Below are 72,089 nucleotides of genomic sequence, written 5' to 3'. Positions count from 1 at the left end.
TCACTCATTTTTTGTTGTCATGTCTGCGGGGTCAATTTACAGGAAATTACGCGTAAGGTCATCTGCAAAAGGGAAGTATGATTTCGGATCAGGCCAAGAAAAAGTGATGTGACACTTTTTTGTGGATGAAAGCTAGATGTAATCTGGATTCCCTAGTTCTATTAATGGTAAGCTGCATTAGACGCGTGTACAGAAAACTTTGATGGAAATGGGAAGTTTCATAAGATCAGACCAACCTCCATTTGGTCCTGCGGTTCTGGAACCAGGTTTTGACCTGTGCGTCTGTCATCTTCAGGCTCTTGGCCAGCGCTGCCCGCTCGGCGCTGGCCAGGTATTTCTGCCGGTGGAAACGCTTCTCCAGCTCGCAGATCTGGACTCTGGAGAAGGACGTGCGGGGCTTTTTCCGTTTGGGAGGCGTCCGGTTCTGGTACGGGTGGCCTATCCGCCGCGTGACGGCGAACGGCACCAGAGCCGCTGCAGGGAAGAGAGAGGGAGAAGCTGGTGAGTGGGGTGATGATGTTCCTACAGCACAAAACAGACTAATTCACTATCCACTCTCTATGGAAATGCAAGGCCATAAATCACTGATATTTGCCCTCTTTGTCAACAATTGCCTATTTAGACTGTGTTGGCCATTTGTGAGCTATACACGAATGGTTGTAAATTATTGTGAGAGAAGAGCAGTAAACCTCAATTATTTGAAACAATAAAATTACAAAAGAATAAATACATATTTTCAGCTCAAAGTTGTTAGGGCCTTAGGATCATTACGATGTTTTCGGTTCTCTGCCCTGCTAATTACAGAGAGGACAGTAGGCCCATTGGCCCATTTATCTTTTCTTTTTTCATATAATGCTTGTTTCAGTCTTCATTAAATTCCGGTAATAAAACTACAGGTCTTACATTATGATAAAATGTTTTACACCAACTTTATTCCGCAGAATTTACGTATAATCTTACCTTATTATCAAATAGGCTAAGGAACACTTTATACCCTACTTTCCTCTAGTCTAGTTTGTGCACTGCATTATTATATATAATTTCTTCAATTCCATTTTGTCATTCATTGATGAAAATGTAATTTAATTTAAATTGCACCAATAAATTATTATCATTATCACCATGCTGTTGTTGTTTTGCCTATTTACAAATACAGATTATTGTGATTAGATGTCTGAATATAATCTTACATTTACTTTGCTTGTCAGCAACATGTAAAAATTTAAATATCCAACTACTAAAGCTGAGTGAAGTCAGTTGGACAGACACGAGGTAGGCTATATGATAATAAGCTGTAAACCTATTATCTAACTTACTGCTAAAACACACTGGACCTTAATTATCAAGTAATAGCCTATAGCCTGCAAATATTTTATTTATAGAAAGCCCTTTTAATAAATGCGGTTAATTTCAGCTGGCAGTATATAACATTTACAAATATATGGCACACATGTTTATTTATTTATTTATTTTTCATTTTTGCTTTTGGTCCAATAGCATTTACTAATGTTTTACACATAAAGAAATATTAATGGGAGAAAAACCCCATTAGATCTAACAGCTGTCCTACCTGATATTCTGTCCTTAGCGAACCTGTTCCCTATCCAGGGGAAGCACAAGCCTCCAAAGCTGGGAACGGCGCTCTGGACCGGGGCTGGGGGCCCCGGGGCGGTCACGGGTCTGTGGGCCGGGACTCGGATCACTCCCCGGCTGCCCAGACTCCTACTCTCTCCGTACGAACCCGAAGCCTCTACCGGAGGCACTATACCGGAGAGGGAGATAGACAGCGCGGTGTAAGAAGGCGCGCTGGCCCCGGTCGGGCTTCCTAAACTGTAGTAACCGTCCCCGTTGCTTAAATCCGATCCACTTTGCCTTCCAGCGGTCCGCCCGTTTTCTGGCTCCGTACCGGCTCCCAGGATCTGGTCGATGCCGAAGCTGATGGGCTCGTGGTGGGCCGGTTTGGGAGGAGGGCTCGGCGCGCTGGGTGCTTGCTCCATCCCCGCCGCTCTGTCGCACAAAAATACCAAGGGACGAAGAAAGAGAGAGAGAGAAAGAGAGAGAGAGAGGGATAGAGGGAGATGTTTTCTGAGGATTCGCGGCAGGGTCAAACTGTTCCAAAAGTCAACGCCACTAGTGTCTCCATCGTTATCCAGTCGTCTGTCCAGAATCCAGCGCGTCCTTTGATGTGTTAGAAAGGCCTCATTCAGAAGATTGGCTCCTCTCTACAGGCTGTGGTGAAAGTTTGATGTGCGTTTGGAGAGATGTGACGCTCTGTCCTCCTCTCAGCGCGTCAAAACGCTCCGTCTGGCAGCTCCGTCCTCCTCTATCTCTCTCCACCTTTCATTGGCTGGCACCGGAATGACTGATTGAATGTTAATGGGGGTAGGCCCACGTTTTGGCACAATGACCAAGATTTCCCATAACCACGGGCGTCAGTTGGGTATGGCACCTTCCATACCTTAGTCTAAGTGAGTCCATATTTGATCTTGTCGTTTTTTTTTCTATCATTATAATGAAGAGCAAGGAGCAAGCGACAACTTGATCGAAATATATGCCATAACCATATCTAAAAAAAAAAAAAAAAATCACATTAGGGCAGAATTCAGGACCAATGTTCCTTCTGAGCTGTGTGCGTTTGGTGACGAACGTCTAATAATTTATCACATTGACCAAATAATATCTTGTCAGTCATCAGTCAGTGTTCCGCTCGTCCCCAGAAATGTGGTCTATATGAGCAGGATTGGAAGTTCAAATATTAGATGCAGGGACTTTGTCATACCTTATGGTTTAGTGAATTGACGCCGCTGCCCATAACCATTTTTCAGGTTATATTGAAATTGCGCATCATTTGTCCTCCTCCTGCTGTCTGTGTCATCTGTTTGGGCAGTTTGTATTCATTTGACACGACTGGAACGTAGGCCTACGGGAGTAATAAGTCTTTACTTAAAATAGTTTGCAGCTATTAGGAAAATGTTTTACCTATTGCCATAAGACTATTTATCATATGTATTTTTAAGAAGTAACCAAAAGGAAGAAATACCTGTCACAATTTCTAATTTAAAGGTATAAAACGCGTCACGCTTTATAACCAAATGCGGAGCAATCACATTCATATTTATTTTACATTCGCCCGCAAAGGGACATTTAATGTTGATCTATCAAATGATGTTGGTTTGATGTTGGTCTATCAAATTGAAAAAAAAAAAAATCAATGAAAGCACATTTTACAGCTACATTTATCAACTAGTCTGACATTTATTTGATGTTTTCGAGGAAGAATAACAATGATAAACCAGGGCAATAATTCTATAGTCTACCTGCTAACTGCTGCGTAATTACGCACATCTAATTCGCGACATTAAACACACCACGTCTCTTTTAAAATAAAAGGAAAGTCTTATTGATCACTGTCAGTGAATCACCAGCACCTATGGAGCTTGGTGAAGCATTACACGCGCTTATTTGTTCCTGGTTGCCAGTGCCACATTAAGTGAGCTGACAAGGGAAGGCCATGGGCTACCTCAGATAAAGTGTCCGGACTCTGGAAGCTGCTAACCGGTCAGATTCAATGTAGCTGGCGCCCAAAGTGACCAGATAATCGCATTTCCACTAACTTGTCTTAGGGCCAGACAAATGCTCAACGGGCCTGGATGCGGCAGGTGGCTTTTTAGGCTATCACATTACTATACTATAACAAACTAATTGCCAGTTTATTCATTTACTGACAAAGGGATTGCTCTTTTTTTTTTTAGCCTGTGCAACATATTCATTTACGCATCGGTTTTCTGTAGGCTATGTTTTACTGTCTAAACTATGTAACTAATTACATTTTAGTATTTGAGTCATGTTATAGTTTTGGCAAAAATTGATGTAGATCATTGCCAACCCTTTAGTAGCCTAAGTCTTTTATGTATAACCACAGTGCATTTACCCAAGAAACTGTGAATTGAATTGATCCAGTGGGCTATGTTAAGCTGCATAAAAAATGTCATAACGGACTAAAATGACACTGGGTGAATTTTAATTCGTGAGGTTAGACGCTACAAAATCGAAACGGAAATGCCAAAATATATATATATTAAAAAAAAAAATCCGCATTTCGCCTCTCACAATATAGTCTTATGAAGCAATATGAGATGGGACAAGGCCTGAGGTGTTTGTTTGGCAATATGGACAGACTCTGACTGTTGGCTGGTTCACCCCGCCATATGTGAGCACACCGGTGGCTTTTGATGGGGGAGAATTGGTCTGTTATAGCTGTCATCTTTGTAGACATTTTTATGTTTCTCTCACTGACAATCGCACTGAAATAATCCACAAACAGCAATTATGATAGAGCTTGTTGAACATAATACACAGTTTTATTTATTCAAGAAACAAATTTAATCAATCTCTACCATTTTGGATAGCATATAGGAGCACGTTTCGCATAGGATGACTCATGACTCGACCACGAATTAATAATTGCTTTATAAGAATTGATAATAATTCCATCTGTCCTGACTCCCCTATGGAGTGAAGGCAGTCCCTCAAGCCTGTAGAGAGCAGACGGGGTCCCACTGGTTGCAGATGTTGGGTGTTAGTAATCCGGTGTAATCCAATGATTATGAGTGATTATGACATATTAACCCTGACCTACCGAGACACTACCGTCACACCGGTTATCCAAAACGCACCAGGAAAAGCCCCAGCCCGCCGCCCCTTATGAATTTATTGATGGTCTAAATGCTGAGGACAGTGTCGGACCTTTTCATTGTTTCATGATTACAGCAGAAAAAAAGATAAAGGAATTACTACCAAGAGTCCACTAAAAAAAAAAAAAAACACAGACAGGCCACTTGAAAATCAGCCTTAAGCTTATTTCGTTTAGGCGTAGGCCAAATTATTTTGATATTGGCACATTATGAGCTGTTCTGCAAAGCCTACAGCCCGTACGAACAATTAAGATGCACATCAATCCTCGTTTTTTTTCCAAAGGCAATATAAAAGCTGACACTCCGATTCCAAAAGTCCAAAAAGAAACGACAACAAAAGAGTGAAAGAGTGCGATTTGTTTGAGAAATTACCACTTGATCTGCATAATCGGGGGTCTGGGCTGCAGCTCGGTACCCGGGGGCTGCGTTTTTATTGCGCGTCTCTCCGCCGTTATCAATTTCAGCAGCGCGCCTGACTTTTTAAAAGGGGGACGAGGCCGCGGCTGCTTCTGAATAATGAATGACACGCTTTTATATTGTCGCTAAAGTGCCCGTGATGTTACAATATGAAAAGGCAGCGGTAAGTAATAGTGCATTTAAAGGGGATGTAGTGTATTATTATGATGTAAAAGAGAGGGAGAGAGGGGGTAGAGAGAGGAAGATGAGTGGAGAGCAGCACCCAGAGAGAGAGGGATTGTTTTATTACAATAAGAGCGACGTGAGAGGAGATGAGTTTGCCTCGCAGCGAAATGGGGACCAGTTAATGAAACTTTACCGCAGCTAACGATTTCCCCACCCTCGCTCTAAAAACCGCCCTTATGAAATATTTAAACTATTTAATATAGGTAGTATTAAGCTGAAAGACATTGGCACCGGCCATCTGACAACATTTACAAGGCTGTAGATTTTTTTAAAAGTTGGATAAATAAAGCTTTATGGGCCGCTTTCCTCAAACTCGCAAGCGACCACAGCCCCGCACTAAATCACACTCACGGTGAGTGGAATACATTGAAAATGTTTTTTTTTTTATTGTTCAGAGACTTGATTTAATTTTCACTTTTCAATCGCGCCATGTGTCTTTCACGCAGACAAAGTGTTTAGCCTCATCCTATCAATATAAGCCTCTCTTGTCTATAATGGGAGGGATAGCCTTGCGTGGCCCCGGTGTGGGAGTATAGTGTTTCATATTGACATGCTCAGTGGGACTGTTGGATGAGAAGAGAGGAATGGGATCTCCCATCAGGGACCCGGTCAGGACCATCATCCCCTGTCTGTGACTGGACCACTGCTCTGTTCACTGCACACTGGATTTATCTGCCAGAGAGTCAAGAAGTCAACCCTGTGAAATGTCACTGTAAATGTCAAATATATAGGCCGAGTGGATACAACAGGTTTCGAATCAGCAAATATGAAGGTGTTCATTACAAAAGGTTTTATAATCTTTTGGGAAAAATCATTCATATTTCCCTAAATTTACCCACTGGACAGAAAACTGTGTATTACATAGCAGCTAATTTTAAAAGTGTTAGTGTTGTGAGTACAAAATTATGATTGTCATAGAAGTAAAGTATAGTGGCTTTACTTCTATCTATCATAATTTCTGTAAGTATTACTTTTTTCTAATGGTGGATTATTGAAATGAAACTCCTCATATGGAAGCAAACAGCAAACAGCAGACTGCCTTCCAGTATGAGCTTCTTATGCAAATCCTGTAGCTTTCCAAAGGGGAAAGGAGGATAGAAGATGTGCACAAGCTTTCTTTTTTTTCAAGTATCAGGATGCACATTTAACCACATAAAGATGCCCTGATATGGTAGATATTTGTTGCAATGAACATGGCATTCTTGTTGCAGTTGAGGAACAATAGGGTTTGACTCTGTTTGTGTGTGTGCGTGTGTGTATGTGTGTGTGTGTGTGTGTATGTGTGTGAGAGAGAGGGTAGACCATGTTAGCCTGTCTGATGGTTGAATGCACGGCTGCCTCTTCACGCTGGTTAAAGTCAGAGGGAGGGAGGGAGGGATGGAGGGAGAGAGAGAGAGAGATGGAGAGGAAGAGAGTGAGAAAGGGAAGTAGCAACCACACAGACATGAATTATAGGGATGGACGGAGAGCGGAGAGCAAAAAAAACGGATGGATGGCTAAGATTGAGATGTGAGAGAAAGAGTTAGAGCATTAATGGGGATCATTTGGGGCTGATGATAATTGAACACATGTCTTGAGTTTGTATAAGGACATTCGCATAGCATTGTCTCGTCTTTGTGTGTGTGTGTGTGTGTGTGTGTGTGTGTTGTACCTGTGGGAGTCTTATCTATTCTGAGTGCTAAGTAAAAGTTTCACTGCTCTTGTTGTGGAGAGATGTTTGAGAGAGATGCTCTTTCTCAGTAGCTTTTAGAGGGATCTGCCACATACAAAATGACTAATGTAATTAATAAGTGAGCGTGTTTGCTATAGCCTTAATGAGTCACAATTGATTTGTGTGTGTGTGTGTGTGTGTGCGTGAGCGTGCGCGTTTGTGTTTAAGAGCAGCTGAGTGCTCCTGAACGCCCCTGGTCGTGGCGCTAATGTGTTAATTCATTACTGCTTGTAGTCAGTAGCATTGTGTCAGAGCTGCGTTTCCCATCTCTCCCTCCGCCTGGTGCTCTCTCTCTCCGCTTCATAAAAGCCGATTATCCTGCATGTCGCCGCCGTTCCACTCATTCTCTCCTGCCTCTTGACCTCCTCACCCCTCCTGTTGCCTGCCCGCGGGGCGCTCAGGCAGGGGAGGAAGGGAGGGAGGGGAGGGGAGGGAAGGGGGGGGGGGACAGAGGACCAGCTGCCACCAGCCATAGTGCTCCGGTGGCTGGCAGAGGGAGCTACTCCAGCCCCCTGCTTCGCTGGGCCTTCTGGCCCCTCAGGGTGGAGGGGGGGCACCAGCACCGTGCCACCAGCCCCACCTGTCCTGCCCCAGGCGCAGGAGTGTGACCGATTAGACACACACACACACACACACACACGCACACACTAACGCTCACCCATACACAGGCAAACATGCATATCGCTACCAGGTGCTGTTGGATGAAAAATCTCTAAAATGACAACTTCTCAAGAACTAAGACAGTCTTGTTTTTAGCTTGATGACAGTTCATTTTTTATTGGTTCCAATATGGTTTTAAAGATAGTTGGAGAATTCTCTCAACCCATAGAGGAGCATGTAATCAATTCACTTCAATTGAAGTGAAAACATGAAAATCACGTAAATTGGAGTTAAAAGGTTTTCCCATGACAACAGTGACATACACTCACATGCACTTGGTAGTACACACACACATATATTCAGATACTGCTACACACACATGTACAGATTTCCTCAACACACACACACACACACACACACACACACACACTGCGCCCCTCCTCCTCGCACACACAAATACACAGAGGCACTTTGCTGCGAGGCGTGAATGAGCGAGAGCTAAGTGAGGCCACTCCAGCGCTCTGTTCGCTGTATTGATTTCCCATTATCAGACCAGAGTCCCTGTGGAGTCATTAGTGCCGGGATCAAACAGACAGACAGAGAAGGAGACTAATACCAGTCACTTACACCAGCACTGGGAGATCACCTTACCTCCCCGAGGGCAGGAAGGCCAGAGAGGAGCAGAGGAGGAGAGGAAACGAGGAGAGAGAGAGGGGGGGGGGTGGTGTGTGTGTGTGTGTGTGTGTGTGTGTGTGTGTGTGTGTGTGGATGGACGAGGGCAACGGGCTAACAGATGGAGATGGCTATGTGGAGAGAGAGAGAGGAAGAGGAAGGAGGTGGGGTTTCAGAGTGGAACGTTCATGGGCAAATGGTAGACACTCTTTGATCACTTTATTTGGCCGTTTTGTTTTGTCTGTCATGGCGGAAATGTCTTGTCTCGCTTTCTCTCTCTCTCTCTCTCTTTCTCCTGTTTTCCTTTCCAGTCGAGCAGCCAATTGCCATCTCAAAAACTTGGTTGGATTTTTATTATTATTGAGTTGAAGTTATAATGTTTTCATTGATGGGTAACTTACTGTTTTTTTTTGTCCAATCTTGTAAAATGTAGAAAACATAATCCTTCACTCCTCCAATAATCCAATGGTAAAGATGCAATGATGAATGGTTTTCATGTAGCTAGAAGTTGTCGCTATACATGAGAGAGAGAGAGAGAGAGAGAGAGAGAGAGAGAGAGATATGAAATGTGAGATATTCATTTTGGCCCTTTGCTTCATAATTTCTCTGGATGTATTTATTCTCTATGGATTCAGGGGGAACAATGAATTCTTAGTATGAATCAACATCATCCATCTTATTCACTTCTGCCTGCCAGCCAGTCCTAGAAGTGGTGGTCAGGCTTTACTCCACACACACACACACACACACACACACACGCACACACACTCACACCCACACACACACACACACACACACACACACACACACGGCTCAGATGGGGGTGACCCTGGCCTGACCCCCCTGCTGACCCCCAATCTGTTCCCCAACCTCACACCACGAGAGACCGGGGCACACCGGGAGAGGGACACACACGCCCGCACACACACACACACACACACACACACACACACACGCACACATGCATACACACATATGCGTGTGCATATTGGCATATTTTGCAATGTGTGTAAAGGGCTGATGGATATCTCCTCAGACAGTACCATGTGTGTGGGCAGTGTGCGTGTGGACAGCATTTGTGTGTATGTGTGTGTGTGTGTGTGTGTGTATGTGTGTGTGAGTGTGTGTGGTGCCGTACCCTCTGCCCCCTCCCACTGGTGTTAATTGATTCTTGGTGCGCTTTGCTGATTGGTGTGAGGACCCCTAGGGGCGGGCCCAGTCTCCACAGATGCCCCCTCCCCTTTCCTGTAGCACCTCCACACATACACACACACACACACGCACACACACACACACACACACGCACGCACACACACACACACACACACACACACAGACACACACACACACACACACATGCAGACACACAATGTATATCTATGTATGTCCATACACTGTTCACTGTTCATAGCACATGTGGTGATTGTGTGTGCATTTGCGAGCAAGCACACGCACAAACACACACACACACGTCTTTCAGGGGGTTTTCACACCCCAGTAAAGAGGAAGCTGGCTAGCTGACATGAGCAGATTGTGCATCATACGAGACGATACACATAGAAAAAAACACTGTCTTTTAGGTAATTCACGAACAATATTAGGTGGGCGTAGGTGTGTGTGTGTGTGTGTGTGTGTGTGTGTGTGTGTGTGAGAGAGAGAGAGAGAGAGAGAGTGAGTGAGAGAGAGATGAATCTCCGGTTATTAATTTCCAGCCGCGGCCCCTGGGTGAGATGTTAATATAGGGCTGATTGTGACTAATTTCTTATTAATTGCCATCAGCGATTACACAGTGGCCAGTAATGTGGCTAATTTGTTGAAATGAATTTGGTTTTCTGAGGCTTTTTAATTGCTGCAGGTGGGCAGCGTCCTCTGCTCATCAGTCAGCACACAGTCGCTTTGGTTTTTCAGCAGGAAACTTTAAAAGTTGTGCTGTGTGTGTGTGTATGTGTGTATAAGTGTGTGTGTGCCAGTGTGTTTGCCTATCTTTCTGCAGACATGCACACAAACAAATCTCTGCAGCTTTATCATAAATGGCTGTGTGTTGGCTGTACGTTGATGTCGGCGGCTCTTATTCATCGTGTGTATGTGTTCCCATCTCCATATATCTCCGCTCATACATGATCATTACAATGGGGACGGAGGGACATTTAAGTTGTTGCCTTTGTTTGCTGAATGTTTATAGCTTCCGTTAGCACAGTCAAAACGACCACTGTGGAACCAGCAGATACAAAATCCAAATCCCCCTATAAAAGAGGAGATGCCCTCTGGGCAGCCATAGCTCATAGTTGGCCTGATTTAGTGGCAGCCAGGAATCTGGGCTTGAATAAAGACAGAGAGAGAGAGGAAGAGTGGGAGAGAGAGAGAGGGAAAGATAGCTCTCTGTGTGATAAATAGCCCCGGCTCTCTCTATTGCATTAGCCGTCCGGGCCGATAGATTGCGGGCCCAATAGACCCAGACGTATGCGATTGGTTTCTCATATAAAAGTTGCATATTAAATTCCTTCACAGGACTGTGCCCCCCAAGCATGAAGGAGGGAAGGAAGAAATGGGAGTTAAAAAGCAGAAAGTGGAGAAAGGAATGGAGAGCAAGAAAAAGGCTTTTTATGAGAGGCTAAACGAAGGCAGAGAGCGAGGGAAGCCCAAGAAGAAAGGGGAAAGATAATGGCAAGAGAAAAGTAGCTTGATGGTAGAAAAGACAAATGGTGATGTCATGTATTTAATAAGCCTGTGGATATTGGGCGATGAGTGCGACTGTACGTCCATTTAATCAGTATTGCTTCCCAATGAAGATTTCTCTCTTCTTTTGTGCTCGCTCCCCCCTTCCTCTGTTCTCAGCCGCTCTCCACATGCTAACGACCTCTCTAATTGTTTCCAAGCTCATTAAGATGCTGATGTTTTAATAGTAATTAATCCGTCATTTGCCTACATGCAAACACGGGCCACTGAGGTTTGTTCATCTCTGTTTCAATACACTGATAATGCAGTAGCCTAGTCAAAGGAGACAATATCCTGCTAATTTAGCTCATCATCGTTAATTGGTTGTTAAGTGCCTTTAATTACCAAGCAGGCTCTGGGATTTGGGTCGGCAGAGAGAGAGGGATCGGCATGATTGTCCCTGCCTGTCTAATGGATATTGTGTGAACTTTGAAAACTGGAATAAATGACCAACGGTGAAAGAGACACAAATTGACCCGGTGCATCGCTCTATTTTCCGTTCACTCTTTTTATCTCTCCTTATTTCCTTTCTTCACTCCTTCCTTTCCTCCATCCTCCTGTCCCTTCCTCCATCTCTGTCTCACTCTCTAGCTCTTTCTCCAGATATTATTAACTCATTAAGTTTTTTTCATTATTTTTAATAAAAGATGAGTTATGGCTTTAGCCTCAGTGTGGCAGCATCCCCCCTCTCTCTCTCCCTCTCTCTCTTCCCCTTCAATCGTTTACTCCCTCCCCCCCTCCCCTCATCCCCCCATTTTATCCTTCCTTCTCGGCCATATTGTGTCTCCTCCTATCCGTTTGACCCTTGAACTGCAGTTTTTGACCTCTGTTGCTGGTTACAACCTTCTGTCCATCTTCTTTTCTTTCGCCACAATCACCCGCATCTATCCATCATCTCTCTTTCTCATAGCGCTGAGCAGTCTTTAGATGGCATTCATAAGATTTATGATTCATGATTCTCTCTTCCTCTGTGTGTGTGTGTGTGTGTGTGTGTGCATGTGTCTGTGCAAGGAGAGAGAGACTTGTCGATGACAGAGTTGAATAATGACAATCTGTATGATTGATAGCTTATACAGTGCCAGTCGAGTGTGTGTGTATGTGTGTGTGTGTGTGTGTGACACATAGAGAGAGTTTATGTGTTCTATTTTTCCCCACATTAATCTGATGTTAAAGAAGCAATGATGAATGGTTTTCATGTAGGTTTAGCTGTCAATGGTCACTCCATGGGAGAGAGAGAGAGAGATAGAGAGAGACAGAGAGAGAGAGAGAGAGAGAGAGAGAGAGAGAGAGAGAAAGAGACAGAGAGAGAGAGAGAGAGAGAGAGAGAGAGAGAGAGAGAAGTGACCAGAATCAGTAGACTACCAAGGGACAAATGATATTTGTGTAGCAATGGATAGACCACGGTGAAAAGAAATGAAACCATAATAACTGTCTTCCAGTTAGACAGGACACAATACAAGTTACACCAAGTCTCTGAGAAGTGTAAGGCTTATTGAGACAGTTCCTGAACACAATAGCCGCCCGAATACTGGGTTGTGAAAAGCCTAGATGGTATATTTACTGCAAATCCATATAATTTTCTTTTAACAATGGAGCTGAATCGAAGCAATGGCTCTGCTAGTTGTGATAAAGACGGAATGAGAGTTTTCATCTGGTTAAATGGATTGAATTCTGTGTACAATGTCCTACATCACTTGAGTCAGCTGCTATCTGACATGCACATGTTATGTACACTTCTATATCATTCTGTGATTGCCACAGCTTGTAGTATGCAGAAGTTTTAAGGCAACAATTTGAGGGAATGTTTGCTAAGAACTATCATGAACAGTGTTTTTTCAGTGTATACTTGTATTCCTTCGAGCCTACTATGTCTTCTGCATTGACATTGTCCCATATGCCAATCCCTATCTTTGCTGAATTACAGTCCATCTTCATTGCCTCCGAAAATTGGTGCGACATCCTTGTATCCTGTAAGATGGAGTGCTCTTTATTTGTGCTGTTGGTTTTTTTTTTCATTGTGGCATTTTTTCATACATGGCATTTGTCAGTCCTCACATAGTTGAGTTTATGATACAATACATACATACGCCACATTTATTCTGTTGCACCACTGCATCAGCAACAGTAAAGGCAAAGTCTGGAGGCTGCTGCATTCTTTGAAGCAGACCCACAACGTTAGTTTGCATGCTGCGCCATCAAATGTCACATCATATCTCAATGTATTCCACATGAAGTCACACGCATAATATTAATCCATTTATTACTTTGTCCCTTTGCAGTTGTCTGTTCCTTTTGATTCAGTGAAACATCAATTTTCAATCTCCATTAAGCATCCATTTAACTTGTCCAGGTCTAAGTTGTGATTCTTTGTGCCTCCACTGGAGTGCACTCTTGAGTCAGGATAAAAAGAATAGTTCATGAGACTGGCTTGGAAGTCTCATTCAGTCCTCTGTTAGTTCGAATTGCGTTGCAAGAGCAGTTCTCTCAGGGCCACAGTCCTCGCCCTGTGTAATGGATAGATGCAATGGAATGATTGTTGGACAACTAAACTTTTAGCTCCGCGTGCCATAGGAGCATCATTTGTTTGCTCCTGGTTGGATAGAGGCCTGCTGTGTCTGTGCAGTTGGTTCTTGTTGATGAGTTGTGGAGTTGCTGAGGTCCTGATCCTCCCATTTTTGCTACGTTAAATTGTGGATGAAGTGAATGCTAAGAGAAAGAGAGATACAGAGAAAGAGGATCAAAACTCTCTCTCTCCATCCATTCATTCAATCACTGTAGATCTGCAATATGCTGGGAGGAAAGAAAGAAAGAAAGAAAGAAAGAAAGAAAGAAAGAAAGAGAACTGAAACGTGTAGATATGATGCATACGACGATATGATGCAGCCCTTTTCGGTTTTGGGTGTTTTACAATTACCCAGCATTTCAATCACCTCACCCATCATGGTGTGGATTAGCTGCTGCTCATGCTACAGAGATGAGTCTGTCAGCTACATCCACAATGAGATACAGTGTTAATCATGAAGAAAACTACTTTCGTTGGAACTAATATCTGGTAACAGGCAAACAAATTTCTTGAGTGTGCAAAGGTGTGTGCAAAGAAATGAGGACAGGGTTGGAAAATGGGTGATGTATCTTCTGTGTTGAAAGCAAATTTCCATATGTTGCCATATGGAAAATTGCCATATGTCCTGATCTCCGATGATGACATACATTGGATCTGTGTGTCACAACTCATTTTTTTTGGGCCAGAGATGGACTGTGGGGGCTATGGGGATGTCTAGTATGCCAGTATTGCCTTCAATATCCATGTTTATCTACTTACATGGTGTACTGCGGAGGCTTGTATTACTGCACCTTGGGAAAACAAAGGGGCTTCCACATAGAGGGGCTGGTGTACGTCTCTGTCCATCTTTTTGTCTGTCTGTCACTCTTATTACTGAGGCGGATGGATTCTGGTTCTGGGTTGCCACAACAGTGTACACAGCATCCACCTCACCAGCACAGGCTCAGCACGACCTGGTCACATAGAATAAGAGGAGAGAGGGGGGAGAGTGTGTGCGTGTGTGTGTATTTTGTGTTTTAGAGTGAGACAGAGAGAGATGGAATGAAAGAGATCTGAGAGAGAATATGTGGTCCAATACGACTACTCAGAAAAGAGTGTGGTAGCACATCCAAGCATCTTAATGCACTGATGAAGGCTTTTCTTGCTGAAACAAGTTTGTGTTTCATGATGTGTGCCCCAGTGTAAGTGTAATATGGGTATTATATCATTTCTTCCCCAATTTTGGATGTGTTACCTCACTGGACCTCATGTTTTTTGGCTCAGCACGCCGCATACAAGAATTCTGCGCACTTCTCTGCCTCACACACAGAATATGTGGTTCCCGAGAATTTACCTTTCATTGCCATTGACATCTGTAGTAGTGGTTCCATTTGCGAGCTGGATAGTGGCCGTGCTGTTCATTTCCTGCAACATGAAGTCTTGCTCTTCCCGGCCTGCCCTGCAGGTGGCAGGGGTGTGGCCACACAGCAACGTCACCTCTGTAAGCTGGTGTCCGGCTGAGATGGAGAGAAGGAAAGGGAGAATAAAAATGGGGGAAATGTGTCATCTTAAAACAAGAACATATTGTGTGTTTATATTGGTTTCTTCTTAGATGAAGGTGATTCTTGGACTAAAGAGCATCAAACTGTGAAGATCCTACACCCTCCTCCAACTTTACCTGCTGTTACTATGGGAGATGGCTGTCGGCTCCTCCAGCCATTGTAACCAGGGCACAGCAGGCGGGCGTAGGCTGACCTGAAGTCCCTGTTGAGGGCTGCATAGAGGACAGGGTTGAGGGCTGAGTTGGCATAACCCAGCCACAACACAACAAAGTACGCTGTTCCAGGGTCTGACTCCAACTTCAGTCCCATCACTGTGAACAGGATGAAATAGGGCAGCCAGCACACCACAAACGCCCCTATCACCGCTGCCAGTGTCACTGTGGCTTTGTGCTCCCTCAGAGCCACCGCTGTGACAGTGGGAACTACAGTGGTGCTGGTGGGAGGGTTGTTTCTGCAGTTGTAGCTGGTGGTGGTGCAGGCGGGCCGGGCAGTGATTATGCGCTTGGCCTGAGCCCGTGCGATGCGGAGGATGTGGAGGTAAGTCCAGCACATGGCCACCAGAGGTAGAAAGAAGGTGAGAAGAGAATCAGTCACTACATAGGACCTGTTAAGCTCGAAACGACATTCCCTGTCTGGATCCCCAGGCCCATGGTTCTGCACTGACCCATCTGCGGTGTTCCATCCCATTTGGATGGGCAAGAAGGACAATGCTAGAGACACCGTCCATACACACACCATCACCACAGCAACTCGCCACGGCAACACCAGAGAGGCGTATCTAAGGGGCATGGTCACAGCCAGGTAGCGGTCCACGCTGATGGCCAGCAGGGTGAGGATGGACGCGGTGCACAGCATGACGTCCATGCAGATGTAGAGGTTGCAGAAGGTCGGGCCGAGTGGCCAATCGTCGGAGAGCAGGTTGAGGGCGGAGAAAGGCAGGACCAAGATGCCGAGCAGCAGGTCTGTGACGGCCAGCGACACGATGAAGCAGTTGGTGAGGCAGCGGAGGCGTCGTGAGGCACAGACAGCCAGGCACACCAACACATTACCGCCAATGGTCAGGAGGATGAGGAGGGACACGGAGATGGCCAGCACCACCTCTGACGACATCATCACTGGAGCGTCACTGGGGGCAACGTTACATTTCACCCTAGCCAAAGCAGTCCCAGCTTTTGCAAAGAGGAAACCCTAAATCTCACAACCCAAAAAGGAAACCCTAAATTTCACAAATCATAATTAATTTATTAAATAAAGTCACTTTGGGAAGTTCTGGTGGCTCATTTGACTAAGGTGCATACCATGTAACCACAGTGTCTTGGTTCAAATCCGACCTGGGACCTTTGTCACGTCACCCCCGTCTCTGTCTCCCACAATCCTTTCTGCCTCTGTCTATTGTTGCAATAAAGGCAGAAATGCCCAAAAAAAAAATATATATATTTTTTTTTAAATAGATAAAAATCCTTGCCTACCAAGTATACTTGACTGCTGTCTTTGCTGTTGCTAACCTGAACCCTGCCTAGCTCTCAGCTATCCTGTGACTTGACCACATGCAGAATTCCCATACACTCATGACCAATTTTGCACAGGGGGTCATGTGAGAGGTTGGTTGAACATTCATGTCTGTTGACAAATGCTGCTACAGAGAATTGTTCATGTCACATATCAGCGCTATGCGTGGCTGCTGAAGTGTCTGTGATGGTTGCTGGACAGCTCTCTCTGTGTGGCTGATTCATAGTGGTCCATTGCATCATTCTGGCTTCAATACCATCTTCTATGGCTGCAGTGACACCTAGTGGACAGAGAGTAGAAACACACCTACAGTTACAGATGCTATATTGCAGTGCTTACACAGGCAACTACAGTTATTTCACCATGATTATACCTGTTTGATTTAATTGATTATTGATTGACTGGTGGATTATAATTGCTTTGCTATAGATTAGGTTAAATCTGGCTGACTTTATTTAAAGCTATTCAACTACAGTTACATTTTCAACACAACTATAGATGCCTTCCCATTACTCTTGTTGGACATAATATAGATTTAAATTTGGCACAGATATTTTTTTTGTTTCCAAGGGCAGCCAAAAAGTCTTTATTGGACCGCAAATGGCCCCTGGGCCTGATTTTTGATCGCTGATATGTGTACCATACTAAAACACTATATACCATGCAATACACTAATACGCTGATCAAGGGCGTCACTTTGTGTTGAAAAGTGGTGGGGACATAAGGGCTCAGATGAAAAAACATGTTTTAAACGGTCTTCAACACACTATTAGGCAATGTAATGGGGTGATCAGTATGAGGTCAGAGTAGGTAATTACGAAAAAAAATAATTGCATAATGGTGCATCAAAAGGGCATAGCCTAGGCTACTACAGAGTCGACAATACGAAAATACTCAGCATAAAATGCACAACAATGTCGACCGCACAAGTACAGTCATCCATATGCATCACGTCCACAGCTGCAACACCATGTCAATCGAACAATGCCAATATCACATCTACTGTAGAAAGCACCAGTGCATGTCAGTCAGCCCAGCGATAACAATATCCAATATCACTGCCCTAAAATATGAGAAAGTAGAAACAACTGAAGGAATAACGTTAACAACGTTAGCTAAAGATAATAAATCAACCTTACCTTTAGATGTTAAGTTAAACTGCCTTGTTTTGATGCTGCATACTTTTTTTTTTTTTTAGAGAAACAGAGAGTTCACAAGAGTTCATGAGTCAAGTTCAACCAATCATGACTCATTCTAAGCATAAGGTTTAAATATCGATATGTGAGAACATGAATTAAACTGGAGCAGGGATTAGATTATTTCTATTTATTTATCCATATTAATTTTAAAACAAACTCAAATCATTGATTTGATTTTTTACTCCTTCCTTCTTTTAAAATTCCACACAATTCATACATTTCACACAGTTAAACTCAAATACCACCCCTGTCAGTCTCCTCCACAAAGCGTTCTCATTTGTTAGTTAACATTTCTTGGTGCAAGCTAAGCTATTTTTCAGAAAATCTTTAACAAATTATGCTTTTAAAAAGTGATGGGGACATGTCCCCAGCATCCCCAGTGTAAATGATATCTATGACGCTGATAGAAAACATTCCTGTATAAATGCGTTAGTTAGAACTAAAGAGGGGTCACAAATTGGAGGAGAAAATTAAATAAAGTAAACCAAAATGAAAATAATCATGACATAAAGGTTGACGTATTAACTTGGCATATAGCTTATAATATATTCAGATTGAGGACAAATAACACAGTGAGACAAAGAGAGGTGCTCTATACTCTAAAAGAGGATGATTCTTCAGAGGGTCTCTGTAGGATAGACGGTGCTTGAACAATCACCATATAAAGAACTTTAACCTCCAAATGTATTTTCACTTGTATTTGAACAACTGTTCAAATACTGTTTAGCACTTACTGGTTTAGTTAGTTTGGTGGTAAAATGAACTAAGAATCTGCCTTTGGAAAAAGGGAGCTATTAAAGACTTATGTTTGATTCTACCAAGAACTTTTTAAAAGCAAATTTGTAGGGTTACAATAAGGGTTCTGCTATTGCACATTCCCAAAGACCCCATTTGGGGTGCTAGGTACATTGCCCTCTCCTTTTTTTTTTTTTTACCCTTTTTGTTTTGCTAAGCAATCTATGCTACACCTTGATCTTTACTCCCTGCTTGATTTGTGATGGCAAAAAAAATTCTATGCAGTCCTTGGTTTTTCTTTTTAAACTAAACTCGTGCCTTGCTTGCATGATTTGTGATGGTAAAGAATTCAGTGCAATCATGGGGCCAACCTTGTTTTAGCTGTCCCACTCATGACATTGGATTTTGTATCAGGATGTGTGAAACTAGCTATGGTTGCTTTTCTAGTGCAGGTGATTTTCAGACGTATATGTAGGTTTGTAACTTGTATACAGCAATTTCAGGACACACATTTTTGATGAAAAGAAAGAGTAAAGCTCTCTTCCACTTTCAGAACGCTGCCATTTTGGACTCTATGAAGATGAGCCATAATAGTCACCTAATGGGAATTCCAATAAAACTATAATAAAACTATAAACCAAGGCAGATGAGCATGCATGCTGTGGGTTCATTATTTGTTCAGCAAAGGACAAGATGTGCAACTGTGGAGAGCCAGCTGCAGCAGTGACCATGTGACCATGTGGCTTGGCAGCAGTCTACTGTAGCTCAGACAATGCTAAGACTTACTGTGGACTTCTTGTTTAATTGGAATATTGTGGAAATGTGGAAAAACTTTATAAGAAATCCTGTTAGATTCTTCTGTGTATCAAATGGAAATCATGAGTCAGGTACCAACGAGGTTGGGTTTAAATTATGAAATCTGCTTTGTCAAATGTGATCGGAGCACAAATGGATGGTGTAAAGAACAGAGGTGTAACAAAAACTCCCAATAGTAGTAGCCAAGTCTTTTTTTTTTTACATGGGTAGACATTTGAATCACATGGCAAGTAAATGTGATTTCTATTACAAAAGTGATCAAGCTGCTAGGTGTCTGCTACATTTGAAATAATATCTCCTTAATTAAACAATGTTGACATAAAATGATTCTCACAAGTGTTTTATTTTAATTTTTTTTTATTGCTTTTATGAATAGACCTTGCACAGAGTGTTATTTGTTCTCTGTGAACTCATTTATTAATGGCATGTGGACATGTGGGTTGTTAATGTGTGCATGGTGGAATGAGGATAACTAGCTGATAAGTGTGAGTGTGTGTGTGTGTGTGTGGTGCGCGTACGCACGTGTGTGTGCACATAAGTGTGCGAGCATGTGCTTGCGTCAATGGGTGGTGGGTATTGTTTGCTCGTCTATTTTCCACCTCTGTAATGGATATCGGGACGTGTGCCAGACTGGTTCAGAGCCACTCACTTATCACCTCCGAGGGAAACACAGAGAGATGGACAGTGCGGCTTCACAGAAAGACACAAAGCGAGAGAATAGGACAAGGAAAGTGAAAAGTGAAAGTGAACAGAATAGAGAAAGAATGGCTTTAATTAAAACCCACGTCTACTGAATACAGAGCCCCATCTCTAATCTTTCAACTCTCCTAATCTTCCAAACTCTTTGTTCCCTGGACACATTTCTGTCGCAGACCTACATCATGGAGTCACTGCTTTGAACTTCATCTAGAGCAAACACTGATATCGCTGCCACTAAACGTACGGAGCCCGGCTCCCACACGCACAGGACAGCTCAGGTTTTATTTTTGACAGAGCCACAGAGCGACTCTCTGAGAAAACGCGTTTCAAATGCTGTTGTGGTCAACCTCTGTCTGACTCACTATCAGTCACTTTCTCTCTTTGTCTCACACACAGTCACTCACACAAACAGTAGGAACGCAGTTTGGCTCACGTCCAACATGAGCTGGTGAGGTCTGTCCACATATGGACATGCAGTATGGGTCAGTAGAAGCTTAGGCACTGAGAGAACCTTGGGAGCTTCAGCGAGTGGCCTCAACTCTGGGACCCAAGAGAATATATACTGTGTGTGTGTGTGTGTGTGTGTCTTACTACTTGCACATGCATACAGTCTGCCACTTGCTGTCTGCCTTTAGCTACATGCACTCGGTCCTGTTCCCATGTTAGGGTGTATGTGTGTGAGAGCGTAAACATATTCGTTTCCTGTGTATATTTTTGCATAAACATCGGTGTTCTTGGTAAAATGCTATTAATCAGACGCAGGCCACGAAGATACATGATCTTGGCCTGTTGACTTATTAAGTGATGAGGATTAAATTTAATGCATCTGCATTTTATCAATGCAAAGCTAATATTACGCTTTGGCAGCACAAACTCACGTGCAAAGTCGCACACCATCAGTGTTGAGAAGGATGGATCGCTCACCCAGAGTGTGTTATTTTTACCAACATTCATGATCTGTGTTTTGTTTCATAAACTTTTCATTAGTTGTCCCAGACGAGAAACAATGATGAGTGTGTTTACGCGCGCGCGCACACACACACACAGACAGACAACACTAAGCACATTTCTTAGTAATGGATTCTGAGGACTGTAATGGATTGGTAATGACTGCTGAGTGCTGTGTTTTCCACAGGATGTCTAGAGGAGTGCTGCTCTACTTTTTTCTACTGCTTTCTCACAGGAGAATACTGTTTCATGTTTCCAGGAGACAACAAAGTGTTGCATGTAGACATGTGCAGTCGGTTTGTGGTCTTGTGGACGCTGCTTAAAGGCTTCATCCAGTATGTGTACGTGGGTGTGTGTGTGTGTGTGTGAATTTGCGCTTCTGAGCACACGCTGCAGTAGCTGGACTCAAGAGAGAGGAAATGTAAAGTGATGAACTTAAACAACCTCCCAAAGTGTCCCCAGAGGCCTGTGTTTCCTCGACAGCTTCCTTTCCTTGCCTCCTATCTTTCAGCACCAGTAAGATGCAAATTGGCTGGATAGGCTTCATTCTGCCCCATCTAGACCTTCCATTATGCAGTAAGTGGCCTGGTGAAAAGAGCCCAATTTAGGTATTGAGATGAAAGCCAGGCAGAAAAGAAGTTGGAACAGTGGCTGAATGCCAGACGTGGCCTGAGCTCTGAGATGAGTAATGAGGTTATTTACCACTCAGCTGAGACGCGCTGCCTGATTTGTGAGATTCTCCAAATACCAAGTGCTCATTCTGTGACCTTTTTATCGACCAGATGTGTCTTTTTAGAGAAAACTGTCTAAGGAATAGGTGCTCTTTCTCAGCCCGATGAGTAAGGAAAGTAATCATGTGTACTGTAGTATATGCAAAACAGTGTGTTTGAATATGTTTACACAGAGTCAGGAAATTGATTAAAATAATTGGAAATCAGCATCAAATCAGTGAGATATTGGGTGGAGTTGTATTGAGTTGTAAGCGGGGCAGGAAACTTTTTGTTTGTTTATTCTAATTTTGAAATTTCTTACATAAATGACCATTTCATAGGTTCAGATTGTAATATTGAATAGGCCAAGAAATGTTGAAAACAGCTTTTGTTCCTATGCACAGTGTCCATCAGAGCAATATAATGCAATCAGGCATTTGCATGCTTAATTTATCCTAATATAATCCAATTGAGCAGCGAGCTGGGGCTAATACTTGTCTCACTCACTTCCTCTGCTCTTGCAAGAACAATCTATAGCTGTCTATATTTTGTGTGCGTGTGCGTGTGTGTCTGAATGTGTCTGTGTGTGTGTGCACATCTGTATTCCTGTTTGTCTTTGCCCTTGTCCTCGACAGAGAGACACTGAGAGGGAACTGAGAGGGAGGGAAGTGGTCTGGGATGGCGGGTTGCTTGGTAACGGCTCTGTGTCCTGACCAGGGGACACAAGCTGTGGAATCTCGACGAAGCGTGAGGAAGAAGAAACAGGACCGAGCGACAGACACACACGACCACAGACAGGCACACAGACAGGGGGGGATCAGGCGCATGAAATATACATGGACGCTCACAACATGCATTTGCGTGACACACACACACAGTCACACACACACACACACACTCAGGTCACATGGGGATAGCAGATTGCCCTCATTATGCCAATCTTCACCCTGCCACACCTCTTTTATGTCAACATTGCAGCTTCCGTATAGAATGCCTCAGCTTAATGAATGTCTTTGTAATTAAACACACACACACGCGCACACATGAGGCTCAGAAACCACCGAACTTACTGATAGCAGCGGACGCACGTAGTACAAGCTATGTGGGAAGGCTAATCAGAAACTTGAAGCGATCTTCGAAATATCTCATCGGATCTTCTCATCCCCATCAGCACTTTAGAAGTAACGACAGTCAATTAACCATACTGTGTTATCAACTGCTCAGCACCCCAGATGGTTTCCCTGAGATCATGACACTTGACCACATCCTGTAGCTACACTCTGCTACATGCTGAGAGCGGCTTCAGTTGACACACATTTTGTAGATTCAGATCTGCTGCTGAGTTGTTGCTGATGCTTTTTCTCCTTTAAATAATTGTAACATTTTCATCAAAATAAGTGTTCATTTTGTGATGTCACACAATAGTGATTCAATCTATACCCAGTTCATGAAAGCTTTTACATTGGCTGTTCTGTGTCAGGTAGGTTTTTCCCAGGCAAAAATTATCTGACACACAGGAAGAGGTGCGTTTTTTTCGCCAGCAGCAGCAACAGTGGTTTGTTCGGAATAAACAGAAGAAGAACTGGGTAGTTAGCATGAAAAGTGATAGCCATCATGGCTGATCAGACGGAGAAAAGAGCGCCACCTACAGAAACCCAACTTCATCAACAGAAAATCCAAGGAAAAAGACGTCACAGTACTCGACACACAGAAACACCATATCAATGAGTGTGAACCACTATTTACAATTGAACTGATTTAAACTGGATTTTGCTTCTCAGTATTCTGGACCAGCGGGGGATACATGCATGATCATATGGATGTTCAGACTGTGAGCAAGCCAAAGAATCCTTAACACTTCAGCTATTCTGATTATAATGAGCCATCAACCTCTGCTAATTTGCAAGGCTAATATGCCCATTGTGTTTTCAGAGAAAATTACTCTCGCATATTAGCACTAATGACTGGCCTTTTGCACTGCGTTCAATTCAGTGACAGATGATTCAATTCAAGGTGTCTATCTTCTTCAGAATGAGAAAATATGAATTCTATCTGAAATGTTTAGAAGTAATTGTGAATATCTAGCTATCTATCTATCTATCTGTCTGTCTGTCTGTCTGTCTGTCTGTCTGTCTGTGTAGCACATGTGGTACCTACTTAATGCTTTATGGAGATTCATGTTGTGTTTATTTTGGGATATGAAAGAGAAAGATAAGAGAAGGAGAAGTTTGATTATATGAAAATATGAAACAATTGCAGACATAGCAACAGGTAAAAATAAGTCAGCTCCTTGGTTTCATTACGCACACACGCACACATACACACACACACTCTAATCTCACTTCCTCATTCACAGGACTGATTAAATGACCCCTTTGTCATTTTGTCATTGTACAGCGTTCACATGCTCACACCAGGCTCAGGAATGACTCGCGATTCAGTGAGTGTTTTCAAAACCCAAGTCTATCAAAATCCTGTTAAAACACAAGGAATGCTCACTCTATGACCGAGCCGACAAACGTGCAGAGCGGGAACCTGTGATGCTGTGAGTTTGAGCCAGGTTCAGGACCGAGGTCGTGTGTCACTCACCCCCACAAGCTCTTTCTCTATCACATTCACCTCTCTCGCTTTCCTTCACCCAGCTTTGCTGTCTATCCGCTACAAATTGCAAATCTAAAAAAGCAGAAATGCTTTGAAAAGTTGAAGTTGACAAGTGAAAAAGGAGAATTACACTTTCATTTTCATTGATTGTGCCATTAATTTAATTAGATAAAGGGTTTGTCAAACGTTTGAGTGTTTACAGGAAAGCGGATCTTTCATTCATGTTTTTTTTGTTGTTTGTCATAGCAATAAATCACATAGCAATAAATCAGAGTACAGTAAGAACAAGTGTCTGAGTTAATTATGCTGTCTGACCACAAACTACATTAAACTGGAATTAATAGGTTTTGATATACAACTAATTAAAAGTTGGTGACACTGAATATATTTCAGCCAGTGTACAGAAGGAATATTGTCGCCACTCACCTCAGTGCTGCTCTGCCTCGTCTGTGACGCTCCGCTACTCTGCTCTGCTCCCTGAGAGACTAGAGAACCACAGGCTTGCTCATTAAGTGTGTGTGTGTGTGTGTGTGTGTGTGTGCGCGCATGGGAAAGAGAGGAGAGAGCGAGGGAGCACCACTGACTCACACACACACACACACACACACACAACTCTCTCTCTCTCTCTTCCTCTTCCTCTCTTTCTCTCTGTCTATTCTTCCTATTATTCTCCCCTATCTCTCCAGGGTCATTTTCTTTCTTTTTTCTTTTTTTAATCATTTTAATAGCTCTTCCACTCTCTTTTCATGTGTTCCACACAGCTCGGGCCAGCTGCCAGCCGTGATAAAGCGGATCCTCCTGACAAACTGCTGCCTTTGGAGACTGGTCCATATTAGCCTACCTGTATGAGCCAAGCAACCTGTCGCATTCGGCCCTAATGACATCGCTGGAAAATAGGAAGGAACAAAGGAAGACATAAGATTTTAGCATTAATCCAAACTTGATTTCTAGGGGGGAGGGGGGTTTGGTTCTTGTCAGGTCTCTGTTGAAGTGTACACACACATACACACAGCTCCTCTCCTCTTCAAACCATACAGGCTTTAGAGTTGAATAATGTAGGATTTCCTCAGTTTCATGGCTGAATAGCTTTTGAGTGAATCTCTGAGAATTGGCACCGGTTGATCTAGAATGATGTCAATGACCCAATGGGTCAGGCGCATTTCTCTATTTCTGTCCCCCCTGCCTTTTTCTCTGCCTTCCTATCTATTTTTCATGTGCTTTGGCTCCTGGGGTGGCTCTCGCTTTCCTTCCCAACGTCAATCCATCTTCCGGGCTTCGGGCTAACATCCATAACTCATTATCACTTCTCTCTTTCCATACCTTTTGTCTGTCTTCACCTCCCCGTTCCTTATCTGTCGGGTCTCTGTCTGTCTTTGGCTCTGTCTCAGTTTCCGTGGCCTTGTCCATATCTCAGTTGGTCTCGGGGTTTATCTTCCTGTGTCTCTCTTTGTGTGTCTTTCTTTCTCCCGGACTGTCTCTCTGCCTTGTGGTGTCTCTTTTGATTTCTCCATCTGTGTATCTCTTGGTCTCTGGCTATATCTGTCTGTCGTTACGTTTGTTCTTTCTTTCTTTCTTTCTTCCTTTCTTACCAATATAACTGGACAGTCTGGGATTATGTTTTCGCCCCATTCAGTCTGTTTGTCTGTCAGCAAAATCTCAAAACATTATGAATGGATTTGCACAAAACGTTGTGGAAAGGTTGGTCATGGGGTAAGGAAGAACTGATTAACTTTTCATACCGATTGGCCAAAGATTCAGATTCAGATACAGATTCAGACATATTTTCGTCAGGTACATATGTACATATGAGGAATTTTGCTTGGTATGCCAAATAGCCAAATAGTCAATAGTCATATATAAAAGCACAGAAACAAATATGACTGTATATAAGGTATAAAAATGTACAATACGATAAATATTTATAGTATATCTATGTGTGTGTGTGCGTGTGTGAGTATCCACACAGAGTCAGTGGTAGACCAGGAGGAGTATTTGTGAGTTGGACTGCCATGGGGAGGAAACGGTACTGATAGCGTGAGGTTTTGGTCTTGATCGACCACAGCCTCTTGCCGGAGGGGAGATGTAGAAAAAGCATAGGGTTTGGTGGAGGCATGCGCTCTGTGCCATGTAGGTGTCTCTTGAACAAGAGATCTCAATCTCAACTGCTTTCTTCCTTTCTTTCTTTCTTTCTTTCTTTCTTTCTTGTTTTCTTGCTTTCCACCTTACACACACCTTTAAGCTCCACCCTTTTTTCTCCTTGTGAGTCACAAGAACAAGGTTCCAGTTTTGTTCCACTAAACAGAGCTGCGTGATAACATATCTCGCTTTCTCTTTTCCTCTCTCTCCCTGTCCTTCTCTCTCTCTCTTTGTTTCCCTCTCTGTCTGTCTCCCTCCCTCCCTCCGTCTCTCATACACACAAACTCTCAATCACTCATTTATAAGTAACACCTTCACGCATACACCTACTTGTTAACCTGTCTAAGCTGAACTTTCTGTCAGTGTGAAATCCACAGTGCTCTGACAAGCTCTCTTCCCCTCACATTTCCATAACAACAGGATTTTCATAGTGCATAGTGATGGGTGGCTGAGGTGGAGGAGGACACATGCTCTGCTCTGCCAACTCACAGTCTACTGTGTCATAGGTCACTTGGCTTTGAGTTTGACGCCTGTCATAGGCTGAGACCATAGTTGGGTGTTCCTTGGCTTGGACGCCTCTTGGCTCCAGAGTTCCCATGCTAGGTAGAATAGGGAAAAGGATAATTCATTTAAGTTGGTATGGAGTAGCGAGGCAGTTGGCAGTGGTATCTCAAATGCCATTAGCATTGTAATATAAGTTTTGACTATGGGAATTCAAACCACAGGTCTCATTCTAGGTCAACCCTCTGTTTAAAATATGCTCTATCTTGATAAGATAATATGAGGCAATTTACTGTAGAGCTACCAGGGCAATAAATTCACATCTCTACCACCCTCTTATGGATTTGCAAAGTAATGGCATCTGTAATGAAATAATCTTGGAAAAAGTTGAAATGGAGCAAATGTATCATTGATCACAAATTTATGCAATAAAACACATATAAATATACATGAAACAGATAAATTAATTCTACAGTCCACAAATATGTATTAAGATTGTGGAATCCAAGAACAGAAACACAAATTAGCTATATCACACCACCGACAAATAAGTGATTTGTTACTTGTGTTCTGTAAACCATCATATAAATAAATGTCACGTAATTTACAACAAGAGGCACAGATTTGTGAATAAAGGTTTTTCTTTTCATAAATACGTTCAAATGGATTTCACAAAACTTACAAAACTTACAAAAATATAGCCCATATTTATTAATAGAATATTATATTCATATTTTCAGAGCCTAAACACACATTTAAATTGTTGAATCATCTTTAGTGAATCAAATTATGCGTGTGGAATGGCTTAAGATTCAATTCTCATTTGTGACACACTATTGTGCCTCGTGACTCCACCAGTTGAACACATGGATGTAGGGTTGAACATGGCAAAAAGCGGGAAGCCTTCCTAGTGTCGGTGTGGGCTATCTCTTTGCCAGAGAGAATCTTTGAATTCACTGTTAGCTCCAACGAAGAAAGCGTTTCAGGACGGGACAACCAGCCCCAAGGCCTTAGCTTTAGCAAGGCTTTAGCAGGCTTTTTTTTACTTTGCTTAAGTTTTGACAGATATTGTCAGAGATTTAGTTAAGCAGTTAGACATATTTTTACCAGTTGACATCAGTACAATTAATTTCCTACCACTGGTCGTTTATTTTGTAGGTAATATGAACGAGTTAAATATTTCTTGAGCTGCATGACGTTAGCTTAGCTAGCTAGCTACATGCGACCCAGAGGTGCAATTTTAAGAAGTTTGCTGTCGCTGTGAAAGTACAATTCAGCGATATCATTTTGCCTTGGCTTCTTGTCAACATTAGATTACACAAGTGGTAGCTGCTATATGGTGAATATGTCTTCTAGTGATATTCAGGAAAGTCTAGCTACATAAAAGTGGCTTGGTGGATTTCAAATGATGTTTGGACCAAGGTCTATGGAATATTGCTAATCCACATTTGCTACCCTTGAGAGAGTTGCATGTGAATAGGTTGTTATTGCATTTAGCCTATTTTCTGGTGTAAATGATCTCCACTTCTGCTTCACTGAATCAAATTTATGTGTCACAGTGGGCTGGTCACCAGCAAAATAAACCAACCCTAAATATCTTTTTTAGTGTGGTTATCATGTGATTATCAGTCTGTGGCTGATTGATGAGAACTTCACATGGCAAGTAGTCAAAATGTAGCTATGATGGTGTCTATGTTGTACAGTGGGCCTATATCGGTGTTAAAGTCAGTGTGTTATTAAAGCCCCAAACATCTTATGAGAAGCTGTCTTTGTAGCAGGAGCTTTCTGGTGATGGTGGTGATGAGTCTGTCCTGCTGCTGTTGCAAGAGACCTGTCCAACCACACTGCAGTTGTACCATTGTTCAACAAAGGTAAGTTTCTAAGTTATATGACATTGAGCATAATAAATAGGACGGTTATCATGTTCTGAACTCATTTAGTTAACGTGACCTTGTTAAAATGTGACGTGCAGGATCACAGTATTCCACCAGTGCCAGAAAATTACCAGCCAAGAAAAAAAACCTTGTGCATAATTTTTTGGGGTAGCTATTATGTTTGTATTTGGTGAGACCTCATCTCTGCAGTCAGCAGCATAATACAACTCATGTAATGTATTTTGCAACCCCACAGCACCAATCAAATGCTGATAAATTTCAGCTCTGATTGGTGTGTCCGTTAATTTTGATAGCAACATTGGCAGATAACCAACCTGCAAAACAGGTAGTCCTAAGGATCTGGCTTCAGGACATTGGTTGTAAACTATGACTACCGTGCTTAATTCTTCCTCTCTTCTCCCCCTCCAGGGGTGAAGAATGCATTTCAGATGAAACACATGGAGTGTTTGGATGCCTGAACGTGACTCCATGATCCCTCATATAGTGGAGAACCAGCTGAAGAGACAATTGGCGTCTTGTTATTTTCATTGATATCAGGCACGTGCGCAGGTAAGGTCGAAAGGGAGATATTACGCACTTGACCCTTTGTCCTTCCACTCACAAAGTGCCCTCCTAGAATGTACTCAGTCATGATGTAGCCTTTGTTTTACATTAAACTTTCTGTTTATTTGAATTTATGCTTCAAGTTGCATGTGATTATGGTAGGAAAATTTATGTTTCAATCTTTCAGCCTATCTCATAAATCCCAAACAGATCTTTTTGAGGCAGACCTTTAATAAGCCTAAAAAAATGTTTTGTCAGCGTGTTGTAATTTAAATTATAGGCCTTTCACATGTAACAGAAATAGAGAAACAGTTGTCAAGGGTAACAACGTATTTCCATTTGGGTCCTTGATGGGGATGTGGTGAAAAAATGTTTAGTATTACCGATAGAGCATAATTCTTTATCACTGCCACAGACATTTTTTTCTATACTCCTGTCTATTAAGTCCAGCCTGTATGACACATGATAGTATGCAGCTTTCTACATAGCTACATTCTATACTTCTTCGTCTTTAGCAGTGGGATTGTGGTAGTCGGCATCACTCTGCCTGTTGCCAAGGAAACAAAGAAGAAGGAAGTAAACAACTGCTGGCTGCCTCTGGATCAAGTCCCAATGGTACTTCTCTGCATGTGAACAGGTAAATGGAGAGAAGACAGAGATGGACAAATACAAGTTCAGCAGGTCAAAACAAATGGGATTAAACAAAGCTACACAAACATCAAAGGTGACTCCTGTTCTGGTGCAAGGATATCTTAATTAAGTCATCTACAGACACGCATATCTGCTCTTTGGCCAACAGCACAAGACTGCTATGCTAAGCTAATTGTAGCCAAAAAAAGTCTATCCTATGGTAGATCTTATATACCTTTTAGAGAGATGGAAAGATGTGTGCTTTAGAAGTGTGGTCCAAAGTAAAAGACAAGACAATAAGGTTAAAAAGGTACCATATATTGTGGATGGTTGTTGCCCATGGTTACCATGTTGGGGATGTCCTTGGCATGGGGGATATAGTGGAAGCTGGTTACCCTGGCAACAACATCCTAAAGGGTTCTGGGAAATAATATGTCTGTTGGAAGCAAATTTGTTGAAATCTCAGATAGGAATTACAGCGTTGAATTGAACCCCTGAAACACACACACACACACACACACACACACACAATAATTAAACACCCACCTCATCCTCAATGCTCTCATTATCCTCCATGTACTTGCTGAATTCGACATCTGGAGTCCAGATGTTGTTTTGCCTGTACAGAGAGTTGCTGATCGGCTCCAAATCCTCATGCTTAGTGATGGCAAGCTTATATCTAAAGAGAGACTAGATTGATGTTATAGCTATGAAAGGCAACATAGAGGGCAAACTGTGATCTAGCATCATATCTCTACTTTCTCTGTCGAGAGCACACGGGGGGAAAAAGTGGTGCTGTGGTGATGAAATACATCACATGAGTTTCACTATGTTGCTGACTGAAGAGATGAGGTTAACCAGACAATATTAGCTACTCAAATAAATGATAAACAAGATTCATTGGCTGGTACTGGTGGGCTACTGTGATCCTGCATGTGACACATTTTAAAAACGTTACATTATCTAAATGAGTTGAGAAAATGATAACTGTCCTGTTTATTATTCTCAATAATAATAAACTTTGTTTCTATAGCACCTTTAAAAACAAATGTTACAAAATGCTACACAGCATGAAAAATTAAGTGCAAAGTACAAGTGAATAAATTAAATCAGAAATAAAATATTAGAAATAAAAAGAAATTAGAATAGAAGGGTAGAAATTGAAATTCAAGTAAAATAAAATAGAAACTAGAATTGCACTCGGAGAGCGCAGACCTCTGCCAAGGTTTGTGCTATTATTGCTTGTTCGTGAGTCGGATCCGGATCCGCTCCAAAATTTAATGGGTTCTTCCTTGGCCCATGCTACACCCTTCCACAAAGTTTCATGAAAATCGGGCCAGTAGTTTTTCCGTAATCCTGCTAACAGACAAACAGACAAACAAACAAACGGCACCGAAAACATAACCTCCTTGGTGGAGGTAAAAATACAAAACACAGGTGCAAAAAATAAAAATAGAACACAAGAATAAATAAGAAAATGGCAATTATAAAAATACCTGTTCATAAGAAGTACTTTTTAAGAAGAGATTTGAAAGATAAAACAGATTTTGCTAGCCTGATCTCCTCAGGGAGGGCCTCCAAATCCCAGGGACTCAAAAGCCCGGTCACCACATCTTTAGCCTGGACTTTTGAAAGTCCATGAGTGTTCTCCCCCGGAGTATCTGAGGCTGTGCATAAAGGGTTATAAGGTCTGATATGTAGCTAGAGGCCAGACCGTGCAGTGCCTTAAAAGGTATCAGTAAAATATTAAAATAAAATGAACATGCAATCAGTGTAAAGAGGCTAAAATGGGGGTAGTGTGACATTGACTCTGGGATTTGATTGAAAGTCTAGTGGCTGTGTTTTGCACCAATTGTAGACAGCAGAGGGAGTTTTGGCTGAGACTGGAATAGAGAGAGTTACAGTAATTTTTTATGTAGCTGGGTATTCCTGAATATCACCAAATGATATTCAGTATATCAGGTAGCACTTGTGCAATCTAATGTTGACAAGAAGCCAAGGCAAAATATTTCGATATTGTCCTTTCACAGCCACAGCATTCAGACAACGAACTTGCCCTTTTGATTTTACTAAATGCTTACTTGGCATATCTTCACCGTTTAGCCATAAGATTCTCATATCATTGTTATTTCAATTAACATTACGTTGTGGAGCGTAGGTGATCCACGGAGTCCAAATGGACAGAATGGAGACTGCGCTGCACAGGACTCCACCCTGCACTACTCACCCACTTCCCCTTAGCCCCGTGAGGGGAGGAAGAGAGGAGAGACAGAAGAGGAAGACAGGCGGGGGGGGCGGGCTTAATGCATTCATTTAGAGAAAAAAAAATGCAGAAGTGAGAGGTAGAGCAGACACCCAAGAAGACAGAGGAGTAGGAGGAGAGAATCAGAAAGACGAGAGAGGGAGTTAGAGTCTGTAGACAGATGCAATCATGGCTCCGTGGACAAGGACCTGTACCAAGAGGTACGGTGTAGGTAAGTCAGTTGTCTGCACCTGTGTGTGTGTGTGCACATATGTGTTTGTATGTATGCTTTGTGTGTGTGTTTATATGTGTGTAAAGTACCCTTGCTGCAAATTATAGAGAAAGAGAGCCTATCATTTCCTGTTAGACAGGATGTGGGCAGGTGCGTTCTAACGGCCTGATAGATGTTCACCTCAGAGCTCATGCCACTGAAAGAGTATATTCACCGTTTAGCATCAATACAACACAACCCGCAACACTTACAGTGGATTGGGTGCGGGATAAAATCATTGGGAGCTTGCAATCTGTGTCTCAAGCGAATAGAGACATGAGTGGCAGATAGGAGGCAATCAACACGTACGACACATTTCGTGCAGCACGCAAAATATTCAGTAAATGACAGCGTTAGATGTGGAGAGATCGATTTCTACACAAGGAACAGGGCGAGTGGAGACTGCGAGAAGCCTGCCAGTGCAACCTGTGTGTTGTCTGGTATGCGAGGGGCGAATATGGCCGAGCCTCAGCATGTGTTTCCATTAGATATGCGAAGGAGACACACACTCAAATCACTTCTGACACACATCTCATATTGATTTTCACAGCAGACTGGTTCACTGGCCTGCCTGCAGAAAATACATCCATATTAAACAATGGCTTCAAATACGTTATCTACTTCTTGTTATGGAAAATGACTTTAGACAATAGTATTAATGTTTCTCATCCCAATAGCGCTATAGTTTATAGCCTAGTAATTGAGGTTGATATTGTCGGTTACAATAAATCAATAAATATAAAAGCAAGCAAGAATATGTTTATGTATCTAGGCTGCATATCTTCCTGGTCTGTTAGAGCGACAACACAGGAAGTGGAGGAGGAAGGAAGCTGGGTGCAGTATAACACTCTAGTGAGACCTGTTGAAGAAACTAGAAACTGTTTGTAACGTTAAGATAAGACTTGTAGAGGCAAAGACAGGACTTCTCATTTCATACCTCTGTGTTTCCCTCTGTTTGAAGCTGAATTTATCCCTGATTTGTACTTTTAAATACTCTATGCACATGAAAGTCTACTGTTCATCTCATTCTGGTGTGATACTACATAGAAGAATAAAACACATATGATATTAGATGTAAGATGCAATATGTAGATCAAAAAATTCAACCTTTGATATGTCAAGTATTGCTTGTGATGAGTTTAGAAATAGCCAAAAGGAGACAGCTATGAGTCAGGTTTTTTTGTAAGTTTGTTCATGGCACCGGCACTAGATACAGGAAAACGATGTTGAAGTGGTCTGAGCACATTTTTCTCTAACGTTTGTTTGCTTTATCACCATCTGACTTCACACTCTGGTTATTTCTCTGTCTGTCTTCCAGTGAAGTGGAATTTTGCCGGCCAAGGAGAGAAGCAGCTTTCCCTGGAGGTTGGAGACACGGTCCACATCCAGGAGGTCTGCGATGGTGAGGAATATTTACAATCTAAACATATTATCACTAAACATAAGACTTATACCATATTATTAGATATAACATGTTGCTTATGTTATGTGATGCCATTTTGCAACTCTTGTTGATGTGTTTTTCATTTGTTTGATTGATTGAACATTTATTCAGAACCTCCATTTAAGGTGAGGTACCTCTGGTGAAAATGGCAAGTTTGTCTGGATTTGTTAATTTTTTGATATTTTTAAAGATTTGCCTCTATAACTACTTCCTAAAATATAGTAAACAATCATCAAAAACAACTATAAATAGTTAATTTATTCATTTTTTATACCAGCTACATCAAGTACACCAAGCACAAGACTGAAAACTTTAACATCCATTTTCTCAAAATGACAACTGTACTGTAGTATATTATACTATACTATACTATACTATACTATACTATACTATACTATACTATACCATACCATACCATACCAGTGCCTAAATTGTTTGGCTTGGGTTATATTGTGAAACGTTTATATGAGTTTTGGGGAAGAATTTGTGCTCTTTGTTCAGTGTATTTTTCTGTTAGTAAATTGTGTATTTTGTCTCTCAGGATGGTACAAAGGCTACCTGGCCAGGAACAAGGCCCGACAGGTAGGGATGGACTCACATAACCTGCTTTCATGGAGAGGAGAGTGAGCTGCCATTGATCCCTTTTTTTTTCTTTCTTTTTTTCTGTTTTTTTCTCCTGATTCCTCTCTAGGGAGCGTTCCCTGCCAGTTTTGTCCAGCTGAAGGAGGTCATCATTGAAAAACAAGGGTGAGTGGAGAAAAAGATACTTCACCTGTCTCCAAAAGTAACAGTTTTTTCCCTTGGTGTCACTGTAATGTGTGTGTGTCTGTGCCCGTGTGTGTGTGTGTGTGTGTCTGTGTGTGTGTGTCTGTGTGTGTGTGTCTGTGTGTGTGTGTGTGTAACTACAGAGATGAGGAGGTTGTCTTATCTGTAGAGATGCCCCTGGTGAAGGAGGTGACCACCACACTGAGGGAGTGGGGCAGCATATGGAAGCAGCTCTTTGTGGTAAATAAAACAACAACAAAAAAAAACTCTTTGTGTGTGTGTGTGAATGCGTGTGAGTCTGTGTGTGTAACACTGTGTGTCTACTCCTCCAGGTCAATAAAGAGGCGCGTGTGAAGGAGGTACAGAGGCTGATGTGGGACCTGATAGAGTGGCGTTCCCAGCTGCTGTCTGGCACCTTGCCCAGTGATGAGTTTAAGGAGCTCAAACAGAAAGTCACCTCCAAGATCGACTACGGCAACAAGTATGTCCGCTCAAAACAACCAGCCACATGTTCACACTTCAAATATAAGCATTATTCAAAGTCTGGCTGATTTCCCTACCAGTTTTCTCCCCGTCACACAAGCTATTTTGCTGCCTTGTCGACTACCTGTTGACATCTATCTAACCATTAGTTTCTCAATTTGATCTCCTCCCCTTATTCTTTATCTCCATCCCCTCCTTCTCCTTCTTTTCTGCCCTCTCCCTCTCTATCCTCACCCACTCTCCTTCCCCTTCCCCTCCTTTACCCTCTACTCCTTGATGTCATCTTCCTCCCCTCCTCACCTTCCCTCCCCTTCTCCTCTTCTTCCTCCCTCCTGCACGTCCGCTTCCACCTGTCACCTTTTCTTCCTCCCTCTTTTCTTCGTCCACCTCTCCTCAACCCATCCCCTCCCTTGTCCCCTCTCCTCTCCCCTCTCTACCCCAGGATCCTGGAGCTGGACCAGGTGGTTCGGGACCGGGACGGGAACATCCTGGAGCCCGAGCGGGCCAGTGTCATCAGCCTGTTCCGGGCTCACGAGGAGGCCACTGCCAAGATCAATGAACGCATCAAAGAGGAGCAGGTAGGGGAGAGGAGAGGAAGGCGGTGTGGGAGGGAGAGGAGGGGGGCAGGCATAAAGATAAGGCAATGCCGAAAGTTTGGGGAGAGAGAGAGAGGAACTCCTTGGTGGATTTGATGGTGGATATTAATGGTAATGAGATGCATTAAAGTAGTAATTCTCAAGTTCTTAAATATATATATACTGGATATATATATTTTATTTTGGCAACGTCTTGGGTGCTAAGCACTCATTGCTGTGGTGTTTCTGTACTACACTGCCCAGAGATCACCAATCAGTTGCTGAAGTCTGGGTTTCTGTAGGTGGCGCTCTTTTCTCTGTCTGTTTAGCCATGGTGTCCATTGCCGTTCATGCTAACTACCCAGTTCTTCTTCTATTTATTTCAAGCACACTGCTGTTTTCAGGATTTTTCCCTGGAAGCCGCCTGCTACTCCTTTAGAGTAGCAGGCGTTTAGAACAGCAAATGTGAAAGCTTTCATGAACTGGGTATGGGTGGAATAACTATTGTGTCATATCAGTTAGGGATATGGGGGTCGCAAAATTAATATTTATTTATATGAAAATGTCATGGATTATTACTTGTAACCAAATCTGACAAGAATCCACTTCCATATAAATTATTTAACTGATACTCTACCCTGCCTCATGTACAATTCATCATTCATCCATAAATGAAAGGAAAATTATTCAATGATTACTCAGTGATTTTCTTATTCAGTGATTTTCTCCTCCCTTACAAACCCACCATCAGGGCGAGAAACGAACCTTTTTGTCCACTGGCCACAGTAGCTGGTAGATCCCAATGTTAACCAGCTACTTTCACTATTTTACCAGCCAACTAGATGTTTTTTTGAAGAGAATAGGACCTTGACATGATGGCTAGTTTACTGCCAAAGTGCCTGTGGCTGCCGTTTGTTTCCCACCTGGATTGTAGTAAAGTTAATGTCCTTCCCTGTCTGTCCTGCAGTCCAACGTCCAGACAGACCACTCGGGGATCTCAGCGCGGATCCAGTCCTCTCCCACCCACAGCCTCTACGTCTTCGTCAGGAACTTCGTCTGCCGCATCGGAGAGGACTCGGAGCTCTTCATGTCCCTCTACGACCCCATCAAACAGACCATCATCAGGTGTCACCCTTCAAGTCTTCCTCTCTTATCTTTTCTTTTAATCCGACCCCTGGCCTCATACAGTGAGCCCCAACAGTATTTGGACTGTGGTACATTTGGATGTTTTTTACTGTAGCACTTGTTTTAAATCACTCTAGATTAGGGTGTTAGCTTACATGACTAAAATGTAAAATGTATGTTGCTTTTTTCATACATGTTGGAAGAACAGTTAAAAGAAATCACTTTTGGTGTGTAGTGTCCAGTGATGTGGTGGTAAATAAAAAAGTGGGTAAACTGTGAACTCTAATTGGTGCACATCGTAAGACAAAAAAACACCAATATAAACAAAAAATCTATTTTGTTTTCAGAAAAACAATTTAAATTTTTTGCTTAAGACCATATAGCTTACACTGGTTTGATAGTACTGTAAATGAAAATGTGGGTAACCCTTATTTTAGGTGGGGACCATGCGCAAAAAGACCGTCATTTTTTTCCTGTCCATCTGAAATGGATGGAAATACCCTTGAATTTAAGTTAACCATGCATACTTGTAATGCCATAGTCATTGTATGGTTCTACCATCCAAGTACAAAACCACCAGCCTGAAGAAAATGTGTTGCTGTCCAAATATGATGTCCTTTCTCCTCCATCCCTCCATCCCTGAAAGCCCTTCCTCTCTCCCTCTTGTTTGCTCATTTGTCCTCTCTCCTCCATCACGGCACCCCGTTAAATTAGAGCAATGTTTTGTTGAAAAATAACAATGCAGAAACACAAATTATAGGGCAGCAGATGCTGACTGACAGCGCTATGTGGTGCCTGACAGTAGTGATGCCAAGGCCTGTCACTCACTGTCATACTGTGTATATCTAATTCTCAGCCACTGCAGCTGGGAGCATTAAGATAGACTCGGATCAATCATCTTTTTCTCAATCTACCTATATCCACCACTAGTTGATAGTCTTTTACTTTCTTCCTGTCCATTTTGTTTCTGTCTCATTCTTCTTCTTTGTCTCTCACAGTCTTGTTTTGTTGGCTTGTTTGCTTGGTTGATTTTGTGGTTCTTTCTTTTGTTCTTTGCTTCTTTCTGTCACCCCCCCCTCACTTTATCTATCTATCTGTGCTTCTCTCTCTGTCGGCCTGTTTATGTGACAAACTGGCAGACAGTGGGGTGTTTTGACAGTGTTATTTTAGGATGGTGTCAGCTTTGCCAGGCTTTGATTCACCCCACTGTACCCTCAGAGACTGATATGTGTCCGTCTATCTGTCTATCTGTCTATCTACCTATCTGTCTATCCATCTATCTGTCTGTCAGCCTCTGGTACATGGTTGTATGTCGTTGAAAAGGCTGTCAGAAATAGAAGGATCGAGACACAGCCAATGGATTATGTCACCTGTGGCTAGAATTTTTTATGTGGATTATTATAAAAGTTTAAAGCTGCACTAGGAGACTTTGCACGTTCTCCAAATGGCTCCAAATAGCAGTGAGAAGTAGCGAGTTTGAAACATTTGAACTTCGGTTTCCTAGAAATCATGTAATTGACAGCGGTAAACTGCACACAGCATGGTCATGTCTCTCAACCTGGCCAGTCTGTGATGCTTTACAACTATTATAAGAGAGGCAAAAGATTTAATGTTAGTACATTCAGCTGTATCTGGATGGAACGCTGACTCGCTGATTAGGACACAGTTTGTATTTCACTCTTAGGTTTTGATTCCAAGTGTCCATACCTGACAAAAGAGATTTAGGTTGAAAAGACGGGTGCATTTTTAGATTAAAGTCTTGCCTAGTGCAGCTTTACAGAACAGTATGAGGATGTCTGTTAATTCTTTCACATCCTCTGTGCAGTGAGAACTACTTGGTGCGCTGGGGCAGCAAAGGTTTCCCCAGGGAGATCGACATGCTCAACAACCTGAAGGTTGTCTTTACGGTAAGTCGCCACCAGAGGGCACTGTCACACTGTTTCTTGGCATGATATGCACTGAAAATGAATGCGTGGAGTCATACCGTCTTCAAGGAGATTGCATTGAAATGGCCGGTGCGCTCCCATGACATTTTCCCCAGCCTCTTTGTCTTAATCAGTTGTTCTCTCATTCTGTGTCTGTCCTCTGTTTTCCTCTAACATGCCCTCTTTCTCTCCTTCCCTTCTTCCCTCACTCCTTCCCTCTCTCTCCTCATCCTCACATCTCTCTCTTTCTCTCTTATTCCATCTCCCTTTCCCTCTTCTTCTCCTTCCCTTTACCTCTGCACCCTTCCCTCTCCCTCACCCTCTCTCTGTCTACCAGGACTTGGGGAACAAAGACCTGAACAGGGAGAAGATTTATCTGATCTGTCAGATAGTGAGGGTGGGCAGGATGGATCTGAAGGAGACCCACACCAAGAAGTGCACTCAGGGCCTGAGGCGGCCGTTTGGTGTGGCAGGTACTAGTGGAGGAGCCATGAAACGGTTGCTTTCTGCTCAAATAAAATGCTGTTGTTTGCCAATTAAATGGCTGTGCAAATGATCTATTGTACTTGGTTGAGTTAAACCAGATTGATGATCAAACTAACCCTATATCATTTTTCTTAGCCCTTCCCAAAAGGCTATGGTACACTGGCAACAGAGTAAGGCAATGTAGCATGGCAAGTTTGCCAATAATTATGTCCATCAGCAGCTTATTCAATCATTTTTACCTTTGTTCTGTAAAGGTTACTGTTATATTGTCTGATTTGTCAGCTGCTGAAAGTAATAGGTCAAATTTTTTATTTATTTTGTATTATTTTAACCTTTATCCAGGGAAATTGGACTAAGCACACTTTTTCCAGTGATGCACTGCTTCACACTCACACAGTTTCACACAGTCACAGCTGGGAGCTGCCCAGTACAACTGCCTACAACAGCAGGGACTACTTTTTGTGTATTTTAAAAGTCAAATGGCATGACCAGGGTTTAGCTCTCATATCAACAAAAACTAATGATATTAAATGATATATAGTCCACATTTATACCAACAAAACTGGGATATCTCCTGCCATTGGGTCTCAGGGCCTCAAGGCTACTGCCATCCCCATTGACCCATAAAAGTTGCTCATATATCATCATATATTACCTCATCATAAATCAGCTATCAACTGCTGTTTTGCAAAGGATCTAGACTGATGTGTGATAGAGAGCCTCAGATATATACAGAATGATCTCAGCGGCTGTCTTTGATTGATGTGATTTTACATCAGAAATGGTAGCATTTTCTTTGATATTGTCATCACAGACATTTGTTTTGCTCTTCTCGGCAGTGATGGACATCAGCGATATCATCAAAGGCAAGACTGAGTGCGACGAGGAGAAGCAGCATTTCATTCCCTTCTATCCGTATGTCCTATTTTCCTCTTCTATCACTCCTCCTCCTCCTCCCTCTCACCCTCCTCTTATTCTCTTACTGCATCTCTCTAGCTCCAAACTTAAATCCCCGTGACAGATTATCCCTGTAATTAAAACAGCATTATTGCAAATTTGTGTGCCTGAAAATTTGAGCATCTGCATGATTTTAAGATTGAACGCATTTCGGTGTGTGTGTGTGTGTGTGTGTGTGTGTGTGTGTTTGGCTACAGGGTAGTGGCTGAGAACGACTTCCTCCACACCTTGCTGAACAAAGTGACGTCATCTCGCGGAGACAGCGGAGGCCAAGGTACTTTTCCACACACGCAGCCGACGCTCTCTGTATCCCAGTGGGCAAGGCATGACACTGAGGGCACCTATTGGATTGTACACACTGCACTGTTTTGTGGTCAGATGAAATGGCCATACCCCCTCCCCTCCCTCCCCCCCTCCTCTCTGCACTGCGGGTGAGGACGAAGAACATTATCCTGATGGATTACGCGTGCCCTTGAGCGGAGTGTTTTCATATTACTTACCCTTTATTTCTCCCTCGCCAGCGTCCCTTTTCCCCGCACACTACCTCATGTTTATGGCTAACTTTGACAGCCCCTATGGGTGACGCTGCCTTGTTCCACATAGAGAGTAAACCCCACATGTTGGACCGCACCGGCATATCGCGCGGCTGTTATCTCTCCTCTCGCCCCCGAAGGCCCCGGACATAGATATGAAAGGAGCACCCGGAGGAGTAGATATGGAAGGGAGCACCTTAGGCCACCCGGAGGTCCCTTCTTAACATTACTCACCCTTAATCTCTTCCTCTCTCTTTCAGTTGCTCCTGCCACCTAATCACACACACACAGACACACACACACACACACACACACACACACACACACCATTCCCCACAGGTATGTGGGTGGCCATGCAAGTCTTGGTTTGTGACATAGATTTCCCCACCTATTTCCCTAAAATAGCTCACCCTTTTCCCCCTCTTTTTCTGTCCATCCCTCCCTTTCTCGTCTTATATTTTCTCCTATCATGTGTAGGTGACCATGAAAACTCTGCTGGAGGGTTATAGCCCAGATTCTTGAAGAATAAATTTGTGTCTATTATAATATTACCCTGTGCCCTTCCTTTCTTTGTCTCCTCCCCTCCCCTCTGTTATACCTCTTTCACAAACACGACCCAGGAATATTAAAGTATGCAGTGTACTCCATCCCATTTAGGAAGCAGTTCACGTAGGTGGGAATGTCCTATAAATGCAGAATTTTTACACAAAGTGGAGCAGAGTTTGACCCTTCATGTTGACCAGAGTCGTTTTGCTATTGTCATAGCAGTAATATACACACTAGGGGTCGATACTGGCCTTTTATTAAATATTGGATATCGCCAGTCATGTGGATTGCTTCTGATATGGAGGTTCCTCTTTGACCCCATCTGCATTAAAAACAACCTGCAATGCAATTGTATTTTTTTTGCACATTTTATTTATTTATTTACTTGTTCAATAATGTTTTTTGTGAAGTGAGGCAGTAATGTATCCCAGAGTTTCTCCTCCTTGAATAGGTGCGGTGGGTCACCCTGCCTTAAAGAGCTATTAACCCTGAAAGAATTTCATTAGTCTGGGTTTCAGTGGAGAGTTTTAGTGTCCCATGATGGTTTATATGCTTTTCCACCCTGACAAGAATAAAATTCTTGGGGGAAACACTGAATACTTGTCATGTTTCGGCATGAAAATGGAAACATTTTAAGATATTGAATATCAGCACCAAACATCGGCAGCTTTAAAAGTCTTAGTATTGATATTGAACTTCAAAAACCCATACTGGTCGAACCCTAACACACACCCTCTGCCCCCCCCCCCTCCCTCCAGGTCTGTGGGTGACCATGAAGGCCCTGGTAGGGGACATTGTGCAGATCCGAAAGGAATACCCTCACCTGGTGGACCGCAGCACAGTCGTGGCCCGCAAGCTGGGCTTCCCGGAGATCATCATGCCGGGAGACGTCCGCAATGACATCTACCTCACCCTGCAGAGCGGCGACTTCGACAAGTACAACAAGACCACGCAGAAGAACGTGGAGATCATCATGTGGGTGTGCGACGAGGAGGGCAAGGCCATACAGGTGAACAGGAGAGCGTGTGAAGAGTTGAGGCAGAGGAGGAGGGAGGGGGAGCATTGTGTGTGTGAAGGGGGATCGGTGTGTGTGTGGGGCTGTGAGGGAGGCGTGTGCAGGTGGAAAGTGTGTGTGTGTGTGTGTATGCGTGTGCGTGCAGTGTTTAAAAGATTAAGGCGGCACGGGCCAGTGAGCAAGCACGGCACCGATCAAGCGCTTACTCACCCTCTCATAGTCCGGCGCACACACACGCTGGCTTTACACCAAAAACGAAAATCCGTCTCAGACATGCATACATACACACACACACAGAAAGTCTTCTAGCCCAATATGACACTTACTGTTCTTCTTTTTCTCTCTCTTCCTCCTTCCTAGAACTCCATCTGCCTGGGAGCAGGGGATAAGGCGGCCAATGAGTACAGATCTGTCATCTACTACCAAGTCAAACAGCCCCGCTGGATGGAGACGTTTAAGGTGTGTGTGTGTGTGTGTGTGAGTGTGTGTGTGAGAGTGTGCTTTAGAGCCTGTGACAGCACAAACGTCTCAGAAATAGTTGCTGGTAGAATTTTAGTTCCTTATTTTTAAGGACACTAACAGCCTTCAGTTTCCCAGAAGATGTCTGGTTATTATGTTGTTATGTTTGTGTTCCTCATTTAAATCTTGAGGCACTGCAAGCTAGTTTCTACTGAGGTTCAACAGATCTATTTAGTCAAACTGAAAGTCTGGTGAAGGAAAAAGTTAAGAAACTAAACCTCACGATGCCAAGCTATCCCTTTAATCCAATAATAAAATAGATGGGATTTTATGTGCTGTAATAACATGAGATGTCCTCCAGGTGGCAATCCCTCTGGAAGAAATGCAGAGGATCCATTTACGCTTCATGTTCAGACACCGCTCTTCCCAGGAGTGTGAGTACCGAACACTCTTCTTCCTCTGTCAGTCTGTTCACTCCATCCATCAAAACTCTCACCTCCTCTCCTCTGATCCCCCGACAATAACACGACTCTGAAAAGGGCCGGATGATTGGAAGCAATTTGGAAAATGACCCAAGGCATCATTACGCACACTTGGTTATGTAAATCAGCAACACGACGTCTCTTCCTCCTTTTACTCCCGTCTCCGCTCGCTTATCTCTCCCTCCCATGTCCCAATTTTCTCATTCATCCCTCCCTCCTCCCTCCCTATTTTCCTGCTTTGTGTCTCTCCCCCAACCATTCCTCCCTCCCCTCTGTGTACCCATCCCTCCCTCCCTCTGTGTCCCCATCCGTCCCATTCATCTCCAGCCAAGGATAAGAGCGAGAAGAACTTCGCCATGGCCTTCGTGCGTCTGATGAAGGAGGATGGGACAGTTCTCCAGGACGGACTGCACGACCTTGTGGTCTTCAAGGTCAGAACCGGGAGCGTAAGTCTCTCAGAAACAAAACAGACGCAATCATGATTGAGCTCCGTGTTCTCCAAAGAATCTGCTCAAAACTAATCAAACGCGGGGTAACTGAGTGGAATTTGGTTTCACTGAAGACCTGATTCATTTAACAGTGGGAGTAAAGCTTATTCACTGTCACCACAATTTCATCGTCAGTGCTCCCTAGTGGCAGATTAAAACCACTGTACCGCTGGATAGCAGATCATCAAGCGGGGCTTTCATTGACATACAGATGCACAAGGGCAAGTGCAGTGAATGGTGGAGTAGGAAAAGGAGTCATGGATGATAGTTTTTGTAGGGCCAAGGAGTTTTGCACTGAACAACCAAACACTATTTAGAATATCTTATTAGATATAAAATTAATTGTAGCTCAAGCAGATACAGCAGCGCTACTGGTGTGTTCTGCTGCCTTTTGATACTTTAAAGAGGAGTTGCCTTGGTCTCTACTTCATGTTTTTTATCAAATTAATTGCGTTTAAGGAGGTCACACAATACAAGGTGCTAAAGGGACCTTTTCCACAGCATAATTGTTTTGTCAAAAGATGAAACTTACTACAGGCACTGTGAAATTATATTTTATATTTTATATCAAACACAAAAAAGTAATGCACTCTTTGGATTTATCTCCATAATAACACAGGCTGTTAACAAGTTTTCTTTTGATTCACCATTCAAGGGCAGACATGAATGAATGGAGAAGACCCTAAAGCCGGCCTTCAAGTTATTTTGGAGAAATAGATATCAAATCATCAAGTCATTGCAATGTGTGGAAGGCTTATAAAACACTGTAGAATACTGTTTTAGATGCCCAAAACTAAATTTAAGGTACATAAACTGTTACAGAAGCTGGAAAAAGTTTTAATACCAGGGAAAGAATTTGAAGGTGTCTATCCAACTGTAACCTAAGTGAGAGCAGGCCCAAATGTGTACTGTGTCTGGATGGGAGATTATTGCCACCCAGACAGGTTGAGTGAAGCAAAATAGATTTCCTGCCAAATGAGCCAGAGCTAAGATTGAATCCCCGTATTGATTAAATGCCAAACGCAATGAAGATTAATTACTCGTGATTCACTCACAGACCAAATGGATGGTCCCCCTGTGCCCTCTTTCTCGATTATCTCTCGTTATCCCTCCATCCCTCTCGATCTCTGTGCTCCTCATGGCCTCCCTCTTACTCCCTGTTTTTCCACCCACTCAACTCGTTATTGCTTATTGGTTTGGCAGTGAGGAGGATGAGGTCGAAGTTTCAAGCCCGTGAAGATGTGATACGCATGTAGGGAAGAATGTACAGTTGTCAAGAGTGAAAGTATGGTTGCATAATCCAAACTGGTAAAAAACAAAAAAAATAAATAAATAAAAACAAGACGCCAGAATTGTCTCTCTTACCTTTTATCCTATTTGTTGACTCTGAATCTTTTCAGCATTTGTAACTTTGCAAAGGAAAGTGGTATGCAAATGTCTCTCCCCCTTCCCTGTCCCCACAAAGTTACAAGTGGGGGTCACCCTGCCTTAAAGAGCTACTAAACCTAAAAGAATGTCATTAGTCTGTGTTTTAGTGGAGAGTTTTAGTGTCTAAATATTGTGTCAGAGGCTTTTCCACCGTGACAACAATAAAACTCTGGGGGATACACTGAATACTTGTAGTTTTGGTTAGATTTAAAGATATTGAATATCGGCACAAAATATCAGTTATCGACAGCTTCAGTACAAGAATATCTGTATCAATATCAACCCATTGAACCCTACTTTCCTTCTGTCTCCTACTCCCATATTTCAAAACAGTTTGATTAAACACAAGAAACAGAATTCCTGTCCCAATGCTAGTGCCACGGCCAGCGAGCACCCGCCCTGTCGTCAAGGAAACCTGACTATGTTGCATTATCAGTATCTCAAACTTATTCTGTTTAAAAAATCAGAAAATGATTCGCTCCCCTTGCCCTCTCCCTCGCCTCTCAGGGTGACAGCAAGCGTATGGAGGATGTGAACTGCTACCTATCGCTGCCCTCCACCCGTCACCACGGTCACCATGGCGACCTCCACAAGGTGGCGGCGCTGAGCCGCAGCTCCAGCAACGTGTCCGGGAGCGGGGGAGGCCTGTCGGTCAGCTCCAGGGACAGCTTCACCATCTCCACCCTGGTCTGCTCCACCAAGCTCACCCAGAACGGTATGAGAGAGTGTGTGTGTGTGTGTGTGTGTGTGTGTGTGTGTGTGTGTGTGTGTGTGTGTGTGTGTGTGGCAGGTGTTACAGATAACCCCTTTCTGACATTGTGTTGACACCTAGCCACTCTGGGGACTGAATTGGCAGGGCAGGACAATCCATACACACACACGTGCAGACACACTCATATACACACACATACACACACAGGTTGAAGAAAGGTTAGGGCTGAAATTATGAGGAAGAGAGTGTTAGAAATTAAACCTGACAAGTCAAAAAAACATTAATTAACATCTTCTTTCAACAAAGTAATAAGGTCATGCCAAGACAGTGAATTATTGGTTGGCTGTGAAATTACCAGAGGACAAATAGTGCTGAGAAGGTCCCTTTTCCGGTCTGCAAACTCTACTGGTCCAGTGTGCACACTGTTGTCATGACTCTGGCTAAATGGCTGAGGAATTCAAATTTCTCCATAAGAATAGAAAACCAAAATAAATGGTTGGTGAAATGCGGGGAACATTTTCCTGACCTCATTAGGGAAACTGTTATTTTCAGGTTTGGGGCTATGGGTAGAGCTAGCATTAGAATTAGCTGAAGGGCTAGGCTAGGTTAGGGGAAGGGATGAGTTTAGCCATGCGATGGTGAGTCAACGGAATGTAAATTAGTAGAATGTCCCCAAAAGCATCACCACATGTGTGTTTGTGTTATGGTCGCAGGGAAGTAAAGAAAGGACAGGGAGAATTGAAAATACATCGGTTTTATTAGTGGGGAGTGTCGTCATTTTGTCCTACACACTCTGGCAGGCAGCCATGTAAGCAGATACACACACACACACACAAGCACATACACACACACACACATAAACACACACGTACGCTCCAGACATTAAGGCGCGCCTGACACAGGTGCAGTGTAACAGCTGTTACTGAGGAAGCCAGTCCATCACTATAATGAACATTATCCTGCAGTATTAATCACCGGTACCGCACACACACACACACACACACACACACATGCGCACACACACATGCACACGCACACGCTGTTGTTTGATGTGCAGCTTGGCTTGGTGAGGAAGAAATTATTGGACAGGGAAAGCAGTGAGCTTCAAGCAGGCAGCACTACAGAGACATGGCAATCTGTCCCATGTCAAACTGTAGCAGAATTAATGGCAGAAACAGTTGGTTTAAATGTTCAAGTCTCACTAACCAAGGGAACAGGGATTATGGTTGTAATGAATCATTGCAGTTATTACTTTTGTTGTTGAGATGAAACTGACAAACAGAAAATTTAATGTTACATTTTGATAAAAATGTAACAAATATGGACTTCTTGTCAAAAGTTTTTACATTATATATCGGAATTTGTCAGAGTGCCCAGATTCAATTAAATTCAGTTCAGTTCAGTTCAACAACCTGCATGCACACAATACAACACTGAGAAAGAGACACACATTCCCACGTATTCAAGGACAAACTCTGACAAGTTACAATACAGAAAATAGGTCAGGCAACTAAGAACACATTTCCAACACAATAGCCTTGGTCAGCATTCACTCCCAAGTATGTGGTTAACAACACAAGAGACGGGTGTGAATAAAAAGAATCTATAGGCAGATAAACAGTTTGTGTGTGTGTGTGTGTGTGTGTCCTCTGCAGTGGGCCTGCTGGGGCTGCTCAAGTGGAGGACTCGACCTGAACTGCTGAAAGAAAACCTGGAGAAACTCAAAATCATCGACGGAGAGGAGGTGGTCAAGGTCAGTGTGTGTGCATACAAGTGTGTGTGTGTGTGTGTGTGTGGGTAGATGGGTATATCTGCATTCTCACCGGCCCTCTCCTTTGGTGATATGTGTGTGTGTAGTTTCTGCAGGACACTCTGGACGCCCTGTTCAACATCATGATGGAGCACTCTCAGACTGACGACTACGACATCCTCGTCTTCGACGCCCTGGTGAGTGTGTTTGTGTTGTGTGTGTGTGTGTGTGTGTGTGTGTGTGTGTGTGTGTGTGTGTACCCAGAAAATGCTTGTGTGTTTGATTCTGTGTGTTTATACCTTGTCAATGGATGCATCTTCTCAGCTGATTTCTTGTTAGTCTGTCTCTGCATGTGGCTAGTCTGACATCTCTCTGTCTGCCTGTCCATCTCCTTCCAAATAAACACGTCCAGCTGTCGATCACTCCATCTAACCTTTCCATCTGCCTTGTAGGTGTCTACTGCTAGGTTAACATGTAACCTGCTCTCTCTCTCTCTCTCTCTCTCAGATCTACATCATAGGTCTGATCGCTGACAGAAAGTTCCAGCACTTCAACACGGTGTTGGAGGCCTACATCAAGCAGCACTTCAGCGCCACACTGGCCTACAAGTAGGTCACTTCCTGCCTGACAACTCACTTCCCCCTATCTGATTGAATAAAGAATAAAGTTTTCTCTGAGTTTCCTGAATGACACGGAAGTCTCTGTTTTCACCATCAGATCCTGTCCTATAAATTACAACTTTAGTTCCTATAGACACTTAGTATGGGTCTGACCAAATCAGAGACATTTAAATTGACTCACTTAACTGAGTTCTGCCTAAGAGCATCAAGAGAAACTTAAAAGTTGCAGACAAGCAACATACACCAATGTATAAAGTATAAATTTATCAGTCACATAAAAGAGTGATCAAAGTAATTTTGTGCTTCAAAAGTGCTCCAAAGTGCGACAGTCCAGTAGCAAATCAGCATGCTGACGCATGAGTCGAGCCTATTTAAATCTTAAACAAAGCAAAGACAGCTCCTTGTTGAATCTGACTCAAGATCATCCATCATCAGTTTAAACTCACTGAGAGACCGGCTCTTTTAGGTTTAAATCATTTTACACTCAGTTCCATGAAATGGCAGCAGAGTGTCTAATTCAATTCTGACCTTAGGGTCGTGCAAGGATGTGTAAGACTCCATTTAACATGGCATAAGTTTGGTGGACGCTTTTACACAGAGCACCCTCAAGTACCAGAAGTGCTAATCTAACCCGCAACCCAGGCAGTGTTAATGCCATGCTCTACACCAGAGGAATACAAGACTTTAAACCTGTAATAGTGATTTGAAATTTGACCTGAAAATCAAAAGTGAAGTGACTGACAGGCTGTGGACCACTGCAGTGTATCCAGCTGCCACCGGAGGTCAGTGTGTGTGTGTGTGTGTGTGTGTGTGTGTGTGTGTGTGTGTTTAGGCCTGCGGAGTGCTTGGCTGAACAGGATTAGAGTGCGCTACTTTACTGTACTCCAGGCTAGCCAGAGTTTTAACCCTGCCCCTCTGTGGAATAACAGCTAAAGCACTCAAACGTACACCCCACACACCATCCGCCCACTTTTCTTAACTGGTTCTTTCTCTCCGTTAATTCAATTCACTTCACTCCGATGGATTTTATGGCCGCGAGAGAAAACATTTGTTTGCATTGCCAGAGCTTCAATCAAAGAATGAAAAACATTTCTGACTGTCCCTGTTCTCGCTTTCCCCTTCTTCTTTTCTTGTTTTTCCCCTTCCTCCCTCCTTACCCTCCTCCCACTCCCCTCCCTCACTCCCCCCTCCTCCTCTTCCTCTTAACCTCCTTTACCCCAACATCTGTCTTACACTCTATCTCCCTTAACCACTTCTCTCTCTTCCACCCTGTTCCTTCCTCCATCTATTCATCTGTCTCCCCCTCCCTCCCTCTCCTGCCAGTGTGTTGGTGTTCACCCTCTTTAAGAGGGTCAGCGCAGCTTAACGCCTGTCAGCCCAGAGGCTGTTATGTAAAACTCTCTAGCTCCCCCTCACTACATTTTAAACTCTATCTCTTGCGCTTTTTTTAAAAATAACTAAATCCTCCCGTGCCCGCCTTTCAGCCACGCATCAAAACAAAACCAGGGAAGACTGAATGGTAATAATGTTGGTAATATTTTCAGGGCCACCCTCATGGCAGCGAGGCCAGATTAGAGTTCATTTATAACCCAAGCTTTTTTTTAAGGGGACTTTTATTGTTTAAGAGGATTGGGTAGTTTTAAACCAGTTAGCGGGTGAGCCCCTGTGGCCGTTTCATGGAAACGGAAACAGTCACAAAGCCAAAAAGCTTAGCCCTCTCTTGGCCTACTGTTTTATGTGATATGAATATGCTAGTATTGCATGCCATTGAGATAATGCAGAGGGAGAGAGCAGGGTGCAGACGAACGCGGGTGGGTCATAAACTTAGACTGAACTCTGTGACACCCACAGCACGCTCCAGCTGCTTTGGCACACTGCAGTCCGTATCAGAGCGCGTGTCTAAAGATGCCTGCGGGGCGCGCGTGTGTCGGAGAATCACTTCTAACATGCGTCTGAGGGCGAATAGAAATGTCTGTGAGCGGTGTGAAAGGTACATCTGTTGAGGTGTGAAATACTATTTTGTCGTCTTTCCACTGCCACCTCTCCGCCACTCTCCCCCTCTCTCTCTCTCTCTCTCTCTCTCATTCACTCGCCCTCACTCTGTTTCACTCGCTCTTTCTGCTCTGTGGAAGTGAAAAATGGAGTTGGTGATTAACTTTCCAACCTGAGGAGCATCAGAAACGGTGTGGGAGACGTCTGACTTGTTGATTGATTTTGATCTTTTTCCTCTTTCTTTCTCTCTTTCTTTCTCTCTTTCTTTCCTTCTTTCCTTCTTGTATTCCCCTCCTTCCTCCCTATCTCTCTCTCCCAGGAAGCTGATGTCGGTGTTGAAGAGGTATCTGGATGTGTCCAGCCGGGGGGAACAGTGCGAGCCCATCCTCCGCACCCTGAAAGCCCTCGAGTACATCTTCAAGTTCATCGTTCGCTCACGCATGCTCTACTCCCAGTGAGTATGTGTGTGTGTGTGTGTGTGTGTGCGCGTGCATCTGTGTCTGAGGATTGTCAACTTTTGCAGTGATTTCCAATTTCTGTCAGACACACGCAGATACAAACACAGACTATCAGCGGTGCACACACACACGCGCGCGCGCACACTGATAGCCCGGTGACACTGAATTGCTGGAGTAATTGTCTTTGACAGCTCTGCGAGAAAAGGCTGCTGATTACAGCACTAACGCCGCTAATAAGCATTGATGATGAAGTGCAGCGTCCAAATGAGAGCTAATGACAGGGCAGGGCTGCTGAATAGGCAGCCATCGATAGACCAGACAGACACAAAGTTACGGCAGCAGAGACTTATGACACCGCCGCGCTGCGCCGGGAGCTGCGCCATACGATAACTGTAAACACCATTTATAACCGCAGCACATAATTTGATGCTGACAGATCAGAGACGAGAACCACAATTGTCTTGAGTATCTCTCTGTGTGTGTGTGTGTGTGTGTGTGTGGAGGGGGGAGGGGGGCTCAGGGTGCTAGTGTGTGTGGAATCGGATGTTCATGCGTCACGAGGTGTTTGCGCATGAGAATATGTACTGTAGTGATTGGTGTGTGTGTGAGGTGTGACAGGTATGGGGAGTGTGCGGGGGGGGGGTATAAGTGTGTGTAGGATTGGGTCAGGGGGTTCGTTGTGTGTGGTGTGGGTGGGTGGCAGCAGGGGGGGGCAGGGGTGTGTGTGTCTTTGTTTGAAGTCCATTGGTCATCTGTCTGTTTAATCTTCTAGAGGGCATTGCGGGCCTTGTGGGCCTTGTTTGTTTGGAAATTTGTGTGTGTTTGTTTATTGATGTGGCGGGTTTGTTTATTTATTCATGGTGTGCGCGGCCACATAAGTGTGGATGCAGTAGTGGAGATGCAGTAGTGGACGTGTGTGTGTGTGTGTGTGTGTGTGGTGCATTCAGACATATACTTGCATGGGCACGTGCGCGTACACGAGCCCACACACATACATGTAAGAGTACTTGGAACTATGTGCGAGTGTGTGTGCGTGCCTCTGTGTGTATGTGTTTGTGATTGTGTGTGTGTGTATCACATTATCGCTCCAGTGCCCCTGGATTGACTGTGCTCCAGTCGCCAGCCTCCCCTGGGGATCGCTGAACCGATAAATCTTACTCTCCTCCTCTCTTTCTCTTTCCTTCTCTGTCTCTTGTCCTCTCCTATTCCCCCAACTACCTGCCGCAGACAAACTTAAAGGAACTCTGCATCTAAAGTTTGAAAATTCCCCTCCTATAAGGACTCGTCATGCCAATCAGGTATTCAGGGGAGGGACTGGCACTGTAGGTGCATCTGTACAGCTCCGCCATCAAGACTGGCAGTCATTAATAGTTAAATAGGTGGCATAGAAGATTTATTAGCTTGTCAAACTGGCTTCATGTTCATGCAAAGTCTATTAAAGAGTATGTGATGTTTACTTCAAAAATATGTTGGGTACAGTGTACTGGATTTTGCTGTTTCGTTCACCTTCTTTTTCTCCTTCACGCCCCATAACTTTTTTACTTCCCAGTAGTCTAGTTCATCAGTTGTTTCCGTTTCTTTTTTCCTTCCCCCGAGCACCTGCTATGCTCCATATTTTTCCTCCAACTTCTCCTCCCCCCGTCCTCTTTCCTTCCATCGCTCCCCTCGTCTTCAAAACTCCCTTCCTCTCTGAACTTCACTTCTCTTTTCATTTCTTTTCATGCCTTCTGCCCCTTACTTTTGAACTCTTTCTCGCCAGCTCTCCCTCTCTTTTGGTCCCCCACGATGAAATTGGGAGAGGGGCTATGGATCGGTCCCGGATTGTCCATCCCTCCGTCACATGCAATATGTCTGACGCCACTGGTCGGATTTTGACAAAACATCGGGAAATTAAGTGTCGTGAGAGGGAGGGGCACTACATCACTTGATCATTTGTTGACTCATCCATGTGTCAAGCTCAGTATCCAGCATTCAAAATTGCACTGATTGGCCGAGGGGGGAACTACAATTACAGCTCTTGAACAAGGTGACATATTTGTTACTGATTGGACGAGGGACTTCATCATTTGTGGGGGGGCGACGTATTTACTGTTGCCTTGTTCTTATTTTATTTCTCTCACCCTCCATTACAAATAGCCTTCCTCCCTCTGTACTCGCCTCCCTCTCCCCTTTTCTCATTTTCTCTCCCTCAGTTTCCATCTCTCTCTCTTCCACTCCCCTTTTCTTTCTTCATTTCTCCATATAACCCCTTTTCTGCTTCTCTCTCTGTCTCCTCTCCATCTGTCTCCAGTATTAGTTTGCTGAACTAGCATTATGTATTTGTGTGTGTGTGTGTGTGTGTGTGTGGATGAGTTGTAGCAACAGCCTATGGTCATCTCTAGCTGAGCTGGATTAAAGCAGTACTCTCCAGGCTGTACTATGTTATACTGTCCTGAGAACAGCCATGGGACACTTAGACAGTTTTATCAGATCAGCTACATTGGTGAGACGTGTGTGTGTGTATGAGTGCGTGAATGTGCGTGTGTGTGTGTGAGTGCCCATATGAACTGATGTTATCACACCACCCCCGACCCTGACACATCCGGACAACTTCACTCTAACACACACATACACGTGTGTGTATACACACACACACGCACTCACGTACATGCACACACAGGGCTGGTGGATTAAGCGGGACAATGCGTCTGTAATCATAACTGTACTCTGCAAAGAGCCCTGTGATAATACCTCTGTGTGTTACCGCCTAATCCCTCCCCCCACATGCTAAATACCCTGTGTGCCACATGCTAATCCTTCCCCCCCAGCACTCATAACTTCTATTGTAATTAACAGCTGCACAGCTCCACTGAATCACAGAGAGATAGGAGAGGAGACGGGGAAGGAAAGGGGCGGAGAGAGGGATGAAAGTTTGTTAGGGGTCCAGGAAGTCGGACTGAAGGGATGGTGAAGGGGTGTATGTGTGTGTATGTGTGTGTGTGTGTGTGTGTGTGTGTGTGTGTGTGTGTGTGTGTGTGATTACGGTGATATGGATTTTGTTTTTTTTAGTGCAAGGACATTTATTCTAATCATAGCAGTCAGCAATTTATCATTGTTTGTTTTACCTCGTCAACATAATACTGCATTGAGACTGACTATGATTGAATATACTGCATTAAATCATCAGTGTGTACTAGGTTAGCTCTCTTAGCTCTTTTGTTTTGGTGTCATACTCTTACAGGTTCATGTGAACTGAAATTTTGAAGTGAAAATATATATCTTAAAGCACATCCTGGCACTCATTGTGTTCATACTGCAGAATCATTTAGATTCCAGTGGAGCCATATCTTAATTTTCATAGATACATTGAAATGTATAATAGGTTGGAAAGAGAATGTGGCAGGTGGAAATCAAATGGCTGGTTATGGCCTTGGGGTCCGGACAAAATAAAAGTATTTTACTTGTGTGTGTGTGTAGCTCACTGTATACCACCAAATCTCTTTAGAAAATATTTCTAATATCTTACAAAATAGTTTCAGCTGCAAATTGGATTGTACCGAGTCAATACAAAACAGTTTTCCTTTATGAAATATAGCTTTTTGCCCGACACTCAGGCATCCTCAAATACTTCGCGTACACAGAGGTAGAAATAAGGCTGTTACTGGATATTTACATCAGACTTGAGCTTCGTCTCATCCTTGTTTTAACTCTTTGTCTCCTGTTCTCTCTCCACTTCCCTCTCTCATTGATAATGCATCTCTCCTGTTGTTTTCTTGTCTTTCAATTCCCTCCTGATTCACCTCCTCCATCTCTCCCTCCCTCTCCCTTTGCTAACCATCTCACGTCATGCTTTCTGACACCGTCTCATGCTTTCTCTCTCTCTCTCTCTCTCTCTCTCTCTCTCTCTCTCTCTCTCTCTCTCTCTCTCTGCTATTCTGTCATTGTCTCTTCCACTTCCTTTAATTTCCAGGCTGTACGAGGGGAAGGAGCAGGGGGAGTTTGAGGAGTCACTGAGGAGGCTGTTTGAGTCCATCAACAGCCTGATGAGGACTGACTACACCACCACGCTGCTGCTCAGGGTAATTGCACTCACTCACCCCGCTCCCATCCTCCTCCACCATCTCCTTTGCATCCTTCCTCTTCCACCTCCCCATCTTTCCTCTCATCCTTGTCCTTGTCCTTTTTCTCTTCTTACACCCTTTCCTCCCCCAACTTCATTGTTTCTCATCTTCCTCCTCATTTCCTCCTCGTGCTCATCCTCCTAAATTTGCCCCATCCCTCAATGTTCAAGGTAAACCTTCCCCCTCCTCTTCCTCCTCCTCCTCTTCCTCCTCCCTTCCCTCCAGCTGTCCGTGATCTCTCAATCTCTGTCTCTGACTACATCAGTATTCTGCTGCTTAGGGTCGTCCTCTCTGTCTGCCACCACACGCACAAAAGCATGTATACAAACAGACACACAGACAGACAGAGAGGCAAACAGACAAGTTCAGAGATCCAGACAGACACACACACACACACGCGCACACACACACACACACAGTTTTTAAAAAAGCAATCTTTTCTCACACTTCTGATGAGAGTCTATTTGATGGCAAAGTCACCTCCTATTCACCAACAGCTTACATTGGATTGCAAGACAATAACAGTAATTTAGAGGTGTTTGCTTGTGTGTCTGTGTGTGTGTGTGTGTCTGTGTGTGTGTGTGTGTGTGTGTGTGTGTGTGTGTGTGTGTGTGTTTGTCAGGTTGCCGCTCTGAAGTACCTGCCAACAGTCCTGCATGATGTTGAGAAAGTGTTTGACGCCAAACTCCTCAGGTGAGCTTACCCTTACACACACACACACACACACACACACACACACGCACACACACACACACACACACACACACACACTAGCCTCAATCTTATCGCTGACCTTGACGGACAGGATGTGTGGCCGCTTTCAGCTAAGCTCAAATTTCCCAGCATGCTTTGTTCAGTGTTCAGAGTGTCTTATTGTCCCCCAAACTTCCCACTTTGGTTGAGCCTTACCTTCTCTATTGGGGGATAAAAATGTTATCAAACTGACATGTACACAACGACACACACACACACACACACACACACACACACTGACCCCGCTCTGCAGCTCCTCTGTCTGCCCCTGAGTGAATTGGCAATTTCTCACACCACCTTTTGACCACACTGGGAAACCGACAAACAAAGCCCATTTGAACCTGTTCTTAAACCCACTTCCTCCTCTCTTAGCTTGATGCTCGGCCTCCTCCAGAGCAAAATGACTCGGAATGGCTTATTTAACCTCTGCTTGACCCAGAATTTAACATACAATCTACAGTTTAGCTCGGGTAATGACCACAGTGTACGTACCGGACCGGGCTGGGAGTTAGCAGACTGGAAAAGAGACATTTCAGCCGCTTTATTTGTCCTCTAGCAATTTCACAGCCAACCAATGATTCATTGTCTTTTCACGACCTTATTACTTTGTTGAAAGAAGATGTTAATTGATGTTTTCTTGACTTGGCTGGTTCCATTTCAAACCCCGTCTCCCTCATAATTTCTCTCCTAACCTTTGTGCGACCTGTGTGTGTTTTTGTGTGATTGTGTGTGTCTGTTTGTGTTGGCGGATCATCCGAATCTGCCAATTCAGTCCCTAGAGTGGCTAGGTGTCAACACAATGTCACAAAGGTGCTATCTGTAACAGCTGCCCCACAGACACACACACACACACACACGCACGCACACCCACACACACAGAAAGGTGATGAGAGGGAGCGTGTTTAAAATCGACACGCACACTCTTACTTTCTGTCACTCATATTCTCTTTCTGTCTGTCTCTCTCTCTCACACACACACACACACACACACACACACACACACACACACACACACACACATACACACACACACACACACATATACAGACTCACACTGGTCTTCTGCTCCTGTTTACACACACTCAGACATACCCACACACACACACAAATACACACACACACATATGCACACACATGCCCGCGCCATCTGAACTTGAATGCAAGGTCCCCATTGCATTCCTGATCAGAGTTGCCTCAGGCACGGTTTCCAAAAGCAAGCCATGTGAATTACAATTACTCTGCATGAGGTGGACATCAAAGCTTTGTCTCATCTCCTCCAGTCGCATCAGTAGACCTTCTACTCACCTGTGGTATGATTCACAGGGCAGTACAAGCACAGGCGCTGTCAGCTCTGCATGTATTTTATTTGCTCTGTGCGTCCTTCGGGGCGTCCATAGGGCATAGGCTGACATTTTTACGTTTTAATTAGATGGCGCTCAGATGATTAGCGGGGCTGATTAGTCTGCGGCGGGCCACCGTGCCACAGCGCGTCCTGGCGCCAGCTTACACACGTCAGAAGTCATACAAACCTTGTTGTTATTGTTCAGTTCCGGAGCAGAGGTGGTGCATTTCGTTCTTTTGCACAATTAATGAAAGTGCTACTCGAGTCTGCATGGCTTAATGCGAGGAGACAGAGACAACGAGCGAGACAGACAGAGAAATAGAAACAGAGGGTTTGCCACGCTCTGAGCATTCAATCTTTCTAAGCGGCGTCAGGGCTTGCAACCAGCCCGTTTAATTATTCCGATATTGAATTTGGGGCGGAGGATGACTCAAACTTGTGTCTTCATTAAAGTGTGTTTAGGCTTTGGGCTCATTTGTTTTCATGAGGCACGCTCTGCTCTGCTCTGCTCTGCTCTGCTCAGGTCTGCGTTGTGCTCTAATACAGCCATTGCTTTTAGCACATGACTAACTGCAGTGCTGCATGTTCAATAACCTTGTACATTTTTAGAGCTTGATTCAGTAATATGTGGTTGAACTTTCTTTCTTTCTATCTTTTCATCCAACATGGTAGAAATATGGAAATATGTTCATAATTACACCTAGGTTTATTGATACTGTAATATCCAATAACTATGTGCAATAATCTGTGGAAAAGGATTTTTGAATATCTATTGTGCTGAATGTGTTTTCATAAAACTTGTTGCTGCTGATCTCACTGATTATTATTACACACACACACGCACACACACACACATACACACACACATACACACACCCCTCATATTCCTGCCTCCATTCATCCCTTCCTCCCTTCCTTTTAACCCTGTTCTCTCTCATCTCTTTTTCTCTCTCCAGTCAGTTGCTGCATGACTTCTACACCTGTATCCCTCCTGAGACACTCCAGAAACAGAAGGTGGCCTCCATGACCGAGATCGTAAGCAGCCAACTCTTCCAGAGACAAGGTGCGTAAATTTCACCAGTTAGAGCCCTCGATACTGAGCAGCTGACCTATGGCAGATTTCAGGTGCATGTTGAACCTGCCACAGGTGCTAGTGCTCAGTATCAAAGCGATCACCAATGCTTTGTGTGTGAAATCCTACAGAGCAATAGCTGAATCTCACTTAAGGGCCAAGATCACACTAGAAGGTGTATTATACAGTGTGTAGTTCCAGTCTACAGTATGTAGACTGGTCAGAAAGCTGTTCACACTATGCTTTATGACCAGCAAGGGTGCTCTCTGCTCTAAGGGTGTTATCTTTATATAGCCCAGTGGATAGAGTGTGACGGTAATACTGCAAGGATAATGGTTCCATTCCCACTGGGGCAATCCGTAATAAAAATGTATTCACTCATTGTACAGTAGGGTACTTGGGATAAAAGCATCAGCCAAATAGAAAATGGCTTTTAAAGCTTTATTTTTTTTTACTGTAAATTACTCGGTGTAATCGGTATAAGCGCGTCATCCCTAGCCACATCACAGTAAAGAACATTTTCTCTGTATTTTTGCTGTAGCACACTAACAATTACAGTGCTGCTATGTTCACCCCCACTGACATTGCAATCAGTGCAATGGTCGGCTACCATCTTATTACAATCAGCACAAGTGGCACCTGTTAATGTCCTAACTCCACTGGGTAAAGGTTACATTCAGTCTCTCTATCTCCTATGATTAAACATTCTTGAGGTTACAATAACGTCACCCAAAATAGATATTCATCCAAACAGCCTGTGGCATATCTGGCGGCTGTTTCTGGTCCTTGTAATGTAGAAAAATCCCATGCGGAGTGTGTTGTGTTGGCATTCAATGGCCAGCCAGACTGAAAATGCCCATGAACCTTATCGCAAAAAAATAGCGAAGGAAATGAGCGCGCCATTCAGACCTCAGTGGCTGTTGGTGGTGAATATGGAGGAAGATAAGTGGTATCCAAATTACTGTCGCAGGTGATACCTGCTGTCTAGAAAAGGAGAATAGGAAAAATTACCTCACGCTTGAGGCAGATTAGACGGGAATGTTTTCGAAAGGCTGCAGTTCCACTGTCATGCTGCCTTTTCACACTATGCCTACTCTACATTCAAATGAGTTTGACTACATTGGATTTAATTGCCTGGAAAACATGGTTTTGACTGTATAATACCTTTTAAGTGCACTACACATCAGTGATCAAGCACCCTCCACCCATCCCAATCCACCCCCTAGTTCCATTCAGCCCTATTATGGCTGTCTAATTAGCTTGTAGTGGGCTGATAAGTGGTGGTTTTCCCCCTGCAGAGGGCCACACTGTGATGGATAGAGTGGGCTAATGCTGGGCTGCTGTGTAATACGGACTCGATAAGGAACGCCGTTAGCGGGTCTCCACAGTGCTAACTGAGGGATTGGCAATAGACTGTGAGTGAGTGCGGTGGACGGTGTTTGGTTTAGGACAGAAATCTGAATGAATGGGAGTGAGATGGACGCAGACATGGTCTATTCTTTGGCGCCTAGACAGAGGCACATAAGTCACAGATATCAGCGCTTGTGTGCAAACATACACATGTGTGCATTTGTTTCAGAGTCACTGATGAGGCTGTATCTGGTGTGTGTACTTTTGCATGTGCGTGCGTATGCAGCGGTGCATACTTAAAAGGGGGTGTGTATCGTCTTTGCCGTTGATGGTTATGGATGTTGTTTTTTGCTCAGTGTAGCTGTGGGTCCGCTCATCAGTCAGCCGCTGCCAGCCAAGTCGGTAGCCGGTCCAGGGCCCGGTCCTCCGGTATCGATCCCGGCTCGGGTGATTGATTCCCCGGGGGCCGAGACGGCAGGCTGGCCCCGCTGGCCAGCTGTCACCGTGCTCAGAGTCACACTCTGTCACCAGGGAAGGAGGCAGGCAGGGAAGAAAGAGATGAAAGGAGCAAGAGAGGGAGGGGGGATGACAGGGGGAGCGATGGGGAGAAAAAGAGAGATCAGGAAGGAGGGGAATGGAGAGGGAAGGAATGAAGGGCTTCATGCCAAAACGTTGTGTATCCATTTTGGCAATAATTCATCAGTCAGTATGTAAAAAACACAGATGACTCTGTCTGCCAACTACTTTGTAAGCAAAGGTCCTAAGATGACTTGTAGCCTCAACAGTAACCCATAATGTGTTTTGCATTCATGCCAGCAATCGAGAGTGTGTAACATTTTCATCAAGGGTGGAGGTCTCGTTTTGGAATGAAACACTTCAAATGCAGAAAGAGAAAGAGACGGAGTGAGACAGAGGTAGCAGAGAGACAGAGGGGAGGAGATGGGAAGAAGACAAGGGAAGATGGGGTGGGAGAGAGAAAGATAGAGAAATGATTAGCAAAGGAGGGAGACAGAAAGAGGCGAACAGGATGGGAATGGAGATCGGGAAAATAAGAAAGAGCAATGGCACAATGATTAGCAAAGGAGGGACACGGCCAAGGGGGATAAGTAGAGGGGAGGGAAAGATGGATGAGAGGAATGGGGAAAAGGCACAGGCTGGTTGAGAAGGAGGGAACAAGGGATTTGAGACAGATAAAGAGAGGAGAGAGAGAGAGAACAGGTAGATGGTGGTAGCGGGAGAGAGAACGAAATCGCTTGGGGAGAGCGAGAAAAAAAGGAAGGTTCCTGAGAGGGAAAGGGAGAGATCGGCCTTGTTTTGATATTAAACACTCCAGAGGTGATAAAAGTTTAAGGCCCACTCAATCAGTCTATCAGCTGACCGGCATCTCATTGGTCAGCCATACCTAGCCCTGCACACGCACACATACACCCCCCCCTTCTTCTTCCCTTCTCTGGCCCAGTGCTTATTTATTTATTCGTTCATTTATACATTCGCTCGTTCCATCTCGATCCCTGCCTCGCCAAATGAGGGCTGACACTCACTCTAATTGAGATGCATTTTAGCATTGGGATGCTAATCAGAGGGCTTGTATGCCAGGGCGCCATTCGTTCAGGAGGCTGAAATATGCAGGAGAGCTAAATTATACATTTATAACGGCTAATGGCCTCTGGTGTCCTATCACTGCACTGCAATACATATTTAATAGCCCTACCTGTCTGTCTGACTGTCTGCCTGACCGGGCTTGCCAAGCTCACTCTCTAGGGACAAATGTCAAGCCACTGACAGTCTGGGTGAGATGATGGAAGGGGTGGTGGTGTGTGTCTCCACTATTAGGTGGTGTGGCTATGTGAGACAGAGAATCACTTGCTTTTGTGCATGCGTGTTTGAGTAACCATCTGAAATCTGTGACAATTATAGATTACCTCCTAAAAACTGTAATCAGTTATGTAATTGTTTTTGTCCAAGGTAGTAATGTAATCTGATTACTCTTAGTCAGTTTTGCAGTACTTTGCCACCAAAGTCTATAGGATATGAAGTAACAGTGGGGCAATTCACAATTATAGAATAGAATTTAGAAGTGTTAATATCATCAATACCACAATCAAAATAATTTTACTGTTCCAGTAAAAAGGGTTCCAGAGTAATCCAAACAATAATCAACTAAGATTTTGAAAATTCTAATCTGATTAGCAATGATTACTATTGATTGTTTTTTTCAGTAACACTATTGGGTGGCATTTTTTGTAATGAGGTTTCTGTAATCCTGTCCATTTGCATTGAGAATGCTTGTATATGTGTTGTATGTATGACGTACCTGACTGTGAGGGAGTTACAGTAGCATGTGTTTTTCGTTGTGTCAATGCGGCATACTGCATGTTGGCGTGTGTGTATGTGGCCAGCCTGCTGATTTTTCCTGTCCATGTGCTTGGCTTTCTCAGAACCAGTTGCATCCATGGGCGATGTTTGAAGGGATTGGATTTTTTTCTCTTTCAAAAACGTTCCTCTGATTTATTCAGCATACGCTCCTGGGATTAAGGGTCTTGGCAAGCACATATTGTACACACACACACACACACACACACACACACACACACACACACGTGCACCCTGTCATATGGCTTAATCTGGTTTTGAGACAAAATTAAATTTACTAGGAGCATTACGGTTCAATTTAGGCAAATTATTATGCCGTCAGGCAATCACTGTGACAGATTGAGAGCATCAATACTGATAAAGAAAAAAAAGAACGTCAGGGAGAGCAGAGGGACAGAAGGATGAGTCTGTCATTTTGTTTGCCCACTCATTTCCCAAAGCTGGTCAAAGGCCCTGATTCAATCCACTAACCCTCTCATCCAGGCCTCCCTACTCCCCCTCCTCCATCTGTACAGCTGGAGAAAAGACTTCAGTCATGTCTCCGTCTTGTATTGCACATAAAACAGATTGAGGGAAAGCCCATACATTTTACTGTAATACTCTTGTAAAATAAATTGTTACAGCTATCTGTTATAGCTATCACTATAACATGACCCACAAATGACCCATAAAGAAACCCTATTCTGTTATAAATGGAGACGTTGATTGAAAAGCTATCTGGATCCCTACTTTATAGAATTTGCCAGCAATACATAAAAGAGTTTTTTTGAGCGTATCAGTCATATCAATCCGTATAAACAGCGACAATCTCATTACTTAAATTGCTTGCGTTTCACTGCAGCGTATTATACAGTATTGTTGACATTGTTCACGCCCACATCTATATTTCCCCTGCTGTGATTACTTAACAGATGCATGTCAATGGGTGATGAATATGGATGAGTGATGTACTGTACGGTTATTATTGTCAGGATTTAATCAGTGCTGAGTGATCTCAGCTGCCCCCACGTTCTGTACCAATCAGCATTAGTGACAGGTGACTTCGGCTCTAGCTATAATGATGCTGAGTGTGGTTTTTCTACATCTGGCTTCTAAGAGAGCTCTAGATGTAGAAAGATATTACAAAACAGGATCTGGCTTTGAATCCAGATTTAACCTGCTATCGCCATGCTGACTAAATCTAGATTCAAAGTGAGATCAGGCTGTTTTAATATCTTACTTTCAATAAATCTCCCTTTGAAACCAGATGTGAAAAGCTAGTGTTGAAAACTGGTATGGGAGATGTGTGTAGGGTTACCCTGAGGGTAAGCAAGTGTTTGCATGCGCCACAAGGGGATTGCGTTTATTATTATGTATTTCTCCCAGCCTATTTCAAAGCAACTGGTTGAGCTGTAATTTCAAAGCTGTCAGCTTTACGGCTGCTCGGGGTGTGTGTGTGTGTGTGTGTGTGTGTGTGCGTGTGTGTGTGTGTAACAGGTTGCCTGTGGTCCAGTAAGCCTCCATATGCCCATATGCTATAGCTGTGGTTTAATCTTTATATATATGGCCATATTATGAGTCAGTCACAGAAATGTGAATCATAAAAACAGGATAATCATCATGACTGCTGTGTCCCCTCCGGCTGTCACACACAGCTCTGCTCTGTTCTGCTCCGCTCTCTTCCCTTATGAACTATCTTGCTCTGTTTGGTTTTGTTCTCTCCTCTCTTTTCCTTTCTTTTCCTATCTTTTCCTCTCTTTTCCTGTCCTTTGCTTTTCTTTCCTTTTCTTTCCTTTCCTTTCCTCTTCTCTCCTCTCCTCTCCTCTCTTCTGCTCTCCTCTCCTCTCCTCTCCTCTCCTCTCCTCTCCTCTCCTCTCCCTCTGCTGCCCTGGCTTGCTCTAATATATTATTTTATGCTGCGTTAAGTTACATTAGGTTATGTTACATCACATTAAGTTTCATGTCATGCCATATAGTAACTGTGGTGAGATCATGCTCACAAATACCCAGCGGAAACTGCCTGCCACACCTGAATTACAATTATTAATGTAAATTGGGTCCAGGAGATGGTAACCTATATGTGTTCCAGAAGGCAAATTTGAGAGAGAGAGTGAGAGAGAGAGAGAGAGAGAATAGGGGTAGTTGCTGTCGTTCAGTGTCCGCAGTTGCAGCAGTTTGGGAGGTTGTGGATGAAAGGATGGAACAATGGAGGGATGGATGGGACTAATGGAGCAACGTGAATGGAGTTTAATCATTTTGGGAAATGCCTCTGTCTCTCACTCTCTTTCCATCTCATTTATATTCCGTTCCATCCTTTTGTCTGTGGGGTGATCCAGACAGAGACTGAATACAGACAAGGACAGGACAGGGACACAGCGGTCAGTCTTTCCCCACCCGTTACCCGTCAGTTCCCTTGGTATAGATGTGGTTTAACATAACTACAGATGGAAGGGAAACTATGTGAACAGCTTGGTGCAGTCAATGGCCTGCTTTCCGCTGCAGGGCCTTTGTATTATGTCTCTCAGTTTACCTCAAAATAACATTTGCTGCAATTCTGTTTAAAGCTTAATGATCCCCATGTGGAAACTGGGTCATTACAGCAGCAGAGAATACAATATAAGATAAGTTAGAACAGAGCAAATAGACAGTGTTGAAGATACTACAACAAATACTTGCAAAGTAAGAACAAATTGTAAATAATACGACAAATCAATAAATAAAGATTCACAGATTGATTTGTTATAGCTGTGCTCGGTATATCAACCAAGGTGGGACTTGAAAAACCAAGATCAGACATTTGCTCAACCAGAGCCAGCAGCTTCATGAAGTATTACTCCACTATTAGAGGAATCCGGGAATAAGAGTGCCCATCAATCAAAGCAATGAGATATTTTACCACAAAGCAATCGGCTAGCATTGATCTACCTTGGTTGAATTGATCAAAAAAGCTGTAAAAACTAATGCTGCCAACAGACTAATTGATCAATCAATTTAATAGTCATACAGAAGAAGGAGCAGGGAGGAACGAAGGGATGGAGGGGGAGAGAGAGGAGCAATTAGTGGGTGAGTCATAGAGAGACTGGCCAAGACAGGTGGAAAGAAAGAGAACGATGGCAATTTACACACTGTGTGACACATAGGGGACAAGGCCGAGTAAAAGCTGTAACTGAAAATTAAAGCTGGGTGTGAAAACTTCAGTCCCAGCCTAACTCCCGACTTCACTTTCATTAGTGAACAGTATCAACATGTACTAGATGCACATGTTAACCATGCTATATACATTTCTACTTAAATGCAGAATATGACAAACATACTCAATTCAGTCTGGACTGATGGACAAAATGAAAACATGTCTAGCATTACACTGTTCTTGATTGTTCTTGATTGCTTGTTAAACTACAGGTAGTTTAGCAATCTTTTTGTTTCCCTTTTTTTCTGTCTTATGTACTTTGGAGAAAACGTCAGACAGTACACATGTGTTGGTAACCATTGTATAAAAGCCATAATTCCCAAGGAAATCTTTTACTGTGATTATGGGCACTTTGGTGCTGCTGGCAGTAATTGGCTATGCCTTGTATCAATTCTTATCAACATTGTACCTAGAATCGCAGTGAACATTATTGCTATGTCACTCACTGGTGCGCTGCATCATCTATAACTTATCATCCTATGAGTTTCCGTATCGTTTTTCTGATGAGTACTCATTCACACAGGCGAGATTTTCTTTTGTACATTTTAAGTACACGTCGGAAAAATATTTGCCCACTAAACCATTTCCTGTCAGCATAATGAAAGAATCCTGCAGCAGCAGCTGTGGCAGCATCATTTGGACAAGTCCACAGGTTGAGAAGGAGAGGGGGTGGGAGAGAGAGAGAGAGAGAAATGGATGAAACCACTGAGACAAACAGACTGACAAAGAGACAGAGGCGTGGACAGACAGGCGCCGGGTTGAATACAGACGGAGGAAAGGTAGCACTTTAAATTTCAGATGAGGGTTTGAAGATGGCACAGGGGATAGGGCGAGGAGGGAGGAAGACAAATGAAGGACAGGGAGAGAAAGAGAGAGGGAAGGGGAGACACACACAGGAGACATGGAGAGATGAAAAAGCTGCTGAGAGAGACATTTAGCCATCAACAAGCGGGGAGATAGTTGGCTTGGCCCCAGCCCGCCTCTCAGCCCCGTAGATTTACTTGTCGCTGCGCCTCCAAACCTCCTCATTACCATCTCTTCTACCGCTCTATCTTCCCGTGAGCGAGGGATGACAACCAGAGGGAGGGATGGAGGAGAGAGGGACGGGGCGAAAGAGGAAGAGGCCTCTGATTTAGATGGCTCTTAGTAATTGAGATGGCATCTTATTACCATGTGCAATAGTTTATTGTGTTTGGCCGTCAAATGAAAAATGGAGCGGAGCAGGGATGAGTCGGCTGCTGAGACATCGCTGCTGCTGATCTCGCCCCCAGCGCTGGACTGCCAGCGCTGGGGGCTGTCCGCTCTAACAAACTCTGTAACACAAACACATACACACACTCAGACAGCCAGACACACACACACACACACATAAAAAATATATTCCTGCTCTTACAAATCACACAAGCACCAAAGCACCAACCCAACACACACACGCACACACACACATCGGCATGAATAATCAAAGACAGAGATTACAACAAGAGTAAACAGGCATTTGGAATTGAATATAGATGAGTACTTGAAGCTCTGTTGGTGTAAATTTTGCATCTGTGCGCGTGAGTGTGTGTGTGTGCCCATGTGTCTATGCCTGTGTGTGTATCAGTGTCTTTGTGCGTGCACCCGGTGATGGCTGGATTAGAAAATGTTCAACTGCATCCCTATGTCTGCCCCGAGGCTTTGATTTCCATTTGGCTGTCAGTGCGTGCTGGCCAGGCTTTCTTCCAGTGCATAGCTCAATCGGTGGTGCGTCATGGGCTATAATGCATAACAAACACCTGAGTCACACACACATGCACACGCACACGCAGACACACATACTCACCTGAGGAGGAAATGGAACATACAAACACAGGTGTGCACGTGAAAGTAGAACCATGTATGCGTTCACCAATGTTAATTTTAGCAGCATTTTGGATTTCTGTGTCAGTGGACCCAAATGCTTTAGATACATTTTTAACTATACTTTTTTAGTGTTTGTTTAGTTTTAGTTGGTAAATTTGATTGAAAATGTAGTCTAGATTTTGTCTCATCAATTTCAGTTGTTTTTTTCACATTTATCTGTTGAAGTGTCTATATTTGCCACAACTGGTCTAATATAGGTCTAGCTTTCAGTATTTCTCTGCATGAGGGAGGGATTTGCACTGTGTCTGTAAAAGCTGGTGTGAAACAACACAAGGGAGACCGAGAAAATGACAGAATTTGCATTAATGCTAATTCTCTAAAGTTGAAAAACAACCCAATCTGCTGTAATCTAATGAAAACAGCTTCAGTAAATCGAATCTTCCATTTGCCTGCACATTCAGATTGGGCCAAAGTAGGCCTGGACCTTGAAAACTGCTAGTGTGGTTAGTTTTTTCATTATTCTTGGCTCCTGCGCTGTGAAACACTAAGACTATGTAAACAAAAAGTGCACGAGGCATCAGGTGAGAGGACACCTTTTCACCCCTCCACCTGCTCTCCATTTCATTATCTCTCACCTGACCATCCGACACCTAGAAATATCAGCTGGGATTGTTTCTTACATCAATACAAAGAAAGAAGCAGGTGGTTTTGGGGTCATTTCACCAGGGAATGGAGGTACCCACAGGTTTAATAGTACACCCAGTTACCGGAAGGCAGTTGGATCATTTCCCAGGCCTGTATACTCTAAAATAGTGCTATAAAACAAGGCCCATTGTTTTCTCCAGCTGAGAGGACAAAAGATGATGAATTTCTGCTCCATCGGATAAAACAGATTTAGCAGCGTGACTATTCAAATACAAAACTGCCAGCATCTAGAACACATCCTGTACCTTGCTAAGGGGCACGAGTGGATGAACAGATAGCCTCCCAGTTTCATGTTCTCCAGTTCTTTCTTTATGCTGATAGACAATAGTTTCAGGGGAACATTGGCAAGAACAATCTTGGTTCATTAAAGCTGGGTGCCCTAAGACATCTGTTGAACATCATTCTTTTTCCCCCTCTCCCTTTCTCTTTTATTGTCTTCTGGTCTTCATACAGTAGATTTCTATGCCTTGCTACTTCCTTTATCTTGCTTGTTTGTCATCCAGTCTTTACCCCATCTCTCACTTAACCCTCCTTCCTCTCTATGCTGTGCTCCCTTTGCATTCCCTCTACCTGTGGAGAATTCTACTCCTCCTCCTCCTCCTCCTCCTCCTCCTCCATCTCAGTGTGGGATTGAGGGCGTTCTGTGACTCATGCATTTCCTCTGTCTCTCTGTCTCTACACGTGTGTACGTGTGTGTGTGTGTGTGTGTGTGTGTGTGTGTGTGTGTGTGTGTGTGATGGAGTGAGTGTTGTGACGAGGGTCTACTCAGCAGGCCTATAGCCTTGGCTCAGTTAATAATGGAACTAACGAGCATCAGCCCAAATGAGCTTTTAATGGGCTCTGTCTACCTGCGGCTAGAAAGACAAGGGTGGGGTGGAGGAGGAGAGGAGAGGAAGAGAGGAGATGGGGGGTCAGAGAGATAGGGGGTAGGGGTGGGGGTGGTGAGAGTCACTAGGGGAGGATAAGTAAGACAGAGAGGAGAAAAGAGAAACCTTAATAAACTATGAGCTAATGCTTGATATCAATCATAGGTTTCTTATGTTATTATAAATATTTGTAACTGAGTAGTACATCATTAGCAGCCTAATGACAGTTAAAAGTTTAGATCTGACTCATAAGTAAAACATTGTATAGCTAGTACATCATTTGTACATCATTACCCAATGTTAATAGTTGATGTTAGTGCAACCTACATACAAACAGTCCAAAAAAAGGCCCAAATCAAAGGCAACAGCAACTAGATTGAAGGGAACTTATGATGTTTATGACGTTAGCTAATGTTAGCAGTCAGCTACTTAAAGGGAAAACTTCGCCGATTTTCAACCAGCATTTTATCATTACAATATGGGTAGTATATGCAAATGAACAATGTTTAACTTCCCTCCATGTTGCCTGCACCCAGAGCTCCCCGCTCATTTGCCGGGTGACGCAAAATGCGTCATCCGGTGGACCATCGTACACAATTTGACTGAGTTGGTCATAAAACATGGCCGCCATGTGAATAAAGCAAATTGCTGCCACTGCATCATTATTTCTATCTTTCCTTATTCCTGATAGAAACAGTCTTACTGTCCTTTATAAATGTTTATTAGACTATGATTTGTTGTAACTGGAGACAAGGGGAGCAAACTATTTTATTAATAGTAGCAAACAATTTCTGAACACATTTATGGCACATTCATAAGGGATTAGGACAAGTTAAAGTAAAAATGCACCCGCCGATACTCTTACACTGTTAGATATCATACAGTAAACTGATTATTTTGTGATGAAGTGTTGTAATTTACTTTTTTGGTGTACCCACTTTCCCTCAACCTGCCTCATCTACTTCTACTTCACTTAGTGATTGCATACAATTCCCAGAATGACTTTCAACAACCTCCAGACAAGTGGCCTTAACATTAACATTCATAAATAATCTATCAAGTGTTTAAGCACTCTTTGTTAATTATAAATAAATAATTTATACATCATTTGTAAAAAAAAAAATACAAAAATAAAAATTATGCAGGCCCCTGTAGGTCTAACTACATACACATATACATATATTAACATTAGGCAATGAAATGATTTTGCAGCAATAGTGTTCTTCATTTATGAATCTGATTCAAACTTTAACTAATGGCATTACTAATGATGTGTGTTCCCGACTTAACTAATGAATCAGCTAAAGAGGGGGATGAAACGGAGCGAGATGGGAGAGAGAGAGAGAAAGTGGGATAGTAGTGATTGATGTGTTGGCTGTCTGGCTGACAGAGCAACAGACATGTGAGGAACTGTAAATAGAGGCTTGATTGATAATACTCCATCATGCAGTGTGGGGTTAGAGCTGAATTTCTTCTTCAGGGTGCAGTGGCATCATCACTCACTGTGTGTACAACTGTAAATCTGTCTCCATGGCTGGAGTACTGACTGATGCACATAACGGTCCCAAGTGTAAGTTTAGCTTTTTGAGGCTTTTTCGAGTGCAGAATGATATTAAAGTAAGGTCAAATCTTATGATATTCATCTCATGACTGTTTGTGTGTTTTGATTTAAACCTGCTGAAGCGTTCTCATGGTTAAGTGCTTGCCTGAAGGGAAAGGTCGATGTACTCTGCTACTATATTTCCTCTTTATTCTCTCCTGTTCACATTACTTGATGAAAAAACCCACCTTTCTCACAAAGAACAAAAAAAAAGCATCAACCTATTGTACTGTTGTGTGAAAATCATGTAACTACAAATTCATTCCTTATACTTAGTTCTATGAAACCAATTTGTAACCCAATGCATAGCTTCCAAAATGAAAGGAAATCAATGAATACCAGACAGTTTTTCTCTGAGGTTAGACATTTTCACCTGTCAGCAGTGACTGTGTGTGTTTTTTCTTTGTTTTTGTGATATTTGATCGTGTGTCTTTTCTCCCCTCTCAGAGTGCCGCGATGTGCTGTTACCCATGATGCTGCGGGAGCTGAGCGGGGCGCTGGCCAGCATGGCTGACGGGCCTCATGATGAAAGGAGGAACAGCCTGGAGCTGCTCAACAACATCCTGGAAGTCCTCAGCAGGGACAACGTGGTGAGACACCTGGCAGCAGACCATCATTTCACTTTGGTGGAGCACTTTCATTCTTTTAGCACACATGCCTCCATTGGACTTCATGACCAGTCAGCCACCACTATTGGCCACTCTGATCACACTCACTTGCGTAACTTTTGTCCTGTAAAAGTCATGCTGCTATAACACACAGACAAGCACAGTAGACCCATGTGATATTATTTCATGGTTTTCCCTGGGTCACACTTTCCAAGAAGTCATTTTACCTGTGAGTTCAATAAGTCTCTCAAAATCTTTGTCTATCTTTACTGATGGAGATGGATACTCAGAGATAGTGGAATCACACAGAGAGGCCACTTGCATGCACCCCGACTGAAACAACGTGGACGGATGCATAGGCAAATAACCAAGATACTGTCCACTGGATGCTTACAGTTGAGCCGGAACAATCAATAGAACTTCACGGAGACTGAAGAGAAGGCTATTCCCTGGGGCTGATACCAAGGTTGATTTTGAAGATGGCATTCTTCTGAGCTGAAGTTACAGAATGCCTCTCCCTTATAGAGTATTGATTTTCAGGAAAGTGTAAGGGGAAACGAGAATTTTCCAGCCCACCACTGCACTTGTTAAATTAGAAGAAGCGTCCTTTATTTGTGAGCATCACAGTCAGCCTGTGAGCTCTCCCTGACCTCGGTGCTACCCTCCTGGAGCGCGTCTCCCAAAGAGGAAAGTCTGTAGCCTTAAGCTGTTTTGCCTTCAGTCATTCAATCGTGCAAAGGAAGCAGCCCTTGACCAATTAGAAGCTAATGCTTGCTGCTTTGTGTTACTCTAGTGAAACAAAATCCAGTTACTAATACACACACGCACACACACATGTAACAAATACATCATCAATATCCAACCCAGGGCTTGTTAATAGCTCTTGCAATTTGTTGACAGGCTGCCGAGCCTTTGAAGTGAAGGTATGGCTTTTTTTTTTTGGGCTTTAGTTATTTGGATAGCGCTAATGAAGCATGAGCCAAGAGTGGAGAGACAAGGAGAGAGGAGAGAGAAATAATGAATGGAGTGGAGTGAATTTGATGAGGTGAATTTATGTCAGTCAATAGAAAACGAGAGAAGGCGGAGGCAGGTGGTGAGAGGACAAGACAGACACAGATACATGTGCACAGTACAAAAACACACACACACACACACACTGAAGCCATATAAAGAAAGCAAAAGCCTTGTATTGGGGTGTCAGATTCCATTTTAAACCATACTCCACATCAGTCTAGCTGTACACACACACACATACACACACACACACACACACACGTACACATTGCATTGCTACTTGTTCCTTGTACCTCTAACCCTAAAATTTCTCTTTCAAAGTGAGTTCTACCTAAATAAGCTCTGATATTGAGTTCTAATCCTCAAAGTGCTTCTTTCAAGTATAGCAACAGAAGCACACATCTACACACACACACACACACACACACACACACCCACACCCACGCACAAACTCACACATCTACTTTGTCTAGTGTGTG

At 43.4% G+C, this 72,089-nt stretch overlaps 3 protein-coding genes across 3 annotated transcripts in view; 1 reads left to right on the top strand and 2 right to left on the bottom strand.

Annotated features, from left to right (window-relative positions):
• The window catches only part of LOC139640065 (T-cell leukemia homeobox protein 3-like), a 2,603-nt gene extending 606 nt beyond the window's left edge, over window positions 1–1,997 (bottom strand). The window contains exons 1-2 of the mRNA XM_071514227.1: window positions 1,571–1,997; window positions 237–474 (exon numbers count right to left, since the gene is read on the bottom strand). Of these exons, the coding sequence (XP_071370328.1) occupies window positions 237–474; window positions 1,571–1,997 (665 nt within the window). The remainder of the gene's footprint in view (window positions 1–236; window positions 475–1,570) is intronic.
• Window positions 1,998–12,875: 10,878 nt separating this feature from the next.
• hrh2a (histamine receptor H2a) lies at window positions 12,876–16,357 on the bottom strand. Its single transcript, XM_071514226.1, has 3 exons — window positions 15,255–16,357; window positions 14,931–15,093; window positions 12,876–13,740 (listed from the first exon to the last, which is right to left on the bottom strand). The coding sequence occupies exons 1-3, from the start codon at window positions 16,249–16,251 to the stop codon at window positions 13,713–13,715; spliced, it is 1,188 nt and encodes a 395-aa protein (XP_071370327.1). The 5' UTR covers window positions 16,252–16,357; the 3' UTR covers window positions 12,876–13,712.
• A 16,060-nt stretch (window positions 16,358–32,417) lies between these two features.
• dock2-like (dedicator of cytokinesis protein 2) lies at window positions 32,418–70,578 on the top strand (the record flags this gene model as incomplete). The annotated part of the gene is made up of 25 exons (XM_071514224.1): window positions 32,418–32,534; window positions 33,892–33,975; window positions 34,559–34,599; window positions 34,709–34,764; window positions 34,926–35,022; window positions 35,115–35,263; window positions 35,708–35,843; window positions 36,808–36,965; window positions 38,791–38,872; window positions 39,228–39,363; window positions 40,216–40,291; window positions 40,531–40,607; window positions 42,171–42,421; window positions 42,788–42,886; window positions 43,248–43,320; window positions 43,696–43,814; window positions 45,792–45,999; window positions 47,652–47,749; window positions 47,854–47,943; window positions 48,254–48,354; window positions 50,678–50,812; window positions 54,766–54,874; window positions 55,539–55,609; window positions 57,968–58,074; window positions 70,436–70,578. Coding segments are annotated over exons 1-25 (2,739 nt in total), but the record flags the coding sequence as incomplete, so codon positions are not given.
• Window positions 70,579–72,089: the final 1,511 nt, after the last annotated feature.

Source organism: Centroberyx affinis, unplaced genomic scaffold (genome assembly GCF_046629955.1).
Source record: "Centroberyx affinis isolate AG114_WGS23_722 - 3 ecotype Tasmania unplaced genomic scaffold, CSIRO-AGI_Caff_v1 ptg008261l_1, whole genome shotgun sequence".
NCBI lineage: Eukaryota > Metazoa > Chordata > Actinopteri > Beryciformes > Berycidae > Centroberyx > Centroberyx affinis.
The sequence above is the reverse complement of the archived record's forward strand: the minus strand, read 5'-3'. Positions and strand labels throughout refer to the sequence as shown.

What these genes read in the sequence shown, in the direction of transcription:
- hrh2a (XM_071514226.1), bottom strand. Translation starts at nt 16,251, where the DNA reads ATGATGTCGTCAGAGGTGGTGCTGGCCATCTCCGTGTCCCTCCTCATC. An exon ending in ATCTCCCATAGTAACAGCAG is followed by an intron (nt 15,094 to 15,254) that starts GTAAAGTTGGAG and finishes TCTCCATCTCAG; the next exon opens with CCGGACACCAGCTTACAGAG. An exon ending in GATGTCAATGGCAATGAAAG is followed by an intron (nt 13,741 to 14,930) that starts GTAAATTCTCGG and finishes TCTTTCTCTTAG; the next exon opens with CATTCACTTCATCCACAATT.